The 70,006-nt window shown below is 52.6% G+C and overlaps 1 protein-coding gene and 1 long non-coding RNA gene across 2 annotated transcripts; one reads left to right on the forward strand and one right to left on the reverse strand.

Annotated features, from left to right (window-relative positions):
- Window positions 1–11,084: 11,084 nt before the first annotated feature.
- LOC118005699 lies at window positions 11,085–12,196 on the reverse strand. Its single transcript, XR_004677855.1, has 2 exons — window positions 11,965–12,196; window positions 11,085–11,191 (listed from the first exon to the last, which is right to left on the reverse strand). It is a non-coding gene; the product is annotated as an uncharacterized LOC118005699 (long non-coding RNA).
- A 312-nt stretch (window positions 12,197–12,508) lies between these two features.
- Window positions 12,509–36,124, forward strand: HDAC11 (histone deacetylase 11). The gene is made up of 10 exons (XM_034997146.1): window positions 12,509–12,575; window positions 13,544–13,692; window positions 15,999–16,099; window positions 27,785–27,901; window positions 28,913–28,955; window positions 30,691–30,767; window positions 31,836–31,898; window positions 32,942–33,038; window positions 33,950–34,128; window positions 34,264–36,124. Coding segments are annotated over exons 1-10 (1,044 nt in total). The 5' UTR covers window positions 12,509–12,573; the 3' UTR covers window positions 34,480–36,124.
- Window positions 36,125–70,006: the final 33,882 nt, after the last annotated feature.

A 70,006-nucleotide genomic window follows, 5' to 3' on the forward strand; every position in this document is an offset into this window, starting at 1 on the left:
GCTGGTTGGAAGGATGTAAGAGATACACTTCATGAGTTCATAGCAGACTAACTCAGAAGGTTGAGTCATCCCAGCCAAGGCATCCTAGCTGACCTCAGCCAAGATCAGCAAAGCTCAAACCAAATTAGCAGAACCACCAAAGTGATCCATAGGCTCACAAGAGATAATGAATATTTGTTGTTTTAAGCTTTTAAGTTTTGGGGTGATTGTAATGCCACAATAGCTATTGGATGCATGGCTTTCCCCTACACTTCTATGCCTGCACCCAGGAAATGAGCCCTTTTTCCCCAGACCCACTGGGATTGTTGGCATTTTATGTCATGTATAGGAGCAGTTCTCTTATCAGTTAAGGACCTTATAATCCAAAGCACAGGTGGTCCCATCCTGTAGTGGTAGGCAAGGTCCTCTTGTGAGGTTCTGGGGAGTTTAAATAGGTTCAGTATTTATAGAATGTAATTTTATCAAGTATACCAAGAACCTTTAAATTGTCCACACCTTTGGTTCAATTTAGCTAAAGAAGTAATCTGAAATTTAGGGGGGGGAACCCTATACACAAACATATTTTAATTATAGTGTTATACTAGTAAAAAAAACCCATCTAAATGTCCAACAATATATTACATTCAGGTGATGATATATTATGGATAGCCATTCAAAACCATGTTTACAAGGAATTCATAAACAACATGGAGAAATCGTGTGCTATGTTGTTAGCTAAAAAAGCAGATTATAAAATTATATAGGATACATATTCAATATAGTATCACATATTCAAGAAACATGGGGAATGGTAATAGTGTTAAAATTTAAGGAGTAGGATTATGGATGATTTTTATTTTATTTCTATATGTTTCTGGATTTTCCATATTTTGAACAATGAACACATACCATTTTTTATGATCTGAAAAAAAAAATTATTTTTCTCCATCAGTGTAGGTATCAGCCTAGGTATAGCCAGGAAAACACAAACCACCCAGAGGGAATTGGTTCCTCAGGTGATGGAGGAGTTGGAAGCCAAATAGATGACAGTGAGGTATCCCATCGGTTAGCCCAGAAGGAAGCCAGTATCATTCCTCTGGATAATGAGAGGCATCAGTGTTCTGGGTTACCCAGGAGCTGGGATTGCCTGGCAGGAGCTAGAATCATGGGAGGAGCCTTCCTGATAGGAGCTAGGGCCACAAAAAGTCCAGGGAATGTCGGTGGGGGATGAAAAGGGAGACGCCACAGAGGAGAACCATCTCCCACATTGCCCGAGATGTCCCAGGGCGTGGAGAAAAGGAGAAATACTTTGGCTTCTTTTTCTTCCTACCTTCAGTGTTCTTCCACGGCTGACCATTGGCTACATGGGACCCCAGAGGGCAAGAGAAGGGTAAAAATGGATGTGAGCACACATGGGAAGCTGACCAACACGGTATAAATGGCTTTTATGATGTCAGTGTTTATTTATAAATGGGTTCCACGTAGTTTTGGTTAAGATACACATTTCTATATCTCCCCAGGGGCATCATGGAACGTATTTCCCTTAACTGCAAAGGATCCCACTCATTGGCTTAACTGTTTCCCTATTGTTTGGTATTTGGGCATGTTCCAGTTTTGTGGCTTCTACAGAAAGCAGCACCTTTATATACAATGATTTAAAATTTCATTTATATTCTTTCTTTCAGTTCAGTTCTTCCAGGATGGATCATTGTATGTGTCACATGATCACATCAGCAATTTAAAAAATAATCATAGAGGAAAACTTCAGGGTAGTGGCATGAGTTCTACAATTAGAATCATACTCGTGATGTGAACATACCACTAAGCTTCACTCTTCTCATCTGCAAAAAGAGCATCCCTCCTGTCCTGCCTGCCCAGTAGCCTTTGGGAAGATCGAGGTAACGTGTGCTGCCTGAGCGATGCACACCTGTGTGTGTGAGCTGCTGGTGACATTGTTGATGATGATGAGGATGATGAAGATTTGGCAGTTGTTGGGGCGCCTGGGTGGCTCAGTCGTTAAGCGTCTGCCTTCGGCTCAGGTCATGGTCCCAGGGTCCTGGGATCGAGCCCCGCATCGGGCTCCCTGCTCCACGGGAAGCCTGCTTCTCCCTCTCCCACTCCCCCTGCTTGTGTTCCCTCTCTCGCTCTCTCTCTCTCTGTCAAATAAATAAATAAAATCTTTACCAAAAAAAAAAAAAGATTTGGCAGTTGTTGAATGAATGTTCCTAAGATGAGGACCAATGGGCATCATCACTGGTACTGGGGAAGGGCCATTTCCCACCAAAGATTTCCCAGCCCTGTGACCCAATGTGTGAACCTCAATTTTCCTGAAGCCCACATACTTCATGGCCATGCAGAGCATGTTTTAATGACAAAAACTCAGACACTAAAATGGATGAAAGACCTAGGTGTAAGACCTAAAACCATAAAACTCCTAGAATAAAAGATAGGGGGAATTCTTCATGACACTGGATTTGGCAATGATTTTTTGGATATGACATCAAAAGCACCAGCAGCATAAGCAAAAATAGATAAACGGGACCACAGCAAACTTAAAAACTTCTGCACATCAAAGGACACAATCAACAGAGTAAAAAGGCAGCCTACAGATGGGAAAAAATATTTTCAAATTGTATAGCCGATAAGGGGCTAATATCCAGAATATATAAAGAACTCCTACAACTCAACAACAACCAATTAAAAAAATGGGCAAAGGACATGATTGACATTTCTCCAAAGACATATACAGATGGCCAACAAGCACATGACAAGATGCTTAACATCACTTATCATTAGAGAAATGTAAATCGAAACCACAATGAGATACCACTTTGTGTCCATTAGGATGGCCACTATCAAAAACACACAAACTGGCAAATAACAAGTGTTAGCGAGGATGTAGAGAAATTAGAACAATTGTGCACTCTTTTGGGGAATGTAAAATGCTGCAGCCCTTATGGAACTTCCTCAAAATATTAAGCATAGAATTACCATATGACCCAGCAAATTTCACTTCTGGGTATATATCCAAAAGAACTGAAAGCAGGATGTAAAAGAGGTATTTTCTTTTTTTTTTTTTTAATATTTTATTTATTTATTTGAAAGAGAGAGAATGAGAGAGAGAGAGAGAGAGCACATGAGAGGGGGGAGGGTCAGAGGGAGAAGCAGACTCCCCGCCAAGCAGGGAGCCTGATGCGGGACTCCAGGATCATGACCTGAGCCGAAGGCAGTCGCTTAACCAACTGAGCCACCCAGGCGCCCCAAAAGAGGTATTTTCATAACAGCATTATTTGCAATACCCAAGAGGTGAGCACAACCCAAATGTCCATCAGTGGAAGAATGAATAAAGAAAATAGGGCATATACATAGAATGGAATATTATTGGACTTTTAAAAAGAAGGAAATCCTGGGGTGCCTGGGTGGCTCAGTCGGTTGGGCGGCTGCCTTCGGCTGGGGTCATGATCCCAGAGTCCCAGGATTGAGCCCCCCATCATGCTCCCTGCTCGGTGGGGAGCCGGCTTCTCCCTCTGCTCCTCACCTTCCTCACTCTCTCTCACTCGCTCTCTCGCACTCTCTCAAATAAATAAATAAATCTTTAAAAAAAAAGGAAATCCTATCACATGTTACAACATGGATGAGCCTTGAAGACATTATGCTCAGTGAAGTAAGCCAGTCACTAAAGGACAAATACCATATTATTCCATTTCCGTCAGTGATCAAATTCATACACACAGAAAGTAGAATGGTGGTTTATCAGGGATATGGGGAGAGGGGGGATGGGAAGTTGTTTTTTGATGGGTAGAGAGTTTTGGATTTGTAAGATAAAAAGTTCTGGAGTTCTGTTGTATGACAATGTGAATATATTTAACACCACTGAACTGTAAACTTCAAAATAGTAATGATTAATTTTGTTATTTTTTTAACCACAATTAAAAGAAAAACTGAGCTGCTGGTGGCCAAACCTTGTTAAATTTTAGAATGCTTCCCCTCCCCTCCTCTGTTGCCAAGTCATTCCTACGTTTTTATTGAATTTGCCATGTCAAGGCATGGACACGGATGGGTTATTTCACCAAGTCTTTGGTGTAGGTTATATCAGTTAAGAATGCTTTTCAGGCAGAAATAACAAAAAGTCCACTTCTTGATGGCTTAAAGACAAGGGTTTATTTTCTTCCTGCTACTAGAGATAAGCAGTTGCTGGCAATGAGTCAGCTCTTCTTATCTTTGAATGCCACTTAATCCTCAGTAATCCTGCAGACTTCAGCGTAGGCCTCCTTGGCCAGAACTGTGTGCAGTAGAGCCTGGGGAAAGGAAGGGGTCACCTAGGCAAGGCTCATTGCTGCCCTGAACAAAGCTCCCCGGGGTGTTGTCAGCAAGGGGCAAGAGAAGGGAATGTTGAGTAGACCACTGCGAGGTCTGCCTCATAGGACCAGAGATATCATATAGGCTAGAGATGACATTTGACCCCACTCACATATTTATTGTCAGTCCCTCCCAATAGTGGTTTAGGTCTTGGAAGGCAGATTCTTATCTGTCTTGTCCACTCTTGTGTCCCCCAGTGCCTGGCATGTAGTAGATGCTCAATAAATATTTGTTGGCTGAAAATAAGATCAGTGTGGCCTAAATTTGAATAACAGGCTTTCTCTCTCTCTCTTTTTTTTTTTTGGAAATGACAAAATGATGATAAAGTTCATCTGGAAAAATATGTATGTGAAAAATAGCCAAGATCATTCTGAAAAAGAAGAGTAATGATGGGGTGAGCTATGTTAAACCAGGGTTTGGGAGAAAATAAGAAATAGCTGGAGAAGTCAGTGGAGTGCTGTAGAGTGGTAGTTCCTGGGCCTGGCTCCACATTAGGACCCCCTAAAGTGCTTCTTAAAAAAAGCAGGTGAATAAAACAAAGCAATACTTGGGCCCTACTTCCCTAGAGATTCTGATCCGATGGTTGGGATCTGGATATTGGTGTTTTCTTAAAAGCCTCCCGATGATTCCAGTGTGCAAGGATTGAGAACCACAGTGCTGGAGGGTCCCGAAGCAGGTTCGAAGACATTAGAACATGAAAGTTATGGTAAAGTGGTAAGAGGTGAATTTATGGTAAAGAAATTTCAAATGGGTGGTGTCAAGACAGGTTCTTCAATTAAAGATGTTGAGATGATTACTTGACCATCTAGAAAGAACACCGGATCTTTATTCCTGGCACCAGAATAAGCCCCACAAGGATCCAAGTTTCAAACGTTACAAAACAAGAGGGAGGAAGAGCGAAAACCATGAAGTTATGGATAACTTTATAATTATGGCAGGAAAGCTGGTTATAAGCTTAAAAAGAAAAGGTTAGTAACTTTGAAAACAAAAAAAATTGATGTCTGAATGTCATAAAATACCATAAATGAAGTCAAAAGACAAGTGACAAACTGGAAAAAATGTTTACAACACGCATGCCAGACAATGGACTACATTTTCCTAACAAATCAATAGTATGATTCTGACACCAGTTCTAATTCTGTTCATCAATTACAGCATGTGGGTGTTTTCCCCACACCACTTAGCAATTCTGAGACACCAGCTGCGGGTCCTACAATTCAACTCAATTCTGACACTCTTTACCCAGAGAGAGCCTCAGATCCCACAGATGAAAGGCTCAGTCCCACAAGACTGCCCCCTCTTCAGATGCCAATTCCAAGTCCAGGCTGTCATCTGTCTTCTGATAGACTGGCTAGAAATCAGAGGTTCCCATGACCCCTCCTTGTGTTTGATTGATTTGCTAGAGCAGCTCACAGAACTCAGGAAAAGTTTCCTTACTAGGTTACTTGGTTATTCTAAGAGGACATAACTCAGGAACAACCAGATGGAAGAGATGCACGGGGCAAGGGATGGGGAAGGGGTGAGGAGCTTCCATATCCTCCTCCCCAGGTGCCACTCTCCCCAGATTTCCATGTGTTCACATGCCCAGAAACCCTACAAACCTCATCCTTTTGGGCTTTTATGGAGGCTTCATTACCTAGGCATGACTGATTAAATCTGTCCATCGGTGACTGAACACAATCTCTGGCCCCTTTTTCCTCCTTAGAGGTCAGGGGTGGGCCTAAAAGTTCCAACCGTCTAATCACCTGGATCCCTTGGCAACCAGCTCCCACTCATAGGTGCTTTCCAAAAGTACCCTCATTAACATAACAAAAGACATCTTTTATGGTTCTCATTGCTTAGAAATTCCAAGGGTTTCAGGAGCTTGGTGCCAGGAAAGGGATGAAGACCAAATATATATTTTGTATTATAAATCACAACATCACAAATAGAAAACGTTCAAACAACCTAATAGTAAAATAGGCGATGGATTTGAACAGGCAACTCTTGGAAGATGTGCAACCTCACTTGAAATGAAAAGAAACTCCTGTTAAAACAGCAGAGTCCTAGGTATGTGTCCAAGAGAAGTGAAATCGTACACGCTCACAGAAACGTGTACACTCATGTTCACAGCAGCATTATTCCCAAGAGCTAAAAACTGGAAATGACCCCAGTGTCCATCCTCTGATGACGAATGGATAAACAAAATGGGGTCTATCCCAATGGTAGAATATTCTGCCATAAAAAGGAATGAAGTGCTCACAGAGGCTACAACATGGAAAACCCTTGCATACATTATGCTAAGTGAAGTCAGTCAGACACAGAAGACCATATAGGATATGATTTCATTTTTATGAAATGTATAGGTAAAGCTATTGACACAGAGAGTGGATTGGTGGTTGCTAGGGGCTGGGGGAGGGAGGAAATGGGACAGTGACTATTAATGGGGTTTCTTTCTGGAATGATGAAAATGCTCTCAAATTGATTATGCTGATAGTTGCTTAACCCTAAATACACTAAAAACTATTCAAGTGTACACTTTCAGTGGGTGAATTGTAGAGCATGGGAATATTTCAATAAAGCTGTTGAAAAACACTGAGATAGGACTTTTCACTCCTCCGTTTGACAAAATTAGTAACAGTGTAGGTGGACAGAACTTTCATATATTGTTGATACACGTGTAAATCGATGCCATCCTTTTGAAGAGCATTTTGGCAATTTCTACCAGCATTAAAAATGCATATATCCTTTGACCACATGCTTCCATGTTAACTGGCCCTACGGAGATATTTATAGTGCATCCAGGTACACCAAGGAGCTGCTGGGGCATTGTAGGAACAAAGAAACTAGAAATTGATATACATCAACAGAGAACACACTCAGACAATGCAAAGAAGCATGGCCATTAAAAAGAAGGCAGTAGCTTAGGCCCTGTTGATGCGGAAAGATCTGCAGAGATGTGTTTTAGGTGGGAAACTGGCAAGGCATGAAAACAGTGGGCAGAGTGATTCTCTTTTTATCAGTCAAAGCCAGTCTACCAAAGTATTCAGGAAAGAAATGCAAAGCATGCTCATGTCCAGGGAGAGGGACTGAGATAGAAAAGGAGGTTTTAGTTTTCATTTTGTAATCTTTTGGGACTGTTTGAATTTTCTAAATGTGGGCCTGCATTAACTTTATTTTTGAAACGCCACCGGGCCGGGATTATCTGTGTGGCCGTATTTTGAGTCATTTTCATTTTCTTTATGCTTTACTGTGTTGAAAATCTTTTATAATCTTCGGCATTCCAGAAATGTGTGTGATGGGTGTGTGTGTGTGTGTGTGTGTGTGTGTGTGTGTGTGAGACACACTGCTGGTCCCCCAAGAGGACCCGCACAGAGCTCACGACCTCCCTCTCCAGGCCTCGGGTTCCCATCTTCAGGGAAAGGCAGTAGGACAGGCTGGGGAGGCATGGCGGGGAGGGGGCACTTCACTGAGCATTGGCCAAGCCTCTCTCCAGAGACAGCTCCCACCTCCTCTTCATCCTGCCCCTGTGGCATGAAGCCAGCTCACAGTGGGTGGGGAGGCTCAGGTGAGGAGGCAGGGACAGAGAATAGAGTCCACTCCTCTGAAACAGCAAAGTGCACGCAGGGGAATGGGTCCAACAGGATGCTCAGTTGATGTGGAAGGAGCGGGGCCAGAGCCTAAATTCTAAATGAGGGCAGCAGGGGCCTCTGAAGGCTGGTGTCCAGAAGGCCCAGCCCGAGAGCCACCGAGGCCTAGAGCCGCACTTGCACGTGTAGGCATGTGCCTGCGTGTCTGGGAGGGACGGGTTCTGGGGTCTGTGCTCCTATATGCGTTAGTGGGCTTACCCATCTGCGTTTCATGCATGTGGCAGAAGCAGCCTTACTGAGCAGCTCCAGGGCCCTTGCTTACACAGGCCCCCTCCAAGGCTCTGTCTCTAATTTGTATTTAGAGTTTTGGTCTTCCTTTTTTGAAAACCAGTTCCCCTCCCGCACTGTATAAACATCGGGCCCAACAAAATGTGGATCTGCCCTGGCATATTTATATCGTACTGTCCCATGTTTATCATGACTATGTCTCTGTCTCCCTTCCTTTGTCCCCCCTCCTTCCTGCTTTCCCTCTCTCCTTTCTTCCTTCAATATTTGTGTTCTAGGAACTTGCCCTTTTGGGACAGAGGGACAGCGATGAAGGAGCCCATCCATTCCAGAGAGGTTCAGGGGTCCGTGGGAGCATATTGTGGGCCATCTTCCTTCCTCCTGGGACCATCAGGAAAATGGAGAGTGGAAGAATGGAAGAAATAGCAGGGTGGCCAGACGTGGACGGGGCGTGGTGGAAGGCACTGTGAGTCCATGTCTTTCTGTGATCAACTGTGTCTGGACCTGTGTGTGCATTTGTGTGTGATGCCATGGGTGTGCGCCTATGGCTGTGGGCAGTGTATCCCTCCATGTGTGCAGCTGAGGGAGAACCTGGGTGCCTGCGTGCTGTTTGTTGTTGGCCTCACGTGCCTTCGAGGGACAGAATCCAGGCGGCACTACGGGCTAATGAGTTTTCACGGCTATGGAACTCCCTCAGGGCCAGTCCTCCCTGGCAGAGCAAACCACTCTTAGAAGCCCAGAGATGGGAGTAATGACTTTGTCCTTCCCCGGGGTGTCCAAACATCCCTGCCGGTCTCGAGTGGCCCCGCCAACCTGACCTGGCTGAGCCCGAGGCCAGGGGCTCTAACAGATGCAATGATTTTTCAACCTTTGGGCATCACCTGGTCACCTGGTTGGACCAGCTCCTTGACTTGTGGTTTGAATGGCAGGCACAGGTGGCCAAGCCTGAGTATCAGGTTTCCATGGTGACAGTCCCTATAAAGTGCTCAAGATCAACAAGATGCATGGGGGCAGTACTGGCAAGAAGGGCACTTTTTAAGCCCAGCCCATTTCTGTTTCAGAGTTGGCTCAGAGAGGGCTGGAGAAATCTTTAAGGTCACCTAGAACACCTGTGGTTATTCTCTGTCTAGCCTCCACCTCCCGGATCTGTTAGCTGTGGTTTTCACCTGCTCTCTGTCCCCCCAACAATGCTGATCCCCGTGGATGCCATCACGTGAGCGTCCTTGGTCTTTGGCTCCCAGTTGGGTTCGGCCAATGGGAGGCACTGATGGGCATCAGAGGGTGGGAGGAGAGAAAAGTTGGGGTATTTCCCCAACCTACTCCCAGTTTTGGCAGTGACTGTGTCTCTCTAGCCACAGCTTTTCTCAGGGGACCCCCTCACCCATCACTGAGGCTCTTGCTGCTTCCAGGAAACCACTCCTCTCTAGTCACTTCATGTAGGGGGTAAGCAGCCCAGGTACTGCACCATCCCATTGATTTCCTTACAATACCGCCCCGGCCCCCACCACACACCTGGGGTAAACCACCCCTTTGCTAAACTCTTTTCATTAAACCCTATTGAATGGGTCCTCTCTTTCCTGTTGGGACCCTGACTGGTACACAGTTTCCCATTGTGGTAGGAATAAAACATATACTACCTTCTCCTGCTCCATGTGGCCTCCAGTCTTTGCACTTGCTGTTTCCTCTGCTCATTTAAGAATCACCTCTTCATCAATAAAACAAAAAAATAACAAAACACATTGCATATGTTTAGCACGCTTGGCGCTCTTAACGGTTTAAAAAAACACTAACCAGTATCATTTTTATTGTTGCCAGGTACTGGAATGCAAATAGAGGTGCTGACTTGTTAAAGGGCCTGGTTTTAATACTGTTGTCAATTTAATATGAACTAATATTGAAATACTGGATCTGTGCCATTTATTATTCATCTTTGGTGCATTTCTGCAGTTAATGTAGTCATTGTATGCCTGTATTTTTAAAAAGGAGTGTTAATGTTTTGAGGGTTTCTCATTCATTTGAAGATGAAACATATCCTAAGATTGCACAAAAGGGGGAAATCATAAGTATATAATGTTCAATAAATCAGTGTCTTGTTATATCACAATGACATTTTAAAATAAGATTTACAGGGGGCACCTGGTGGCTCAGTCGTTAAGCGTCTGCCTTCGGCTCAGGTCATGATCCCAGGGTCCTGGGATCGAGCCCCACATCGGGCTCCCTCCTCAGTGGGGGGCCTGCTTCTCCCTCTCCCACTTCCCCTGCTGTGTTCCCTCTCTCGCTGTGTCTCTCTCTGTCAATAAATAAAATCTTTAAAAAAAAGATTTACAGGATTGAAAAGTGGAAAACAACAATCTCTTCCAAGGTGCCTTCATGACCACTGTCTAAATCAGGGGGCACCATCACTTTCACAACACTTATATTTTGCAATTTATGATTGCTTCCTACTTTGAGATTTGTGTCTCTCACTTCACTGTGAGCTTGACCAAGTCTCTCAGATCTTGGCTGCTGGGTTCACTCTTGTGTCCCAGTGCAGTGTCTTGGTGAGTGGACATGCTAGGATGCTTTAACAGAGGCCTCCAAACAGTATGAATAACCTAGTTTATTTCTCCCACAGGTGATGGTGGGGGTCAGCGGCCCAGGCTGGCACAGTGGTTTGAAGGTGTTCCCAAGCCCCTGGGGCTCCTCAGACCACCTCGCTCCTCAGCCACACAGGGGACAACTTAAAAAACCCTCTTACCCAGAGCAATCCTACTGTCTTTGGTTGTGGCTTCCCCAGTCCAGCCTGCCCAAGAACCTTGTTCTCCCAACAACAGGCTTATCTTCGTGGCTTTCCAAACCACAGAGCAAGTTCCCTGAGATGAACTTCTCACAATGAAACAGGGTTACTGCACACACGTTCTTGCCTGTTTTATTAAATATTACTTTTTTCCTTCTGTGGCTTTCCACATCCTTGACCTTTGGGCGAGTTATTTCACCATTCTGTGCCTCAGTTTCTTCATCTGTAAAATGGGGATAACCATTGTTCACCTCCTAGGGTTGTTACAAGGATTAAATGATCATAAAGCTCTTAGAATTGAACCCAACAGACAGGAGGTGCTCTTTAAATAATAATCAGCATTACTAACTCTTTTGAAGATCTTAACCTCCCCATGAAGTAGGTGAGAAGGCATCACCTCATTTTCAGATGCATAAATGACGGACTAAAGAGCTAAAGCAACTTGCCCAAGGCCATGGTGCTGACAGGTTGGCCTAGTCTAGGTTTAATCCAGATCTGCACCTCAGCTCACCTCATGAAAAAACTGGGGTGATGACAGCAACCCCTCCTAGGATTTGGTTGCGAGAATCCAATGCCATCATGCAATCAAGTGACAGGCACTTGGAGGGCACTGTTCAAACGTCTGTGCCCTTCCCCTTCACGGTGGCCCACTCTGTCACGCGCACGGGCGCTCTCACGGAGCCACCAGGGATCCCAGCTACCCTGCTCCTGGCAGCCCTCGGGGTCAGCTGCTTGTTTGGCTGCAGGGGACAGCTGGGCCAACAGAGGGGCCCATTGTCTCTGTATTCTGGGGCTCTATTGTTGGAGCTTAGTCCCAGGGTCCAGCCCCAAGGCACTCCCAGCTGTCGCTAGGGCGTGTCTTGATCGGGGTGGGAGGGACAGGGAGCAAGCACGGATACCCGGCTGTACCCCTAAGATTGGATCTCCAGCGCGGCTCCACTGACGAGGAAACTGAGGCTCAGAGAGCCCAAATGACGTGTGGGGAGTTTGTCTCACCTTGGGGTCGCCAAAGATGGGGCGGGGAGGGCACGCGTGTGGCCTCAAGTCGGAGAGGTCATGGATTTCTTTAGGTCACAGATTGCAGGGCCAGAGCACCCCCATCCCATTTTACTCGTGGAAACGGAGGCCCCAGAGCGGGGACGCTTGCCCAAGGTCACACAGCGCGTCTGCCGCAGAGTCCGCCGGGAACCCAGGCATCCCTAAGTCCCAGCCTTGGGAGAGAGCAGGAGCGCGGGTCGACTGGGGGCGGGGCGATTCCGCACGTTCCAAACCTCTGTGGCGCGCCTTGATAAAAACTCGCGCGGCCCTCCCCTTAGGGGGCGTGGCTTTCCGAGCCAGGGGATTCCACTGGGCATTTGTCTGCGGAAGGCGGGACTTCGTGCTTGATGGCAGTTGGAGGCGTGGCCTCCTAACCGCGGGCGCGCTCACTGCGGGACTTCATCCCTCTGTGACGCAGGCGCGGGCGCGGGCGGGGCGGAGTCGAGACTGCCGGAGCTCCGCCCCCAGCGGAGGAGGCCGAGGCCGGGGGCGTGTCCTGGGCGGGGCCGTGCCCCGCCCCGCCCGGTCGCGGAGCAGTGGCCAGCGCAGGGAGGGCCCGGCCCCGGGATGTGAGTGAGGCAGGGGTGGGGGCGCGGGGTGGGGCGCCAATCCAAGCCCCCGGGGTTCCCAGGGGTCCCCGTGGGCGGGAGCACTAGTGCGCGGGCTACCCGGCGGGCTCGTCAGGTGCGTGCCCAGGTACCGCGGGCAGGGGCCGCTCAGGCCGAGTGAGCCCAGGCCGGCCCCGCGCCACTTCTCTGCGGTCCGAGGTGCGGTCCACGGGGGCTCCGACCTGGGCGAGGGCCGGCGACGTGCGCGGGTCTGACGTCTGTCTTATCCCGGGCTCCACCAGCTGTGCGGAGGCCCCTCACAGTGGCAGCCGCTGAAGCCAGGTTTCTGGTCCCGATGCGGCGGCGGCTGCAGAGGTGTAATGGGGTGGGGAGGGGGCTCAGCTGCGCGGCAAGGCTGAGGTGATCTCCATCCCTGGCTGCAGGTTGGGCCACAGCCTGCGTGAACCCCGACCTGCTGTTTCTGGGAACCGTCACCCCCACCCCCAGCTCTCAGGGATAGGGAGCTTTCTGTGCTCAGCTGTTTGGACGCATTATCTCAAGATAGCCACATATTTTACAGTTAAGGAAACATACAGCTGTTTAGCGTGATTGTTATAATGTGGAAGTGAGATGCTGAGGCCTTGCAGCCAGATGCACCTTGGTGAACATCGGGTGCTGCACAGATCTGCAGTGTGACCTTGGGCAGGCCTGGTTCCCTCTCCAAGCCTCTGTTGGGATGGTGGTGCCTACTTCCAGGGCTCCGGTGAGGTTTGGGTTGGATAGTGCAGGGAAAGGGCCAATGCTCAGTAAGGAGCTGCTTTCACGACTGTTGTTACTGATATTAAGTGGCCCTTTTCCTGCGGCTGAGGGAGCTAGTGGTACTGGGTCGGGATTGTGTGGTCAGTCCAAGCGGGGTGGTAGGGAGGAGGAGGCTGCTTTCCACACTGAGACTGCCCCTCCCTGTGTGTCTGTCCCTGGGCACACGGAAGGCCACACGCAACTCAACTGTACCAGCATGTGCCGGAGACACGCTGGCCCATCGTGTATTCACCACGCTACAACATAACCTTCATGGGCCTGGAGAAACTGCACCCCTTTGACGCGGGAAAATGGGGCAAAGTGATCAGCTTCCTAAAAGGTATGGAAGGCCCTATGAGACCCTACATCTCTTTCTTCCAACCCACCTCCCCGACCCCAGCCCCCGGCCCCTGCCTGTGTCTTCCCTGACACAAGCCACAGTCTCCTACCTCCAGGCTCAGCCCTCAGACTGCCTTCCACCATGCTGGCAAAGGGGCTTTGCAACACAGATTTCTGAGCATGCTATGTCCCTGTCTCAAACCTTCAGTGCTCCCCTTCGCTGTGGGCTTAAGTCCTGGCTCTGTCCATGGAGGCCAGTAGAAGGGGAGCTGATTAAGGATGGACACAGGGAAGCTGAAGTTTAGAGGAATCCAGTATCCGTCCCCCACAAACTCGGAGAGTCCAAGAGGTAGAGAGCCTTTGCTCCAACCCTACTGATTACAGGTGGAGGAAATTGGAGCCCAGAAAGGTTAGGGAATATGCTCAAAGTCACACAGCTACTAAGGGGCAGAGTGGGGTCTGGAACTCAGAGCTCTAGGCTCCCAGCTTTCACAGCTGTTCCGCTGAGAACGGTGGGCTCTGCAGTGTGGTTTCAACTTTGGCTTGTGATCCAGGGGTCTGGTTTAGGTGGGAAATTCAGGCATCACAGTAGGCTAGTGGGAGAATATTCTCCCTTTCCCCTGCATTAGGGGTTCTTTAATTGACAGAAGTAGGGAATATTACCTGGCATAGGATGAGGCATGGTGTATCTTTAAATCACACAATCCTGATGACGCCATGGAGAAAGTTTCACTATGGGGCTAGCCTGTCTTTAATACCGAAGCCCATCTCCTCTTTTAACAAATCTAGAGCAAGCCGCAGGCTCTGCATGTTGCAGAAAATAGAATCAAATTACAGATTAATAACTGTTTGTTTCTATCATATATGTTTTCTATTTTTGGTTAACTTCTATTTGTGGCAACCAATACTGATTTTCCATTTACAATTGTGACCAGAGTGAGTATTGAAAACTATTAAGTAGAAAAGAGTCCAAGCGGGGTGCCAGGACGGTGAGAAACCCAGCAAGGTGGGTGGGGCCAGCCTGCTGGTCACCTTACAGGTCTCTTGCCTTCTTGACTATGGTCCTTCATGCTCTGTTTCCAGCAGACCTGGCCTGAGTCACTCCCCCCCTTGCCCTTTCTTGGGATCCTGTGTTACCCAGCAGCTCAACATAGGGTTCCTTGTCTCCCTCATCTCTGAGCTGACAGTCTTCCTGAGTTCTCTCCTTTCTCCTCTGAGGATGTGGGTGGAAAGGAGGCGGGGACCACTTGGTGAGGGGCCTTGGGTGCTGCCAAGAAAAGAGCTGGCCCTTTGCCCGAAGGCAGTGGGGAGCCATGGAATGTTATTAGGGGGAAAGGGGAGAGTAGAGAGTGCCTTCTGTATGTGGAGCTGTATGTGGGAAATGTATGGGACTTATTGGCTTCTATGGGTTACACATTAACAGTTTTCCTTAGATTCTGACCTTGTCCCTTTGATTTCCCTAGAGCCCAGAGCAGGATGGTCCTATTCTCACTGTGCCCTAGAGCACTTCCTGCTCTTGGCTTCAGTGTCTTTTTTTGCAAAACAGAGCAAATCTTGTCTGGTGGATGTGAGGGCTGATAAAATACTGCAGTGTTTCCCAAACATCAATTATTTGCAAACTGCTCTTGGGACCTTGCCATACCACCTGCTCCGTTATTTACTTCATATATATTTTTTTAACTGACTTAGCCTCTGCTTTAAAAAAAAACTTAAACTTGTTTTAAAAGGAAACATTATATCATCTAAATGGGAAAAGGCAGTTTCACTTGCCACAAATAGAAGGTCATGGTTAAAAAAATAAATGCAGGAAAACTTAATTCACTTCAGGCTGCTTACTGTTGCCTGGAAGTCTGCGAGCCTGCTACTTTTTGGGTTAAAAAAGGGAGATGAGCAAGGGTTTAGGCAGGCCTTAAAGAGAGGCCACACCGTACTGAGCCTCCCATGGTGTCACCAGAAGGTGCAGGGAGAACCCAGAAGAGCTTTTCTCACTTGAGTCAACATTATTGATCTGTGTGCCACCTGCCTCTGAAAGCCATCCCGTCACACCTGAGCTCACCTCTCGGCTGTCAGTGGTTTGGGAAACACAAGGATCACTGCGTGCCCAATGTCTAACGCCCTCGGGCCCTGGGGCCTGGCATTGTCCACCCTGGCCCAGGAGGCGACCTGTTCTCAGAAGCCAGCGGTTGCCCGCCTCCTACTGGGGCAGGGTTAGCAGAGGCTAAGTCTGCAGCCTACTGGAGGAGTGGTCTGGAGCTGGGTCTGCCTTTGGGTCATCAGGGAAGCAGGGTGCCCACTTTGTGGTTTCAGAAGAGAAGCTTCTATCAGATGGCATGCTGGTGGAGGCGCGGGAGGCTTCGGATGAGGACCTGCTGGTGGTGCACACAAGACGCTATCTCAACGAGCTGAAGGTACAGGGCCTGGGGCCTGGGGGGCTGCTGACCAGGAGGGGTGGCCAGAGCAGGGGCAGCTCAGCCTGAGGAAACACAGCCTAAAGGGGCTCCATTCCTGCCCCTCGTGCGGCTGGGGGGGGGGGCATGAGAGTCTGTGGTCCCCAACAGAAAGAGACAGGTGTCATAAAAAGGCAGATACCAGGGATAGGCTAGGCTGCTCCAGGGGCTAGTGAGCTCCCTGTCCCTGGGTGTATGGAAGCAGGGATGTCCATTTGGTGGGGCTTGAACCTTTCTAGGTGTTTTGGGCCTCTACCTTAGTGCCTTTCAATCTATGTTCTTTATTTTTATTTTTTTAAAAAGATTTTATTTATTCATTTGACAGAGAGGAAGAGAGAGAGAGAGGCAGGCAGAGGGAGAGGGAGAAGAAGACTCCCCACTGAGCAGGGAGCCCGATGCAGGACTCGATCCCAGGACCCCGGGATCATGACCCGAGCCAAAGGCAGACACTTAACTGACTAAGCCACCCAGGTGCCCCTCAATATGTGTTCTATGAACAAGCCTCAGAGACCCTTGCTGACATGCTGCGTGAGGGCCCCCCAGCCCCTTGTCCTAGCCAACCAAAGCTATCCCATTTAGGTCTATTTTTATATTTGGCTGAAGTTTAAGATTCTGTATTAAGAACTTCTACTGCTAAAGATGTGTTGAAAACTGTTGGGCCAAAACTAATTTGAAACTCCCCAGGGCCAAGCAAAGAATATAAACAAGTTGTCAGACAGATGTATGGGGGCCAACTGGGGAGCTTCTGCCCCTTCCCAAGTGGGTGGCTTGCTACTCAGCTCCACCATGGGCCCAGTGTGGCTAGGGGCCTGCCTTTCAAAGAGCAGTTTGAAATTCAGATTAGTAAGTGGCAGTCCCTGGTTTCTTAAAGTGGCAACTCATTTCAAGATTTTCAATCCCACCTGCAGACCAAAGCAGGCCTATAGGCCACCTGCTTGTGACTTCTTTCTGGAAGAGCTCACAAACACTCATCTGTGCTTGAGGGTCCGAGACCCCTCTGTGGGGTGCTCCCCTAGAGAGGAAGCTAGGCTGGGGGGGTTGCATCAGAACCTGGTGCTGCCAGCCCACCCTGGTGGGGGCACAGTCATGGATGCCATAGGTTCTCTGCCAACAGTGTGGGAGCCCAGACCGCTGACCCCCAGCTCATCTTAGACTCAGCGCCATGGCAGATGCCAGAGGTCACCAAACCCTCCCCCACCCACTCACCTGTATAGGTGGAAAGCCTAGGCCCAGAAAGAGGCTGCACCTGCTCAAGGTCACCCAGGAAATCCAACAGCCCTCAGGGAGACCCCAGGCTGGACATCCAGTCAGTCTTCCCAGTTCCTGGTCACAGCTACCCGCCCTCCTCCTGACCCTGGCCCGAGCTGTGAGAATTCTAGATGGAGTTGTGGCATTGTCAGCTCATGAAAGATTACCAGGAAGAGGTTGAAACCTGGTTCCTGGGAGAGAGAGGTGTGTGAGGCCTTGGCAGGAAGCCCAGTCCTTGGCTGCCCTGGTTTCCTGGGGCAGACATGCGTGGTCACAGTCCACAGCCCAGGAGCTGGGCCAGGAAGACATGCCTGCCAGAGTCCAGAGGGTGAGGGTGGGGAGCAGGGACAGATGGCAGTGGGGCAGGGCAGGGAGAGACCAGAACAGAGGGAGGCCAGGGTGGATTGCATGTGAATGTGCCAGGATAAGGCTGGGGGTAGGGTGGAATAGGCTCCAGGACCCCACCTATTTGAGGAGCCTTCAGGAGAACCATGCAGGGCTCACTCTGTGCTTGGCCTTGGGCCCTCAAAAGCCTAAAGGCAGCTTACTGTGTTATAAATAATAATAATAAAAAGTGTTAACAGGTAGAGACCCAAGTAGAAAATTGAGGTCAAGGGCAGGAGGAGAATTCAGATATGCCAACTGAGAGGATTAACCAAGATGCTATGATTGAGCTCATGTATTTGGCTTGGAGCTCCCTGGCAGCAAGAGCAAAAGGAGAAACATGATGATTTCCATAGCACCTACTAAGGTGAAGTACTCAGTCATTCAACACATCTATATCAAATACTGACTGTGTACTGGGTACAAAATGAAAAATAAGCAAGTTTCCCTGCTCGCATGGATTTGCATTTTGTTGTGGAAGACTGACAGTAAAGAAGTAACCACACGAGCATTTCACAAAGCACAAAGGGCTGTGAAGGAAAGAAAACAGAGGGTAGCTGAGTGAAGGGTGGAGGGTGGCTGGGTGGTCTGGGAGGGCCTCACAGAGGTGAGGTTTGAGCTGAGACAAAAGAATGAGGAGTAGGTGACACTCTTGTGGAGCTTTGAAGGGAGAATGTTCCAGAACCACATGCCAGGAGGGGGAGGGGACTTTGCCTCCTAAAGGGGAGAAGGGTGCTTGAGGTGGCATGATGTGGTCAGGGAGGCTAGCAGCACCAGCCACACTGGGTCTTGCAAGCTGTGGGAGGAGTTTGGATTTTGTACCAGGTACCATGGGAGAGTGACATGGTGTGAGGTGCCCTTGATGAGCACGTGGGACCCATGCCCATTTCAGGCATTTTGACATTTAGGGGCTGTGGCTCAGGAACATCCCCCTTGCCCGCACTCATCCCCTGCTCTCTCCGCACCCCCCATCTGCAATGTTCCTTTTCTTTTCTCTCTCTGTTGCGGGCACCTGGAACAGTGCCCTGGAGAGTCCCTGCAGGTTTCCTTGGCTGTTGTGTGTGTGCTGTGAGACGTCACCCTCTCCCCTGGCCTGCCTCACTCTGTCCCCCACCCATGTTCCAGGGCTCATGCCTGCCCTGTCCTGGGCGGCCTTTGATGCTTAATCATTCAAGCATTGACCGAGATGCAGTAGCCTGATGTTTGCCAGGTGATGTCTGTTCAGGGAAAGAAATTTTTATTGAGCACCTACTGTGTGCAAGGCCCAGAGTTGGCCCCATTGAGGGTGGTGGTTGGATTGGGCCAGTGCCAGGTTTGTGCCTTCTGCTAATCCCAGTGATAGTTTGCCTGCGGTGTGGGGTAGCGTGATGCCGATCTGATATCTTGACCTTGTGCAGTGCCTGGGATACGTTTATCCAGCAGGTATTTTTTTTTTTAATCCAGTAAGTATTTAATGAACACTGTGCTGTGTTCCAGGGAAGACAGGCTAGAACAAAAGAGATGGAGTCCCTCTCCTTAGGGAGCTGGTATTTCGGTCGGCGGAGTCAGCCAATAGACGTGATAATCCAGTCAATGATAGGCTGTGTTACGAGGCACTCGGTGCGGTGGGCAAAAGTACAGGAGGAAAGGGGGTGGTGGGGACTGCGGTTTGAAATAGGGAGGTTAAGGAGGGGCTTACTGACATGTGATCATGGACTGAGGGTAGTGAGGGAGTTAGCTATGTGGGCATGTGGAGGGAGGGCATTCCAAGTAGAAGGATCAGCAAGTGCAAAGGCTCTGGGGCAGGAGTATCTCCAGTGTATTCTGAAACAGTATTTGCCACTGGATCGGAGGAAATGGGGGTGGGGAGGAGACTGGCAAGAGATGGGGTCAGAAGACGATCAGGGGCCAGACCACACAAGGCCCTTTGTACCGCTGTGGCCTTGCTCTGAGGGAGGTGGGAGCCAAGGAATGTTTTAGGCAGAGGGAGATGATCTGATCCAGGTTTTAGCAGGGTTGCTTGGCAGCTGTAATGAGATGAGGCTGTCAAGACAAAAGCAGGGAGATCAGTGAGGAAGGAGGTTGCTACAGTAATCTGGTGAGAGGCCCTGGGCTCTCAGACTAGGCTAGAAGCAGCAGCTATGGATTTTGGTAGGATTTGCAGTTTGTTATGAAGTTGAAACAATAGAATTTTCTATTGTTCACATTGGGTATGAGGCATGCAAGAGAAAGCAAAGCCAAGGACGCCTGAGCCTCAGAAAGTCTGAGCACCTCTTGGGCCTAGTCACTGACCTCACAGCACTCAGAGTAGCACTGGGGAGGGAGACAGACCTTTGGGCGGGGGGTGAAGTCTCAGAGAGTGTCTGGGGAAATGGCCCCCACACCCACCCCCTCTGCCTCTCATTTTTCTCTCTCTAATCTCTTCTTCCCTGAGGGGACTCTTGTCTCCTTTTTTTCTTATTTATGGTAAAATTCAGATAGCATAACCAGTAACCATTTTAAAGTGTAAAATTCAGTGGCATTTAGTACATTTGCAATGTGGCGCAAACATCACCTCTATTTAGTTCCAAAACATTTTCCTCACTCCAAAAGGAAACCCTGAACCCACGAAGCAGTTGCTCTCCATTCCGCCCTCTCCTCTGCCCCTGGTGACCAACCACCCGCCTGTGTTCTAACTCTATGGACTTGCCTTTTCTGTGTGTCTCCTATGCATGGAAACATACAGTATGTGACCTTTGGCTTGTGGCTTCTTTCACCAAGCCCAAGCGTGGAGTTTTCAAGAATCATCCATCCTGTGGCATGTACCTGCACTTTATTCCTTATTATGGCTGAATAATATTCCAGGGTGTGGATAGACAACATTTTATTTATTCATTCATCAGTTAATGGGCATTTAAGTTGCTTCTGGCTTTTAGCTTTTGTGTGTAGTGTTGCTATGAATGTGCATATATGAATATTTGTCTGAGTACCTGTTTTCAGTTATTTTGCTTATATATCTAGGCCTGGAATGGCTGGTCATAGGGTAATTCCGGTTAACTTTTTGAGGAAACACTAAAATGATTCCCATAGCAACTGCACATTGTATATATCCCTAACCACTGTGCAAAAGTTCCAATTTCTCTACATTCTCACCTACACTTGTTGTTTTCTGGTTTGTTTTTGTTTTTGATCATGGCTAACTTAGTGGTGTGAAATGGTATCTCATTGTGGTTGTAACTTGCATTTTCCCTAATGGTTAATAACACTGAGCATCTTTCCATCTGCTTATTGGCCATCTTTATATCCTCTTTGACAAGGTATCTGCTCAAGTCACTGGCCCTTGTTAAAAATTTGGGTTGTTTATCTTTTTGTTGTGGAGTTTTAAGAGTTCTTCGTAGGTTCTCAATATTATATGGTTTGCAAATAATATCTCTTCCCATTCTGTAGATCGTATTTTCTTTCTCTTGATACTGTCCTTGGATGCACAAAATTTTTAAATTTTGCTAGACTTCAGTTTGTCTATTTCATCTTTTGTTGCTTGTGCTTTTGGTGTCACATGTAAGACTCAATTGCCAAATCCAAGGTCATGAAGATTGACCCATATGTTTTCTTCTAAGAGTTTCAGTCTGTGTTTAGGTCTTCTGTCCATTTTGAGTTAATTCTTGTATATGGTGTGAGGTAAGGGCTCAACTTCGGTCTTTTGCATGTGGCTCTCCAGTTTTCCTAGCACCATTTATTAAAGATACTGTACTTTCCCCACTGACTAGTCTTTGTAACCTTGTAGAAAATCAACTGACCATAGATGGATGGGTTTATTTCTGGACTCTCTATCCTATTCAGTTGATGCATATGTCTGTCCTATGCCATTGCCACATTGTTTTGATGACCGAAGATTTGTAGTAACTATTGAATTGGGAATTGCAAGTCCTCCAACTTTGTTCTTCTTCAAGTTTTTTTTTTTAGGTCCCTTGAGATTCCCTATGAATTATAGGATCTGCAAAAAGGCCATTGGGATTTTTTTTTTTTAAGATTTTATTTATTTATTAGAGAGCGAGCGAGAGAGAAACAGTATGAGAGAGGAGAGGGTCAGAGGGAGAAGCAGGCTCCCCGCTGAGCCAGGAGCCCAATGTGGGACTCGATCCCAGGACCCTGGGATCATGACCTGAGCCGAAGGCAGTCGCTTAACCAACTGAGCCACCCAGGCGCCCAGGCCATTGGGATTTTGATAGGGATTGTGTTGGATCTGTAGATGAGTTTAGAGAGTATTGCCATCTTTATAATATTAGGTCTTGCAACTCATGAACATGGATATTTTTTCATTTCTTTAGATCTTTAAGTTCTTTCAGCAGTGTTTTGTAGTTTTTAGGGTGACTGCACCTCCTTAAATTTAAAATTAAATTTATTCCCAAGTATTTTGTTATTTTTGATGCTATTGTAAATGGAATTACTTTTTAAAAAAATACTTTATTTATTTATTTGAGAGGGAGATTGAGCACGAGCAGGGGGAAGGGCAGAGGGACAAGCAGACTCCCTGCTGAGTGAGGAGCATGAAGTGGGGCTTGATCCCAGGACCACAGATCATGACCTGAGCTGAAGTCAGATCCTTAACCAACTGACCCATCCAGGCACCCCTAAATGGAATTACTTTTTAAATTTCATTTTTGGATTATTTATTGCTAAGGTATTGAAATACAACTGATTTTTGTGTGTTGATCTTGTATCCTGCCACTTGGCTGAATTCACTTCTTCAGTTTAATAGGTGTGTGTGTGTCGTCTTTAGGATCTTCTGTAGCTAACATCATGTCATCTGTGAATAGAGATAGTTTTACTTCTTGCTTTCCAATTTTTCTTTCCTAATTGCTCTGGCTGGAACTTCTAGTGTGAGGTTGAATAGAAGTGGCAAAAACAGGCATCCCTGCCTTGTTCCTGATCGTAGGTGGAAGGTTTTCCATTTTTTAGTACTGTGTATCTTGTTAGCTTTGAGATTGTGTGTGTGTGTGTGTGTGTGCATGTGTGTATGATAAATGCCCTCTACCAGGTTGAGGGAGTTCTTTTCTATTCCTAGTTTGTTGATTGACTTTTCATGAAAGGGTGTTGGATTTTGGCAAAGGCTTCTTCTTCAACAACTGAACTGATCATGTGGATTTTTTCCCTCTTCTCCTTTTGCTCCCACTTTCACTGATGGAAAGTTCTGACCCAAACCAAGCAGTTGGGACTCCAAATGGGGTAGCAACCATCTCTTCCCCTGAGAGCAATTCTTGGTTTGGATTTCTGAGGGTAGAGGGTCCACCTGAGAAAATCAGGCAGCTAGAGAATAGAGTCTTGCAGAGCTGAGAGTATGGGGTGGGAGTGGGTCCCAGAGGTGTCACCAACCTCAGGTATGTCCTGCTATCTGTGGGGTCCCCAAAAGGCTGGCTGGGCATGGAGGCCCTGATACCGGGCCAGGCTCCGAGATGGGGAAGCTTGCAGGCCATGCCTTTTGGTGGGCAATGGGCATTAGGCTGGGACAAACCTCCCTTGTTCTTGTCATTCATTCATTCATTCATTCATTCATTCATTCATTCATTCATCACTTCAGGGGTCAAGTTCTCTAGAGCAGTGGTTCTGAAACTTGCTTAAGCATTGGAATCCACTGGAGGGCTTGTCATAACATGGATCACTGGGCCCACTCCCAGAGTTTCTGATTCAGGTCTGGGGAGGAGCCTGAGAATCTACATTTTTTTTTTAAAGATTTTATTTATTATTTATTTTAGAGAGAGAAAGTGTGCGCAAGCGGGGGGAGTGGCAGAGGGAGAGAGAGAATCTCAAGCAGACTCCCCGCTGAGCATGGAGTCTGACATGGGGCTCGATCTCATGACCCTGAGATCATGACCCGAGCTGAAATCTGGAGTCAAACACTTAACCCACTGAGCCACCCAGGCGCCCTGAGAATCTACATTCCTGACAAGTTCTTAAGTGCTGGTGCTGCTGGTTTAGGAACTACACTGGGAGACACACCCCCTAAAAGCCGAGCCTGCTGGGGATGGGGATGCAAGGGATTCCCGGAGGGCAAGCTTTGTTGTGAAACCTGTAAGAGAGGGTGGGACGAAGAGAGGATGGGGGAGGAAGCTGGGCACTCATGAGGGTTCAGCAGGAGCTTGGCCTCCCCTGACCCCAGGAGGGGCCCTACACTTGTGCTGGCTCAGGAACAGAGGGCTGGGCTGTTCTAGCCCCTTATGGGCCAGTCACTGTTTGGGGCTCTCTTGGGTGGCACAGGTGAGGTGGCCTCCTCCAGGGACTGTGCAGGTAGGGATCTGGGAGAGGATGGACAGCATGTGCTGTGAGCACCTACCATGTGCCAGGTGTCGCTCTCAGCATTGTCTGTATGGCAGGGATGAGCGTGGGCCTACCCTCCTAGCTCTGGCATCCTTCTGGAAGAGACTGATAACAACAGAGACATACTGTAATGTCAGGTAGAGACGGGTGCTGTGCAGAAAGATGAGGCAAGGGTGGGGGGGTCAGAGGGAGGACCCAGGTGGGGGTACTTCAGATGGGAAGGCGAAGACAGGCCTGGTGGATGGGTCTAAGTCCTCATTTCAGGTCTGGTGGGGAAGACCTCCTGTTTCGTGGATGAGGAGACAGGAGGGAAGTAAAGGGCCGTGCCCAAATTCACCCAGCAGTGGCAGAACCCCGAGTTGGACCAGTTTGACTCTGAGGAGGATTGCTGAGCCCTGTCCCCACCCTACTGGCATCTAGCCCATCCCTCAATGCCCTTGCCTGGGACCAGACTCTCTGAGGGCCTGAGCTGCCAGCAGATCTGGGCGCTCTCATCTCAGCCTGCTGGGCCGCATGTCCCAGATAAAGTATCTGCCCTCCCTCTGTTGCCCTTCCCCACCCACCCCATCCTCCAGGGCCCAGCCACCAGCCTGCCCCGCCCCCTCGTTTGTTTTTCACCCTGGTCGCTGGTGGTTTTTCTAGAGCAGCACTGTCTAGTAGAACTTTCTGACATGCCAGAAATGTTCTAGAAGGGCTCTGTCCAGTAGCCACTAGCTACATGTGGCTATTAAGCACTTGAACTCTGGCGAGACTGAGAAACAAAATTCTAATTTTTTATTGAAGTATGGTTGATTTTTTTTAATTGAATTAACAAAATTCTCATTAAACATTTTTAAAATCAATTTAAAGGTATGCCCAAGTTAGCCACATGTGGCTGGTGGCCATTGGACTGAATGGCATGAGCCTAGATCCTCAGGAGGCGGCCCTGCTGCCCCGCACAGAAATCACTGTTGGGCCGGGAGAAGTCTAGTACCATCTCTCTAGGCCGGAAGTGGAGACACATTGGCAGACATTGCACCTTCTCCCAGGGGAACTGATCCCCTTGGCCAAATCCCAGACGTGCTTCTGGTGACTTTATGCCTGGCCTATGTAAAATTCACCCTCTGGCCTACGAGGTTCCCGGTGTGTCCCGGATGACTGCCGCTCTTCAAAGGTCCGTACGGGTTCTGTAAAAAGTCAAGCCAGCCGACGGAGGTTTGTGGCCAGAAAGTTTGGGAAACGGGGTGAAGCAAAGTTAAACAGGATTCTTCACTGCACAATTTAGAGCTTTTAACATGCCAGAGTGTGTTGTGAATTTCCAAGGGGTGGACAATAGAAGCAATGTTTCTTAAACTTACTCGACATGGAACCCTTTCCTGATGGGAGTGCTGAGCTGGACAGGTGCTGTGGAACGTAGTTTAAAAAATGCCCTTCTCATGGTTTAGTGTCTCTAGCGGACCCCTCAGGAGGCCAGGATAAGGTTTCGTTTTCTTTCCATCCTTATTCCCCGCTAGCTTGCTGAGGGAGAGAGAGGGAGGCAGGGACTTAACGTGTCCCCTCAGTGGCTCATTTGTTTTTATAATGTTTATTCATAGGAAACAGTGGCCCCGTGCCTCCCATGCATCAGGCCTGTGCCGGGCAGTGGGATTGGCACACTCAGCAGGCAGAGCCGGCCACCCTCCGCTCTCTGGGTCTGTCCCCCACCACACACACGCACACGCACACACACACGCACATACACACGTACATGGAGGGGTCTTGGAGCTTTCCAACCTTCCTGGTCTCAGCTCTAGCACCCCACCCTCTCCCAGGCCCTGAGGTGCCTCGATGTTGCAGCCAGAGGCTTGGGGCTTCAGGAAGGCTGGCTGGGCAGCTCTCCTTTCAGACCGCAAGTGGTCTGGGTTCCATGGGCCATGCTCACCAGCTCCTTCACTTGAGCGAGGCAGCAGAGCGAGCTTCCCCGGCCTTCAACTGTCCTCAGCCTTGGTGGCCTGGGAGGGGTGCCCACACAGCTGGTCAGTGCAGTTCAAGGCAGCCTGGGTGCCCAGCACACCTGGACTCTGACAAAACGTCTTCCCTGTTGGCCGGGGTGGCTGCAGTGGCCCGTAAGGTGGTTGACATGTGTCCTTTCCTGCCCTGACCTCGATGGCCACCCTCTGGCTAAGGGGCCTGCCAGGACCTTCCCAGGCATGTGCCCTTTCTGTCTCACCCCATCCTTGGCCTCTCCTTTTCCCTCTTTGCTGACTCCTCCCCATCACTGAACATGCTCAGGCATCTCCTGCCCTAAATCTCCTCTCCTGGTGGGAGAACCCAGTGGCCATGCTCCCTGTTCTCAACACCTCTCTTTGCTTATTCTTTCCTGAAACTTCTCTGCCTGGCTTCCTGAGCGCCATACCTCTGCCCACCCCCCAACCTGTCCCGGGACAGCCCTCGATTGACCGAGTGGACTATACTTCTGGGCCTGGCCCTTCAGGGTTGGAGTCTTGGGGTTCCAACCTTGCATCCTTGACCCCTCCGTCTGCCCATCCCCCTTGTGCTATCTGCTAACTGTTCCCCTCTCCCGGACCTCATTGTCTCTCGCTTCCTCCCTGGGGCAGCTGCTGCTTCTATTCAAGTTCCCCTAATTGGTCCTCCTGCTGCAGCCAGAACGGCTTGAGAAAGCATCATCTGATGACTCCCTGCTGCTCTGACGAGGCTGTCTGAGAACATTCTCTGGCAGCCCAGGCCCTACTCGATAGGCACAGCCCTGTCACAGCTGCACCCAACCTCTCAGGAGCCTGGACTCACTTTCCATCTGCCAAGCAGTTGTCTTTTCACCTTTATCCTGACATCTGGGCAACTCCTGTTCATCTTCAGTCTCAGCTTCAAGGTCACTGCTTCCAGAAAGCCTCTCTGTTCCCACCTAGGCACAGATCATGTTCTCCTTTGAAGGCTTTGTCGCATATAAGCGCCTCCCCGCTAGGCTGTGCATCCCGTCAGGAGAACAGGACTAGCCCCCACCTTGGAGCCTGCTGCGCAGCAGGCACTTAGTAAATCTTTACAGAGTGCCCTGGGCCCCTCTGAGGCTCTGCCTGGGGTCAGTGGAGAGCAGGGAGTGTGGATCCAGGTATATTCTCAGCCAGGCAGGAGATGGTTCAGGATCTGGGTGCATGGATGTTTGCCCAGGGGCCAGGGGAGGGTCATAGGGAAGGCTGTGTCCTGATCTTGGTGCAAATGCCTTTTGGGTACCCTTAGACCCTCCTGCCTCAGTAGCTGAGCTGAGGGCCTGATACCCCTTTTGAAGGTAGGTCTGATTCCCAGTGCGGGAAGAGGTCATGCTGGGCCAGGGGAGCAGGAGACCTGGGCTTCCTGTCCTGGCTCTGCCAGTGACTCACTGTGTGACCTTGGAAAGAAAGATCTTCCCAGGTCAGGGCCTCAGTGTCCCCCCTTTAGTGCAGTGGTTGGGCTGGGCCTGTGCGGGGTCTGCAGCTGGTCACTGGTAGTCCTCTGCAGCTCTTGTTCTGGGCACAAGAGGGCAGCCAAGGGCTTTGGAGCACCGAGGAATGTGGGCCAACCGCTTTAAGGAATCTGCTCTTTACTGAGCCCAGCGCTGGGGGGGCGGGGGAGGGGGGCTCTCATTTCTGACCAAAGGAACTGCGCTAGGCTGGAAGCTCACCCAGGGCACCTTGAAACTGGCATGACAAGGAATCTGATTTCCCAACTGCCGCCTCCGAGCTCTGGGCACGGCAGTGGGAGGCCAATGGCCTGCGTCTCTTTCCACAGTGGTCCTTTGCTGTTGCGACCATCACAGAGATCCCCCCTGTCATCTTCCTCCCCAACTTCCTTGTGCAGAGGAAGGTGCTGAAGCCCCTCCGGACCCAGACGGGAGGAACCATCATGGTAGGTGGGGAGGCAGGCGGAAGCAACTGCTGGGCTCCGGACCCCCGCGCCTCTGGGCTTTTGCTCACCCTGGGCTCTCCATCTGGAATACACTCCGCCCACTTTGTAGTTGAACAAAATCCTGAATATTCCTCAAGGCACAGCAACAACGACTCTTTCTCCCGAAGGCTTTCCCACGTGCTCCAGGACATTGAATTCCTTGTTCCTCCCCGCCATTGACCTCCTATTAGAGTTACCGTATTTGCTGGTATATAAGATATATCTCCATTCCCCAGAGAGTATATCCTCAAACTATGGCTTCAGTGTACTCAATTCAAAATGGAAAACCAAACCCCCATGACTTCAGTGATGGGCGATGCTCCCCTCACCCTGCATCATGGGTGGGGCAGTAAAGAACACTTGCAGCAAAATTAGGTTGCGTATCCCATATGTAGTTGTCTTTAAAATTAGCCACAGGCTGCCGAGTTAATTGGAGGTAGAGGCACGTTGCAGTTTTAAATGTAGGATGAGCTAATCCAGAGCTGGATCAAGACCTAATGATCCCGATAGTTTTCTTTTTAGCTCTGCAAATTTGTACCTTGTTTTGTTTGTTTGTTTATTGGAATATGACTGCCCAACCCCAAACAATGATTTCCTACAGGATTTTGGTATTCAGTCTGCCATACTTCCATGGGCAAAAAACTGTCTATTTTCCCTTTGAAAGCCCCATTAAGATCATTGTCAGCTCACCTGTGATCATAACTACTTAACTCTGATTTCTTCCAGTTTCTTGGCAAAATTGCAAAGGGGCTTATGCACCGCACATCTCATATGCCAGCCAATCTGGTACTTGCTTCCAAGACTGAGTCTGAGTTTGCTGGAGGATGGGTGCCTCCTGAACCCTACCTCATAGGTCAGCCCTACCTCAGAGCTGGCTGGACGTGGTGTTTATGGAATGAATGAGTGAAGCTGTGAATGAGTGAGTGAGGGAATCGGTTGCCTGTGCCTCTCACCCTGTGCTTGTCTCCAAAGGCAGGGAAGCTGGCCATGGAGCGAGGCTGGGCCATCAATGTGGGTGAGTGCCCTGGCCAGCCTGGCCTGCTGGGTCCTGGGGGCTGGGAGGGCCAGGAGGAACCTGAGGGCAACCTGAAGAGTTGAGAGGCTCTGGTGCCTTATTAAGTGGGATGGGCGAGGGTATGCAGCCATCTGGTGTCTGGGAGGGACCAACCCGTGCCTCCATCTGGGGTGGGATCCTTATCTAAAGGAGTTCCCCAGTTGGCTCTCCAGCTCTGCCTTTGCATACTTCCAGTGACAAGGAGCTCACTCCCTCTGCAAAAGCCTTCACCATCCCCTGGGCAGCCCTGGGTGGGGCTAAAACCTGCAGCATTTCAGAGTCTTTCCTGAAAAACTCCATCAGCCTCCTGGGGCCCAGGACAGTCTACAGGGCCTTGGTCACGTGATGGATAGACAGGCCCGGGGTCAATACCACGGCCTTCTCAGGGGCCTGAGGGCCAGCACTCTGCAGTCCCCTGGACTCTCCTGCAAGATTGGCTCATGGGAGGGCTGCACACATCTTCCTTGTCTCGTCCTCATCTGTCCCTCTTTGAGGTGCAGCACTTCACAGTTAGCAAAGCTCTTTACGGTCTGGCCTCTCATTTGAGCTGGGCACTGTTGTTGTCAGTCCCATTGTATCGATGAAGAAATAGGTGTGGGGAGAGGCCTGGTGGCTTGCTCAGAGTCCCAGAGCAGAGAACCCCTACCTTTGGCTGTGAGCTCTACAAGGCTAGGGGCTGGGGCTCTTCCATCTTGGTATTGCCAGGTAGCCAGCATTAGGTCTGGCATAACCGTGATGTTATGCTATACTGCTAAGTGGATGATTGAAGGAGACATGCCCTGTGTGTCTACAGCAGGGTCCTCACAAAGACTCAGGGAGGCCCTTCCCACATGGAAGATGTTATGACCTGGTAGAGGTTAAGAGCCCAGGTCCTGATCCAGCCTGGGTTTGAATCCTGGTTCTGCATGGCAGTCAGCTGTGTGATCCCAGGCAAGGTGCTGGTTTTCTGTGTGCCTCAGTTTCTTCATTTGTAAAATGGAGGTGATGGTAACAGTGTCCCCATTTGGGGCTGTAGGGAGGTTTCAGTGAGCTCTGTGCCCAGTTAGGAGTTCATGATTGGCTATTATCTCATTGTTAAGATCCATTGACAGCCTGTTGGCATGAAAAGAGGCCAGTCCTTTGTAGCGGTGGGCCCTGGATTCGACCTGCTGGGTGGGGCCCTGAAACTCAGGTCCTTGTAGGGGTTGCAGGGCAGTGGGCTCTCAGAGTGGGGGAGAGGTGGGAGCCAGACCCTGGTGTCCAGGGCCTCCCATTGCCATGGGTGGCCATGACCAGCAGAAGGTGCCCTTCCTGACCATTCCTTTCTACCACCTGCAGAATGTGGGTGGTCCTAGCATAAACGGGTCCCCCACAGCCTCACCACCCCTTCCTGGCATGGGAAGTCACATGGAGGCAGGCCTGGGCCCTATAGAGGCAAGGAACAACTTTTTGCCTCGGGAAAGATGAGCTCCTGGCCCCTGGGGGTTGTGATGGGCACTGGGGGCTGACTTGTCAGGACAGCGCAAGAGGTTTCTTGCTCCGGACAGGGATGGCGGTGATGGCAGAGCTGTCTCCTGACTTGGGGATGGTGACGTGCTCAGGTGCTCGGTTCACTTTGCCAACCTGGAGTTCCAGGAGCCTGTCCCTGGGAGCTGAGCAGGCACAGGGTGTGGGCCGGAGGGGGGCGGGTGACCACACCACGTCTGCTCTTCCACAGGTGGGGGCTTCCACCACTGCTCCAGTGACCGGGGCGGCGGCTTCTGCGCCTATGCGGACATCACACTGGCCATCAAGGTGCGCCGCGAGCACATGGGTCCTCGCTCCAGGGGCCCTCCCTGGAACACCCCCGCCACCCCCAATTGGGTGTTCTCCTCCACATTACAGAAAAGGGAACTGGATCCCAGGAGGGGAGGAAGCTGGCAGGTCGCACAGCCAGGCTGGGACTCCAACCCAGACCTGACACTTCCTCTTCTGCATTGTCTGTGCTGCGGGGGGGGGGGGGGGGGGGACAGTGTGGCCTCAACAATGGTGGGGACTGGAGAGGGGCAGCCCATTTGTCCACAATATAGGGAGCGCATCGCTCTACCGGAGTGAGGAGGAGATGGGCATAATGATGGGGATGGCTGGTTCCGGCAGGCCCAGCCCTGCGCCAGCCTCCATTTGCCCTCCTCACCTCATTTACTCCTCCCCTGTACAGAGGAGGAGACCCTGGCCCAGAGAGGCGAGGGGCAGGGCGGGCACTGGCCTACACCTCTGCTGGGTTGCAGAGTTCCCTTTAAGCACCCTGTGCCTGGCCTGATTCTGGGCGTCAGGGTTGGGCTGGCACGGTCCCTGTTCTCACAGAGCACACAGACTAAATGGGGGCAGCGGGGCAAGCAGGTCAGCAGACCCTGGCCATTCAGAGAGGGGGACACACGGGAGACCTTCCGAGAGGGTGAGGGAGGGGAAGGAAGGCTTCCCAGAGGAGGAGACATGAGAACTTGGCCTTGTAGGATAAGGCAGAGAATGCAGGATGAAGTTCCAGGCACAGCCTTGAGGGGAGGTTCCCTCTTTCAACCCCTATATATTCCCCTAGGAATCCTGGGCTGTCTCTGAGGGCTAGCCCGACTACCCTGCTCCTGACCTCCAGCCTGCCAGGGTACAGCACATGCTGCCTCCTCCAGGGAGCCTTCCCTGACCGTGCACACATGCTTCTCTCGAGCTGCACGGGCTTCTCCTGGGTGTGGGAATTCTTCTCCCGGTGGCCTGATTGCCCACAAGTGTGTCCAGCCTCCCACCTGACCCCTCCTCAACTAGGAATCCCCCAGGGGCTATGTCTTCTGGCCTGTGTGGGTCCTCACTGCCCCCTCCCTCCCCTGGCAGTTTCTGTTTGAGCGAGTGGAAGGCATCTCCAGAGCCACCATCGTTGATCTCGATGCCCATCAGGTGAGTACCCTGTGGGGGCTGTGGTCTCATGGCCCTGCCTCCCCAGGCCCCCATCAGCTCTGTCACACGGCCCCCCACTGTGGAGCTCCCTTCCCCCTGGGAACATTGCCAAGCGCCAGGCTGGGCCTCTGCCACCCCCACCCTGATCTGCTTCTCTCCTTGCTGCCCATCTTCTGCACCTTGGGCTGGAAGTGGAGGGTCTGTCTTTGTCCCTCTGCCCCGCTCAGCCCATCCTGGGCACTGGGTCTTCCTCATTGCTTCTGTCAAACCCAAGGGTGCTTCCTCCCTTCTGACTGCCCAACACACCAGGCTGAAGACTCTTCCTAAAGCCCAGTCTGGCCACGCCACTCTCATGTTCTAAAGCCTGCTGTGGCTCCCCAGTGCTTCCTAGTCAGGTTGGGGTGCCACCCCCTGCAGATAGCTGAAAACTATTGTGGACCTGCCCCTCAGACAAATGCTCGCACGCATGATTTCAGGGTTGCTGGGGCCCGAGGCCACTACTTAAGAACTCACTGCCTGGGGGTGAAGCAGCAGAATGCAGGGCCTCCTCCTCAGGACTCCAAATATAGGGCTGGCTCCTCTGGTCAGACAGGGCGGGACATGCAGTGGGCTCTCGAGGACCCCTCCCACACCCCTGCTGTTGTGTCTTTGTGCTAGTGGGTGCCTTGCTTGGGGGGGGTTCCTGTGACACTGAACTCCGGTACCAAGTCACACCTGCACAGCCCTTCCCAGTTTACCTTTCCCATTCCTGACCCCCGCTGATCCTGCCACAGACCAGAGAGGGTGGCAGGGCTAGAATTCCTTTTTCAGTTCGTGGAGAAGATACTCAGAGGGTTGGGGCTCACTCAAGGTCACACCAGAAGACCATGGGGCTGGGATTTGAGGTTGAATTCCAGCTCTGCCACTTAACAGCCAAGAAACCCTCTGCCTCCAAGGGCCAACTGAGCTGCCCAGGCACGTGGGCCATTTCCTGGGGTGTGTGCGGGGGTCCTGTCTTTGCTGAGGGTGCCCGTGTGCAAGCAGCTTTCATGTCCTCCCCACAGGGCAATGGGCACGAACGGGACTTCATGGGTGACAAGCGCGTGTACATCATGGACGTCTACAACCGCCACATCTACCCCGGGGACCGCTTTGCCAAGCGTAAGCTGCCCCCTCTTCCTCAGCCTTAAGTGCACTCATACTTGGATGGAGCTCTCTGTCCTGAGTGTTCCCTACATGCTGGGTTCTGCAGAAGTCACTTCAGTTATCCTCAGCATCCCTGGAAGGTGGGGATTGCTCCCATTTTATAGACATGCAAACTGAGAATTAACTCACTTGACCCATCCAAGATCACATAAACTTGTCCAATAAACAACACGTGTGGGTCCTTACATTAGGGAAATCACCAGAAGAAAAAAAATAGAACCCCTCCTGCGTATGCATTTGTCTGGTAGAAAACAGGGAATGACAAAAAAGAAACGAGAGGAAAAATAGGATAAAGAGAAAATTCAAAATAAGATGGCAGAAACCAAGTCAAATATAATGGTTGTTAAAATAAATGCAAGTGGCTTAAACTTACCAATCAAAAGGCAGAGACTCCCAGATGAATTTTGAAAACACAGCACCCTGGCCACTTTGCAAATAGGGGACATTTATGCAGTAAGGGGACATTTATGCCAATGGATCTACTGAGGGTAATTCAGTCCCAGGTGTGGCCCAGGGGCCCGGTTTCTGAATGGAGACTAGAAGGTGCTGGATTTGGGCCTGAGGGCACAGCAGGTGTCCACATTTCCAGGTGGAGGCTCAAGGAGGCAATGAGATCAGATGTCACCCACATGGGTCTCTAAATCCCTAGGGCAGAGTGTTTTAGCTGCAGTCCTTTCTCTCCCTTGGTCCCCCTTGCAGTTCTTGGTGCTCTTTAGCTTCATTTTGGGTGGAATGAGGCAGAGCGGTGCTGGCATCAGACTGTTTCCAGTCCTGCCTGGGGCACTGACAGGGACCCAGGCAACTTTGACCTTCCTGAGCCTATTTCCCTTCTTTGCACGTCGGGACTCTTCCTGTCTCCCCCACAGAGGCCATCAGGCGGAAGGTGGAGCTGGAGTGGGGCACGGAAGACGATGAGTACCTGGATAAAGTGGGGCGGAACCTCCAGAAGGCCCTCCAGGAGCACCCACCCGACGTGGTGGTGTACAACGCAGGGACCGACATCCTGGAAGGGGACCGCCTTGGGGGGCTGTCCATCAGCCCACAGGTGCGTCCGGCCCCTGGGGGGGGGTGGGGTCCACGGGCAAGGCAGGCGGCACAGGTGCTTCTCCTGGTGTGGGGGAGGGGCCGGCCGGGACTTCCGAAGCTGCAAGGACCCCGGCCCTCCCCCATCCCTCTACAGGGCATCGTGAAGCGGGACGAACTGGTGTTTCGGATGGTCCGTGGCCGCCAGGTGCCCATCCTCATGGTGACCTCGGGAGGATACCAGAAGCGCACGGCCCGCATCATTGCTGACTCCATCCTTAATTTGTACAGCCTCGGGCTCATCGGGTCCGAGTGCCCCAGTGTCTCGGCACAGAACTCGGACACACCTCTGCTGCCGCCTGAGGTGTCCTGACCACGCCGCTGCCCTTCTGCTCTTCTGTGCGGCCCCCCGCCTGCCTTGGCCCCGCCCGCCCCTCACTGCTTCTCCTTTTCTAACCACAGGGGCGGCGGGGGGCGCAGCTGCCAGGAGGCGCTGAGGGGCAGGGGCCTGTCCCTGACTGGGCCGGCCTTGGGGGCAGCCCCTCCGCTCTCCCCATTGGGTGTCAGGGGGTCTCCAGGCCCCTCTGTGGGTGGGGGCAGAAGGCAGGGCCTGAGTCCCAGAAGACCTCACATGGGGTCACCGTCTGACCAGGCCCTGCAGAGGCAGGCAGTTTCGCAAGGAGGGAGGACGGCAGGTGAGGCTTTGGGGGCACAAGTCATGGGATTTGTTCCACCCTCTCCTCCTGATGTCAGGGAGGGCCCGAGGGGCCATGGGTGCCCATGTAGGTGGGGCTGAGAGCTGGGTGCTGCAGGTAAGCCTCTGCTGGGGTGGGCTCTGGATTCCCAGCCAGCAGGTAGGAGCCCTGGTCCTGGATGTGAGGGGTGGCAGGGAAGGGGTGCGAGTGGGTTTTCCCATCTGGTATTCCCCTTCAATAAAGCAAGGTCTGGACCTGCTTTCCTGAGGCTCCTCAGTGGCAATAAGGGGAGGGGAAGGCCTGAGGAGCCCCCAGTCCATGCTTCAGCCATGGTCTTGCCTGTTATGGAGAGTAGTAGGTTTTGGGGGAAGAATGCTTGGCTCAGTGATGGGCCTCAGCACTGGAGGCTTGAGGGGGCCGCCAACCCCAGTGGGGAGGGGACAGAGGAAGGTGAGGCCCAGAAGGGGACCTTGGGGATGGGGGCAGGTGGCCAAGCTGGGACCTGAGGCCCCAAGTAAGGACCGAGGTGCTGGTGGCCAGGCTGGAGTTCCTAGAGGGAGGGCAGAGGTAGGTTGTATGGGTAGGATCTAGGGTAGGGCCTTGAGTTAGGGGGACTGTAGCCTCCACTGGCCTCACCCAAAGTGCCCAGGCCCTGATTGTGCTTGGAGTCCAAGGTCCCAAGTGGGCCCTGACCTCTGGTCTTTGAAATGCCCCAGACCCTGACCTTGTCCTCAGCTCTAATCTGAAGGGGACTTCCAGGGTCCCCCAGGAGGCTGGTGGGGGGGAGCATCCACCCCTCATTCCCTGGGTGTGTCTTAGACAGTGATCACAGGTGGGGGGGGGTGGGGAGGGAAAGTGGGCCAGCTGAGGCATCCCCGTCCCCAATCAACCCCACCTGGAGGACTCATGTTCATTACCATATGGGGGTACTCTCACATTCTCCCACATTCTCCCTTGGTGCTCCCTCTGCTGGGGGGCGGGAGGAAGCGTTTCAGAATCATGAACTATCAAAAAGACTGACCTCCTGGACTAGACCTTGAGGCACTAACCACACCCTTGGACTCCCTCACCTGCCCCCCGCCCTTGCCATTGGTTTCTCTGCACCTGACTGAAGGTACCTAACATCCCCTCATTTCCACCTGGGGCCTGTGACCTCTGGGGGCAGGCAGTGGGCTTGCTTCATCACTGTTGAGCTTTTTGTTGAGAACCATAAAGGCTCTTCTTGATTGGACCGGCTGCTGTGTATTCTTGAGATGAAGCATCCTTACCTCCTAAGGATTAAAGGAAGTAAAGATTTAAAATTCACATAGCACGAGGCCTGACCTCAAGAGCTGCCCAATAAATGCTAGTATTTCATTTTGTTCTCAGAGTCCAATGAAGTAGGTCATTGTTCCCATTTTACAGATGAGACGACTGAGACTCAACAAGGCATTTGCCCCAGGCCACGCATGTGGTAGAGCCAGGTTTGAACCTAGCTCTGCCAGATACCTAAGTATATGTTCGCAGATGCCTCAGATTTGGCAAGAGTGAAGGAATGAGGTGGGGGTTGTTGCTCTCCAGACATAGGGGGGTCCAGGGTCTGGGAATGTGTGGGGAGGGGATGCAGGCGAGGCCGGGCTGTGCTGGCGGCTCTGCCCAGGGTGGGAGGCAGCTGGTGGGCCCCGGCAGGGCAGCAGGTGGGGTGGGGGTGGGGGTGGGGTCTTCCAGCCCTGGGCTGTGGTTGGAGCATGTGGATGGAGCACGGGGATGGGCTGGGCTGGGGCAGGGGGGTCCAGGCAGGTGGAGAGTAGAGCCTGTCCTCAGCCTGGTAGAGTGACCAGGGCATCCCCAGTGTTAGTGGCACAGCCTGGGTGGGAAGCAGGGTGGCCCCCAAGTGTTCATGCCAGGGACAAGGACGGCAGGTGAAGATATTGGGCAGGGGTGGGCAGGGGTCCAGTTCAGCCTTGTGCTGGGCGTAAGGAGGGGGATGAAGGCCGACAAGGGCCAGGCCCTGTTCCAGGCTCTCGGCAGGCAGGGATGAACGTCACAGCAGTCTGAGGTAAGAACTATTTTCATCTCCGTCCTATAGATGTAGACACAAGGCATACAGAGGGTTGGTTAGTTGCTTGAGGCCCACAGCTGGTGAGCAGAGGAACAGGATTTGAACCAAGGCTCCAGAATTATAAGCTCTTTCCTCATCTGTAGGATGGGGCCTTTGAGGGTCCTCACCTAAAGGCGGTTCCAGGAATAAATGCCGTAATACATGGAATGCATTTAGGGTGCCATGTGGCATCTTCTTAGCCCCCAGTAAATGTCAGTCATGATGATGACCATTCTCCTATAGGTCAGCTTAAGAATCAAGGACAGTTGAGGTGAAGCGTTCAGGATCTGTTCTTAAGATCTGTGTGGTTTGCTGTTTGCACCTAAGTTATAAAAACCCAAGGAACATGCCGGGCTCTGTGAGGTGCTGAGGGTCTGGCACAGCAGCCCAGGGTGAGAGTGGGGACAGGCTGGGGACAGACACATGCTACGGGGAGAACTTGGGGAGCAGGCAAGCTTGGGAACACACTGCCCAGTGGGAGCCCACCGTGAGCAGCCCTGATGCCTGGCAGGTGTGAGATTTCTGCAGAAGACTCCATGCAGAGCCTCCTGGAGATCTGGAGCACGAACATCTGACGGGGGGCAGAGCAGCCCTTCCCACCCCGGTGCACAGGGGCGTGGGCAGACCTTGGAGCCTGAGCCCGCTGCATGGGAGCCCTGCTCTACCTGGGCCTCAGTGTGGGGCCTTGGGCCAGTGACTTAGCCTCTCTGAGCCTCCTTCCTCAGCTGTCCTGGTGAGTCACAGTCCTGAGCCCACAGGGATGGAGTACATGTGTGTGGGGGTGACACTGGCGGCGCCTCAGAGCCTCAGAGCCACCCTCCCCGCTCCTCCCTGGAGACCCTGGTGCCATGCCTGGCTGGTGGGCCAGCTGAGGCCTGGGGAGAAGAGGTTTCATCTGCCCGAGCTACAGCTCTGTTCTCCACCGGGGCTAGCTGGGGGGAGCTCAGACAGGCATCGGAAACAGCAGTGCCCAGCTGCAGCTAACCACCCATGGGGATGCCTGAAGCTAGGCTAACAGAGCCGGTGGGGGAGTGGGGTGGGCAGAGGCAGAAATGAACGTACCAGCCTGCCGTCTTGGGTGTAAACAGAGGTGGGTGCTGGCACAGGGCCCTTCCACCCTAGCGGGACTCCCCAGCAGATTGGAAGGAGACTTAGGACCCTCCCTGGCTCCTCAGCCAAATGCTTGAGGTTTAAGGCCAGGACCTCCTCCAGGGAGACCCACTCTTGAGTTGGTTTTATTTTGCTCAGCCAACACTGGCAGGCGACACCCTGATCTGGGCTCAGGGCCAACATGGGGAGGCTCAGTGCCCTACCCTGGGAGTGATACTGTCCCGGGATTTTTTCTGAGGCTGCAGGGTACAGCGATTAATGCTTGGGCTCCCATCCCTCACCAGCCTGGCTGAGTCTCACCTCCTCCCTTGCTAGCCCGGTGACTTGTCCTTTCTATGCCTCAGCTCATGTATCTGCAAGGTGGGGGCCATAGTACCTACCTCTCGGTTGTCACGAGGATTGAACAAGTTTGTAAGTTGCTTAAAGCAGGGTCCAGCATGGAGTTGTTGATCTTAAAAAGAAATCCGTTATTTTACCAGCCCCAAAAAATGGGTTTATTTGGGAATGGCAGACAATTGCAATGTGGGACAAACAAGCTATGGCAAAACCCATAAGCTGGTCCTTAATAAAGGAGAGGAACATTATTTTATGGAGAAGGGGAGGAAATTGAGAGGGGTTGTTCTGAAGGAAAGCCCAGCTGGAGAAAAGCAAGAGTTGAGGGCGCCGACGGTTTCCCACAGGCTGAGTTGCTGGGGTAGTCAGTCTCTTGTAGGAGATGCAGTGTGCATCTTTTCCTATTGGGAGCTATAAATGACGATTCTTTCCTGTGGAGGGTTCTTCTGTTGGGGTCTGAATGACCGCTTCCTGTAATTGACGTCCAGTGGTGTGATGTGAGGGTTCCCCCTGCTGGCCTCCCGGTGCCATGCTAGTGAAGTTTTCCTTTATTAATTTTCAGAGTAAGCACTCAGTACACATTACCCATCATCATGATCACTTTTAAAAATGAGGAGACAGAGACTCAGAGAAGTGAAGATCACACAGTCAGGCAACGGAAAAGCCAGGGAATGGACCCAAGTCCATCTAACTGCAAAACCGGTGCCCTTTCCCCATAACTTTTGGGCAAAGGGTTGGAATGAGACGATCTTGGGGAGCATTGTGTCCTGCAGGCCACCCAGACCTCTCAGCCCCTCCCTGGCGCACACCCTGGCCAGCAATCCTGGGAGAGGCAGATGTCAGCACCCCAGTGTCCAGATGAGACCGGGAACCTGGAGGGGAAAAAGCAGCCTCCTTGGTCCGTGGAGAGTGGTGGCAGGGCCAGGGAGCGGGCAGAGTGGCAGTAAGTGGGTAAGCAGCCATCTGCTCGAGCTGGGGCCTGGAAAGATGAACAGCGTCCGTGTCCTGCCCTTGAGATGCTCTTCAGCTGTAGGACGCACATTGGGCTTTCTGCAGCTTGAATTGTGCAAGCACAAAGTGAATTTTTAAAAATAAAACCAAGCAGGCAGCTGAGAAGTGCTTTATGAATTGGCATGTGTGTAGTCAGAGCTGAGGGTCCCTGGGACGAGCTGTCCCACCTGCTCATTGCGCAGATAGCACACGGAGGCCCAGCCTCGCGCCACTGCAGCTGGATGGGGCGCGCTGGGGTGGAGGAAAGGGAAGGCTGTCCTTCGCAGAGGGCCTGCTCAGATCCTGGCTCAGTGCGGGCAGTCACCACCATTGCTTTGTCTGTAGGAAGCATGAGGCCCACGGAGGGCTGTAAAGGAGCCTAACATCCCCGGTGAGCAAATGAACCAGAACCCAGCCTCCTGGATTCCTCCTGTCAGTCTTCTTATAAGGGGTGGCAGGAGGGAGGGACAGAGGGGCCATGTTGAGCACCGATAGAAAGTGCTTTCAGGAAGAGGACGTGGGGACGCCCTCCCACGACAAGCCACACAGCCTCCGTGCCCCTCTCTTTCCTCTCCCTGTTCATCCTCACAGTGGCCTCCCTGGGCGGGGACCTTGAACCTCATTTAAGGTCTAGGACACCAAAGCTCAGAGAGGCACAGAGCACTTGTCCAAGGCCACACCTGGCCAAGTGGCAGAGGATGGGCTCTGCCACCTCCCGGGTGTTTTTCTCTGCATTCCCTTGTCACTGTTAGGATTAAGACACTGTTGACGGGACAAGTAGGAACCATGAGCTCTGCCGAGGGGGTCTCTAGAGAAAGGACGCAGGCTGTGGAATTGGTAGCCTTGGGTTCGAACCTGCCTCTGCTACTGGCCTGCAGAGTGACCCGGGGCCAGTGGCATCCCTTCTCTGAGGCTCACTTCTCCCTCTCCAAGGACTGTGTGACATTATGGAAGTGGGGCTGGCACAGAGTCTCTGGGGCATTCGAGGACGGAATTAGGATCCAGAGAGTGAGTGTGGGAGGGACCCTCCTGAGTCACCGTCCAACCCCTTGTTGCACGGACAGGAAACTGGAGACCTGGGGACGCGGGGGCCTTGCTCCATGCCGGAGCTGGGCCCCTGGGAGGCAGTGTAACACGGTGGCTAGAGCTGGGATTAGCTTCCCAGCCGGGCCACTCCCTGGCCTGGCTGTGCGGGCTTTCCTTAGACAAATCACTGCCCCGAGCCTGAGTCTTTTCCCTCATAAGCTGTGTTGGCATAGGCAAGTGCTCAATTAATGTTAGCTAATAATACTATTCCGGTGGGAATGAGGCAGGATGGTCTCACAGCCAGACCTTTCCAAAGGCCACGATAATGGCGGCCAACACAGCGCAGTGCTTCCGGTTCACGGCTTAGCCCCAGCACCCGGCCGGCACATCCTCGCACAGCTGTGTTCGCAGATGAGGAAAGGGGCGCAGGGAGGGTCTGTCTCCCAGCTGGGGTGTGCTCCCCGGCTCACCCCAGAGCCTGGCGCTGAGCCACTTCATGTGCTCCACCTTTGGGTGCCCCGTGGGGCGTGACCTCCCCCTTCTGGAAGGTGGGGGAGTGGAGGGTTTGCACAGCAGGGGCCTTCTGGCTAGGCTCTTCCTGGGACTTCACGCCCCTTTTCCGACTCTGCGTGTGCCGTGGCCTTGGAGCTCTGGCCAAGGTGTCACACGCAAGGAGGGAGGGGTTCCTGCTGGGCCAGAGGCCCACTGCCTTCTGGGACCCGGGAGCCAGTGCGCGCAGCCTGCTGGTCGTCTCGGTAACCGATACCCAGGCGGCTAGACAAAGTTATGGTGTGTGGCTGGGAGGCTATTTTGTCTAATATGCAAAAAGGCCTTTGGAAATTCCTGGAGCCCATCTGGTCCTAGTTACGCCACAATATTGCTGTCTCTTCAACTCACAGACAAGGGAACACTTTTATTTCTCCTTTCGGAGCTCAGGAATGTGCCTTAAATGCAGCCTGCAGCTGCCCGTTTGGTTCCCAGAGTTCCTTGATGGTGTGTCAGACCCATCATCCCTTTAAATGCCCACCGCTCCTTCCCCTCGGCTCCCCCCACCCCAGACAACCCCTCCGAATCCTGAGGGTACCATGGGGAGGGCTGAGGCCTCAGAGGTGGGCCTGCCTGGCTTTGCGATGTGCCCCTGACGTCTGCGCCTTCTTGTCCGTGGAACCAGAGACAGGAACTCCGGAGACGTGAACAAGGGCCTGGCTTGTGCAAGGCACTTGGTAAGTGCAGGTTTTCCAATCAGCTCCATGAATTGGAGACAGTTCCTTGACCGAATACAGGTGCTGCTAGCCTCTGTAAAATGGGGTCTGTAACTCTAAGGGATGGCGATAAGCTTTCCTTTTCTGCCTGGCACCTCTCCACCCACTGAGGCTGCCCCAAGAACCAGAAGGCAAAACGAAGAGAGACTCTGCATCTACAGCAGCTTCGAGGAGTCCAGGCAGGGCTGCCCAGGCGCGTCTCCCTGAGCGGGACTGTGTGTGTGTTTCTTCCCCGGACTTCTGGTCCCCGTGGGTCCCCTGGGGCTCCTGCAGGCTGCAGCGTCCAGAGGCTGGGTGCGGCTGCTCTGTGCACTCTTGCTGACACATGGCCCTCCCACCCTGGGCTGGCTGACCACCGGCTGCTACTCTGGTTTGGGGCAGCCGGCATCCTCCTCCCTTGCTTGGGGAGCTCCCACTCCTCCATCCCAGGCTGTAACAGTCACAGTGCCCTGCCCCAAAGGTGGAATGTGATGAAAATTCAGATCCTCCTCATCCAGCCCCCTCCTTCCAGGCCAGGGCAGGGCTGTATTTCCCCGCCCTCTGAGGTTGGATGTAGCCCTGAACTTGCTTTATGAACTGCGAGCTCAGGGGCTCGTGTATCTCCTGGGTGGAAGCTTTCTGAGCCAGCAGGTGAGTTTCATGACCCTTTGTCATGGCGATGGTGGGAGCATGTTTTGAGCCATAGCATCTCTTAGTCTGGGTCCCTGAAAGCCCAAGGTAAGTAGAGCCTCCATTCAAACAGGGGGTGGACGTTCGGTGTGAGTGAGAAATAAACCTTTGTTCTTTAAGGTTTTGGGTGGCTTGTTAGGAGCATTAACCTTGCCCACTCTGACTGACACATATTCCCTTTCCATGGTCACAGAGGTGGTTTAGTGATGCAATGTTACTCAAACTGGACCAGAATCCTTACCTAGACTTTTTTATTTTTGGGGATGAGTGGGGGAGGGATCTTGTTTCTTGAGTTATAGAGCAGTCATATTTTGACCACAAAGATAGAGCCCATCTAAGGTATGAAAGTGCAAAACGGAGGCAGAAAAAGGTAAAATGCGGTGGAGAAAGAGAATTCTGCCACGAAGAGCTGTACGAGTTGTGCACTACACAATTCTACAGAGTGCTATTTACACAGTTGTCGCGATATATTTGTTTATTCACCAGGACAATTTCCCAGCAGATGGCAGTCAAGTGTCTCGAGGAAATGGAACTTTTCTCTACTTGGCACAAATGTACTATGCAGGCTAAAAGCCACGCTGTGTCGAGACCCCAGTCTCAGTCCTTGAGTCCCCAGAGCTTCCTGAACTTGAGTACTTGGTAGAGTTGATTCTCTTGATAAATTCCCTTTGCTGCTAAACTGTGCTCACAACAGAATCATTGACACTCTAGGCACCAACAAGAGGCATCAAGCTCATTTTCCACTTTTCAGAGCAGACCTTAAGTGCTCTTAGCAATAAGAGTCCAACAACGAGAGGACACAGAGCCACCCTTAAAAGCAGGCTCACCGGCACCAACGACGCAGCAGGTGGAGGCCGTTCGTGTAGGTGCAGGTAACCCTTCCCCTCTCAATAAGCACCCGGATTCTTACTCTACCATGCTGCGGCCTGAAAATGGTTTGTAGTGGTAAATTTTTTTTCAGAGACACAGAGAAGACATTGTGTAGACTTCATCTCCTCTTAAATGGTTAAATTATAACTGTGTTGTTGCTTAAAAGGACAGACCAAAATTATCCAGAGAGTTCACAAATGTGTGGCTAAAGCTAGATAAATAATGCATCATTGTAAAAGAAAGGATGGTGTCCAGTGAGGTCCAGGCCCCCTGCTATTCCCAGCGCAGGGGGAGGCTGCCCCTCCAGCCGGGGCCCTGATCCCATGCTGCCCTGCGCACGATAGCTCACTCCCACGACCCTAATGCCAGGAGTTTCCAGGACAGGTTTAGGGGAGGTGGTGGGCTCTGGCGTCAGATGATCTGGGGTGGGGTCCTGGCGCTCGCTGCCTTTTCTAGCTGGATGACGCTAGATAAGTGCTCTTCCCTGTGGAGCCTCAGTTGCCACTTCTCGAAAATGGGAATGCTGACACCCACCCGAGGGGCTGCTGGGAGGGTCAGGTGGCATGGGAACCACCAGCGTGTAGTGGGTGCTCAGTGCACAGCGACGCGCCGGGTGGCTTTCTTGTCACGGCTCACCCCGTTGTCTGCGGCCCCTGCCAGACGGTGCAGGGGGCAGGGATCAGGTCTGCTCTCCCAGGGCCTGTGGGCACCCAGTAGGTGCTCCATAAACACTCTGTCATTGTTGCAGTTGTGAGGGAAATTGGCCGGTGCCTTTTGGGGCTGTGGCGGAAACAGGCCAGGAACTGTGTTCGACAGGCCAGGCTAGAGACCCGCTTCCTCATCCCACTTCTGGGAGCGGTGGGGCTCCAGTGTCCCCTCTGACTCCGTGGGGGCCCCATCCCACTCCTGCGTGAGTGCCCCCCTTCCCGACTCCTCTCCAGGCCCGTCTCAGGTCTCCCAGTGAGCCCTCGGCAGGACCTAGAGAAGGGAGCCCCCAGGCCTCGCCAGCAGCCCTGGGCCAACACAATCGTTTTTCCGTCCGGAGCTCCAGGGAGCTGCTGACAGCCAGGCTGGGGGGCTCGGGGTGAGGTGCCAGTGAGTGTAGGAGGAGCCAAATTCACTCTCTCCACCCACGGAGTAGCACTGGGGTAAACTGGACGGCACTTCCCTTTGACCTTGGGTGAATGACTTAGCCCTGGTCTCAGTTTCTTCATCTGTAAAATGGAGATCGTATCAGCACCTCTTTTTCAGCCGAGCAGTGAGGAATGAATAAGTGGGCTCATGCAAAGCACTCAGAACAAAGCCTGGCATGTAGCGAACGCTGCAGAAATGAGTTGCCATGATTATTATGATTGTAAGTCATTCCTGCCAGACTTCTAGTCTGAACTCTGGCCCTCAGCTGCAATGACAAGGGTCTGTCTGTCATTTCCCATCTCTGAGCCTCAGTGCCCGTGTGTGCTGGAGGCTATGAGCCTGTGTGAGGTCCCCTGTCCGGGAACTGCACCAACCCCCTCCTCCCCCCGCCCTGCAGGGCATGGGTCACCTGATCTCTGGGAGGACCTGCCAACCCCATCAGCCCCAGAAACAGTAGACCTTGGGCCCCGGGCTATTGCCATGTCCGTCCCCCTTTGCATAGGAATGAATATGGAGGCCTGAGAGGGACAGGGCTAGCTGCTGAGCAGATGTCAGGTCCAGCGTAGCTGAGGTGTGGTCAGGCAGGTTCCCTTGGGCCCAGCTACGGGAACAAACCGTCCTAACTCGTCTGGCTGTCGTCCCTTGCAGACAGCAGTCATCAGCCCCAGCCTCACCCGCCCCTTGGCTCCCCTGGCTCCTTGGCCTGCGCAGTCCCTGCTGATGGAGGTCGTGCTAGGTGAGCAGGGGTAGGCCCTGCTGCTCCAAGGCCCTCCATCCCTCACCTCCACCTGAAGACCAGGGGCCGGAGCTCTTGTTCTCTGAGTGCCCTTCCTACCCAAGACCTTGGAGACAGAGGACAGGAGGCGTGGCATCACAAGGGGCCAACACTGGGCACCAGGAGTCACTCAGGACTTCACACCCCTGATGGCATGTGGGAAGCAGAGACGGAATGTACATATCCAGCAGTGGGGGCGTCTCCCCTACCACAGCCCCAGCCTTCCCACCTCCTCCACCGCCCCCCTGCCCTGACTCAGAGTGGGTCTGGGCTGAGGAGAGCCGTTCCTGAGCTGTGTCGATGGACCACATTCCCCAGAACGGGGCAGGGTTGCAGAGCAAGCCACAGGGGCCCCTGGGAAAGGGAGGGAGATTTATAACATTGGCTCGGGATGCCGGTCCTGGCCAGGCAGATCCTGGGGAGGCAGACCCTAGTCCATGTGGGGCCCCATCACGGTCTGCTGGAACCAGGAGGAGCAACAGGGCCCAGCCTTCTAGGCAGCAAGGGAAATTGAGACAGCAGCCCAGTTATAGGGCCTGATGAACATGATCCACCCAGGAGGTGGCTACTGTGTGGACACTCAGGCCCCACGGTCCTTGTGAATGCAGGGCTCAAGGCCATTGACTTCTAACCCTACCTGCTGATGGAAAGGAGACTTCTGCCCTCTCCATCCCTGGTCAGGTCAGGCCCAGACCCCAAACAGGGAAAGGCTGCCTTGAGGGGCATTTGAGATTGGGTCCCGGATTCGAATCCTACCTACCCCACTTCTTGGCTTTGTGACCTTGGGCAAGGCCCTTTTCCTCTCTGAGTTCCCATTTCCTCTTCTGCAGATAAGACAGTAATGCCCCCAAGATATGAAAATTGGCCACCGTGTATACCAGAGATCCAGTATGCAGTTGGGGCTCCATGCCTCTGTCCTCCTCCACCTTCCCTTCTCAATCTAGGGGGTCTGAGGAAGCAGGCGTGGGTGATGTTTGCTCTGGCATGGGTTCCCAAGTCCCTGGCAACCTCTAGGCCAGGCCTCAGCTGCCTTTCCCAGACGATGCCAGCCCAGGGACAGATTCTCTGCCCATGGGAACTTGGGTCCATCCCAGGAGCATGGGCCAGATGGTGGGAAGGAGAGAGGGCAGGGTGGAGGCTTGGCCAGGGCTCTGCCAAGGTCTCCTGGTCACAGGTTGGAGAACAGACCCTGCCTGCAGAGTCCAGCGCCAGGGGCTGGCAGCCAGGGTCCAGCGCAAACAGTGGTGCTCCCCACCGAGAGCTGGAAATGGGAGCCTGGGGAAGCCTGCAGGCGGTGAACAAATATTTTCCCAAAGGATGCTTGGAACAAAGCTCATTCGGGGAGCTCCCTATGGTGGCTGGACCTGTGGAATGCTGGGTGGGAGGAGGGAGGCAGCATCTGCTGACAGTGAAGAGAGGGTGTCCAGCAGGGGTTGGCAGTCAGACCGCAGAGCCAGGGGGCTGGGACGGGGCATCCGGGCCTAGGGCCAAGGCTCCAGCGGCCCGAGCTCCCTCTCTGGGAGGGCTGGAAAAACTCAGCAGGCCCCAGTGCTACATCTCAGCATGCCTCTGCGCACGCTAGAAGAAAGTGTTCCCTCAGCAGACGCTGCCGGCAGGCTCCGGCTTGGGGATCCCGGTATCACTAGACACAGCAGCCCTGGGCCGTCCTCAGGGCTGGTGCGACCCTTCCTGAGGCTGGCCCTGGAGTGGCAGCCTCCTCGGTGGGGGGTGGGGGAGGCTGGATCACAGTGCCCCTGAGGATTTGTGCCCCAAGTCCCTTCCTCCCTCACCAGTAACTTTAGGCCTGGCGGTGGGGGTCAGGTGAACTTTCTCTCTGAAACACCCTGGCCCCAGCCTGCTGGAGGTCCTGCCCTGGGGTCCCATAGCAGCAGGGTTAGACTGTTTACAGAAGCTTGTGGTGACTTAGGACAAGAGGGAAGCGTGCGTGGAGCGTCACCAGAGGGAGACCATGGAGCTCGCTGTGCAATGACCTGTAGCGCCCCCGCTGTCCCAGATATCTGCGGGTTCAGGCTGAGGCTGCACCCCTCTTGCAAGCATCTTCACCCCATGCTCCCCAGCCTCCCTCCCTCCTTGTAGATTTCCCTGAGCACTGCAGAGACACCCCCTCCCCTCTTTTCTTCCCCCCCACCTCAGGCTGGGGAGGTCTCTGAGGGGCACCCCCTATCTTTGTAGCTTGAGCTTTGCAGAGATGTGGAGAGTCCCCTGCTCTTCTGGGCCTCTGTTTTCTCAACTCTGGCTCTTTCCAGGCTGTTCCTGGGACTTCTTATTAGATTGTGAGGCGGGCTGCAGGAACAGCTGAGTGGCCCACTGGCCAGGTGGGGACAGAGCTGTGTCCCTCCTCTGGGAGGCCCCTGCCTTCCAAGCATTCCTTCCCACCCATTAAAGAGCTTTGCAAAAATGCAAAATAGTGCTTCTATTCTCATTTGCTTTTTCATTTCAAAAAAGTAGCCGTTTTTCACGAAAATGTGTTGTTTCTTATTTTAAAGAATAAATATCTTAACAATTTTTCCATTTTAGTTTCTAATACAGTAAAGATTGATATTTATAACTCACATAAACTAAAATTCTTTGAATTTCTCAATGATATTTAAGAGTGTAAAGGATAGGGTTGCCAGATAAGTACGTCCTTCATGTATGTGAAGTACGTCCTATCTGATATTTGGGACATACTTATACAAAAGATTATTTGTTATTTATCTGAAATCCAAACTGAACTGGGCATTCTGTATTTTTATCTCTGTACCAAACCTGGTGACTCTATTAAAAGATCCTGAGAATGAAATATTTGAGGACCCCTGGTATAATATACCACTAAGTGTTATACCGGGTCATAATTCCGAGATTGAGGGAGAGCACTAGTTCGGTGTGCCTGGGGACACAGTGACATTGGGTGAGCCGTGGAGGGGAGAGAGCTCAGACAGAAAGGCTCTGTGAGTACCAGAGCCTGGGGCCTGGACCAGGGTTGGGGTGCTGGAGTCACAGCAAAGGAGGGAGGGGGACATGGTCTCCTGTCACCTTCAGATCTGTCCTGGAAGGTAGAACGTTTCTAGATCCAAGAAGTGGGGCTCAGGGCAGCTCAGGAACTAGCCCAGATTGGTGCAGTTCGTATGTGGCCATCAGGAGCAAACCCCCTCGGGCGTGACACCAAAGCCCACGCTTGGCCTTTCTAGCATCTTCCCCAGCTGCAGGACAAGGGCAGGCCAGCACAGGGCCTGCTTGGTGGTAGAGGCAGGGCAGGAAACCTCCCTCCTCCCGGGCTTTGGGGAGGCTGTGATTGGGGCCAGGGTTGCGGGGCCTTGGAACAAAGGCCGTTTGTGAGCGGGGGTGGGGGGTGGTGGTGCAGATCTCAGGCTGGCCCTGTCTGCAAGTGGGAAGAGGGTCATCAGTCTGGCAGCGCAGGCAGGGGTTAATCCAGGCTGCATGCCGAGCGTGGAATTCCTGCTGGAGTGGGGGCTTGGCTCTGGATAACATCTCCGCATCTCCGTGGTGGTGTGTTCATGGCCAGCAGGCCCTGGGGGAGTGAGAGAGGGGCTCTGAGGAGTATCTTTCTGGGACCACGGGGGGCAGAGCTGGAAACGTTCTCATCCTCAGACACTTACTTCCCCCTGGGACCAACCCTGCCACTCAGATCAGGGGGCCGGTGGTTGCCCGGGACAGAGTCAGGGGAGGATCCAGTTGATACGATGCCTACCAGGTGGGCTGAGAGAAAGGACCAAGGCTCCAGCCACAGACCTGCCTCGGTGGTCAGAGCGCTAGGTGGGGCTGCAGGGGAAACCCTCCCTCGCAGCTGATGACATGCCAGGGCCATGATGGACCAAGGGCAGGAGATGGGACCAGTTTCTCCTGGGGACAGCCCACAGGGGGTGTATCGGCTGTGCATGATTTAAATCCGTCGTAAACCCCACCAAAAGGCAGTCTGCTTTTTATTAGCACCAGGCTCTGGAAATTCTAAAAAAGGATCAATGATAAAAATACTCCTCCCTGTTGTGAACAATTGCCGTAGATACTGTTAAGTTTTAATAATACAGATGCATGCTTCAAATTAGCATGTTTTGCTGATGTACAAACGCCCACTACGTGGTCACCCAGACACGGGGGGCTCAACGATAAGCATGTTCGGAGGGTGAGTTTGTGATGGTTTGCAAGCCTTCGGGCAATTTAAAATGCAGTTAGCATCTCTGACCGCCTGTAGAACCACCTACTCTCGTGTTGGGAAGTGGATTTGAAATAATCAATAATTGTATAGTGATTATAAAGATGGAAGGAGTAGAACGTGACCTACTTCGGTTCTTTCTGCGGGACCACATGGAGTTTTCATGTAGGCTTAAAATTTAATCCAGTGAAAAATATGCAAACTCTGAGTGAAATGCTTTTTGCTTGGAAAGTGCACATTTTTGTTCATTCATAAAATATTACATTTTGTGATTACTACTGGAAATAAGTTTGTCATGGAGAGACAGGGCTCTTGAACACCGATCCTGTCTGAGTGTCCGACACGCTAGGTCAGCCACTGGGTCAAAGCAACCACAGTAAGAGCTGAATTGGGTCTGAGAAATGAAATCCTGCAGAAGGTGACTTTAAACCCCAGGTCAGAGGAGGAGGTGAGGCTGGGCTGGGGAGGGCTGTCCTGAAGGCACAGCTGAAGTAGGAGTAGGTAAGAGGTCCCAAGCTGAGGCTGTGGATGGCCAGGTTCCAGATGGTGCCCAGATAGAGCTGGGGCAGGTGTGACTGGGACGAGTTTAGCAGAAACTACTATACTCCCACTTTCTACACATCATATCTCCATTAATATGACCCTTGGGTGCTTCTGCTTGGTGGACAGCCCTACCACTCTGGGGCTAGCAAATGATGACTGTTCTGCCAAGCCCTAACTCCTTCATTCTTTCTCTGCACTAAATTCTGCTAAGGGCAGAACAGGATGGAAGAGGGGGCCTAAGGGCAGTGAGCAAGCCCCGACTGAATGCCACCCTCCCCTCTGCTATCCTCTGCGGACGGGACTCCTCTGGGGCTTCCTACCCTGCTCTTCTTCAACCCTTTCCCTCTAGTTTCTTCTTGGATGGCTTCACCGTCCTGTCCCCAAGGCTCTGTCTCCATCCTCTCCATTTTCCCACCAAGATCTGGAAATTTCTCTCAATCCTACATGTTCCTTTACCCTCTCTCTCTTAGAAACCCCAAACCTGATTCTGGTCCAGAGCACTCCCCGGAGCTCCAACCCTGCTCCTGGACAGAGCCCTGATGGACAGTTATACTCAGCACGTCCATCCTAGGCTCACTGTTGCTCCCCTCTCTTCTCCTCCTGGATGTCCCCAGTCACCATGCTCAGCCAGTTCTGCCTCTGTCATGGCTGTCCAGTGTCTCACCTCTCCAGCCTCCAGCCCCCGCCCCTGCCCTGGGCCTGGCCACTATTATCATTCCTGCCTGCTCCATGCACTCTACCCACTGGCCCCCATTCCTCACCCTAAGCACCACTTCCAACACAATCCTATTGGCCTCACTGGCGATTTACTGAGTTCTTGCTGCATACTCATCTCTGGGCTGGACTCCATGAAGAATCCACAGGGCAAATAAAAACCCCATCCCCTCCCTGAGGGTCTCACCAACAGTCGAGTAAGGAGAGCCAGCCCAGCCCACCCTCTCTCCACCCATCCCTCCTCATTCCTTCCCTCCTTCTGTCCCTCCAGCCACCTCTCCCTTGCTCCATCCCCCTTCCCATGCCTTTACCTCCCTCCATCCACCTCCCTCCATCTTTCTACCTATTCTGCTCTCCATCCTCCCTTCCATCCTTCCATCTCTCCTTCCATCTACCCCTCTAGTCACTTTTTTATTCATTTTGCCCCATTTTGTGCCAGGCCCAAAGCTGGTCATGGGGGCTCACACATGACTCAGGTGTGGTCTCAGGGAGAAGGGACAGTAAGAAAACATGGTGGTCAGAGCTTTGAGAAAGGACACACGGGGCCAGGGGACCGATGTCTGAGCTGGGTTCTGGAGGCTGAGTAGGAGTTTACCAGGGAAAAAGGTGAGGGAACGGCATCAAAGCAGAGGAAACAGTATTTGCAAAGGCAAAAGGTATGAATGGTGTGGTGTGCCCCATCTGCACAGTCTAGCCAAAGGGACAGATGTGTAGGGGATGAGGCAGAGGGGTAAGGGGGTTGCTGAGCCAGCTCATGGGGGCCTTGAAGGCCAACCTGATGCAGTCAGACTCCATCCTCAAGGCTGCGGCTGAGGCCAATTTCTAGGCAGGGAAATTCTGCAGGCAGGTGCATGTTTCCAGAAGAGCCTTCTTATGGTCAGTGTCTGGGCAGATCAGAGGGGTGCCAGGCAGGGGCAAGACAAAGTGAGGGTGGGCACAGGTTCCAGGTAACCTGGGGAGAGACGGTAGAGCAGGAGAATGGGGACACAAGCAATGTGTCTGCGAAGGACTAGTTGTAGGGCTGGGCAGATAGATGGTAGTGGGGACCCAGGAGCGAAGGGGGATGAGGGTGGGGTGCACAGGTTAGTCACCGTGTCTCTCTCCAAGCATCCAGTCACCACGTACACAGTTAAGTTTTCATTCAGTGTCTGTGATGCAGCCCGGGTTCAAGTCCTGGCTCAGTCACTTAACCTCTGCCTTACTTTCCTCAGCTGTAAAGTGGGAAGACAGCTCCCCAGCCAAGGGCTCACCAGCTCACCAGGTGTTTAGGGGCCCCAGGGAGGGAGGGAGGGGCTTTGGAGAACCATGCAGACCCTGAGGGCACAGGCCCTGGCTAAGGGGGCAGCTGCTCGGCTCCAGCTATGGGAGCCCAGACCAGACCAGACCCTCTGACTCTCCAAGAGAAGCCAGAAATACAGATCTTGCAATGTCCTGCTTTTCAAAATATCCTCTCAGACAGCAAAAAATGTATCTGTGGCCCAAATCTGGGTTGTTGTGAAGATTAGCTGGGTCATGCCTATGAGTGCCTCTTCTCTCCCTCTTCTGCCCTCCCTCCGTCCTTCCTCTTCTCGAACACAAGCCTCAGCTCTTCTGTGCTACGTCTCCTCCCCCCGTCCCAGCGTCTGAGCTGGGTGCTGGCGGGCCCAGAATACTAGGGGTGGAGGCAGTGTGTCTTTGTGCAGAAAGGAGCAAAAATGTATAGACCCCAAACAATCGAAAGCAGGGTCTCAAATGGATCTTCATACACTCATTTTCACGGCGCCATTATTCACAACAGCTAAACGGTGGAAGCGACTCGAGTGTCCATCAACAGATGAGCGAATCAACAAAGCAGACATACAATAGAATGTTCTTCTGCCTTTAAAAAGAAGGAAATTGTGAACCATGCTACAACATGGATGGACCTTGGGGACATCATGCTCAGTACAAGTAATCAATCGCAAAAGGACAAATCCTGAGTGATTCCATTTATATGAGGTTCCCTAGAGTTGTCAAATTTGTAGAGACAGAAAGCAAGCCGGTAGCTGCCAGGGGCTGGGGGGAGGAGGGAACGGGGTGTTAGTGTTTCATGGGGACAGAGTTTCAGTTTAGGAAGATGAAAAAGTCTGGAGACAGATGGTGGGGACGGTCGTACAACAGTGTGAATGTACTTGGCACTCAACTGCATGCTCAAACATGGGTAATATGGTCAATTCTGTGTTATGGGTATTTTACTGCAATTATTTTAAAGAAGTGGCAGTGATATTCATGTGGGGGAGGGCAAGGCAGCCCAGGTAGGCTGGCGTGGTGTCGCTGGGGCCCTTCCTGCCTGTTCCCAAACCTCTGGGGCATCTCTCTCTGCAGCAAGATGAGGGCTCTGCACAGCCAACGAGCACATTTGGTCCCACTGGGACAGGGACCCGGTGCCATCCTGCGACCGCCGCACATGGTCCTGGGCCTGGCATGGGAGGTGCTGAGGGATGCTTGTTGCCTGGAGGCGTGAATTGGTATCAAAATGAGGCAGACACGTTCAGCTCAGGCTCATCTGTTTCCACCTTCAATTTTCTGCAGAAATTGAACTTCTGTATCATATATCGAAATTGATGTGTATATGTATGCTCTATCAGATTAAGGAAGCTCCTTTCCACTCCTAGTTTTTGAGATGTCGATTTTATGAAATACTTTTTTTTTCCTGTACCTATTGAGACGATCATATATGATTTTTCTCCTTTCACTTACTTACGTGATGAACGAAATGACTTGCTCTTTCAGAGTTAAGCCAAACTCGTGGTGCGGGATAAATCATACTTGCATGCAATGCGTTATCTTTCTAGAGATGGCTAGATTTGGTTTATTTAGGTTTGTTCAGGATTTTTGCCTCTGTGTCTCTGGATGAGACTGGCCTGTGCTTTACCTTTCTCATCCTTGGGGGAAATCTATTTCGCAGTACACCCCTGCCCCGGGGCCATGCTCACCAGCTCAGGCCTTGAAGTTGGACAGGACCCCGAGACTGAGTGCCCTGGGTGGGGCCCAGGGAGGGCATGAGCCCATCTGTGCAGCCTCGAGGGCTCTGGAGGTGGGACTTTTGTGATGTGTGAGGTTGGTGGCCACCGGCAAAGTCACTGAGGGGGTAGAGAGACACACACCCACCCCTCCTAGTCTGCCCAGTGGGCCGGGGTCTGGGGTGGTGGATGGGGACAGGGTTTGGGGGAAGAGCCTAGAGAGCTCAGACAGGAAAAGTCAAGTTCAGGCCACTGTGGACTTAAAATCTCCTCCCCTCCCCATCTCTTCCCTCCAGATCTGGATGAGGCCTGTGGCCCTGGACAGGGTGGGGAGGGTGTGGTCTGTCTTCCCTGCTCTCCCTGCCCTCTTTTGCAATCCAGCCCAGGGAGGCGGGAGGTTGAAGGGAGGACAGCCAGCCTCTCTGAGTCCATCCCTGTTGCCTCTCGGGCTGCATTTGCGGACCCTCAATGCCAGCAGCATCCTTCGTGTGGCTTCCTTCCCCACTAGCACGTTCCTGGGCATATGTGATCCTTCCTGAAGCACAAGGGGAGCCTTCTCAGGGGGAGCCCCATCCGCAAAGAGCCCCTGGCCCCAGTTGGATTCCTTCCCACCTGCTCATTTCCTGCCCCCAGCAGGGTGCCCTGCTGCTGTGCTACCCCCATAGCCAGGCATCCCCTTAGGGCAAGGAACTGGCAAGGCCGTCCACACCTGGCCCCCTATCGTGGTGACCATCAGTGGGCCCTGGCACGCAGTCCCCATGGCTGCCCCCTGCCCTGCCCCATCTCACTCATTCTCTTCTCCCCTGCACACACAGCCCAGGCCTCAGGGCTCCTGGTCCACTGTAAGACATGACATCCAAACTGAGCGTGAGGTGCCCATCTCCCCTCCTTGCAGATCCATTCAATCCCTTAGCGATTTGGCTTTTGAAGGGGCTTTACTTTGTTTTTTGGGGAGAAGTGAAGCTTGGCTCTTGCCCCATGAGCAACAGTCCACCCCCCTCCTCCTGGTGGTCCATATATGCAGACTGATGGGGTGGGGCACAAGGGTTGCTGGGGTGATGGCTGGAGCTGCAGGCTGAATCTGTCCCCCACTGGCTTCTGGCTTTCTTTGAAAGGTGGGCTTTGGGGTCTTCTTTGTTTTCAGCTCTGGGTCCTGGTCACTAGTTCCTGCTAAAGCAAAAGTCTCAGCACCCAGGGCTACTGACGGGCTCAGATAAGCGGGTGACTTGCCCACGGTCACATGGGGTGTTCTCATCAGATCTGGGACTGACTTCCCTCCTCTGGGTTCCCAGACAGGGACAATGCCTCCATCATTCCCTCTTGTCCTGACATTTAGGGATACAAAAGATGACCCGGGGCAAGGATTTGAGTACAAGTGGTTTATTTGCGAGATGCTTCCAGGAAACAGAGTGACCATGTGAGGCAGGGGAAGGAAAAGGAAGAAAGCCCACAAAGGGTATGTTCATGAAAGAGTCACCATTGGTGGCAATTGGGGCTCAAGCCAACAGGGGACTCTGTCGGGACTGTGCCGGGCACACCTCAGAATTGCCCGGCACAGGCCGAGGAAGCTGGGCTGTCCTGCCCCTTATTGGTTGAGGCTGCTGCTGGAGGCATTCACAGCATGGTGACTCGGGGCTGTCCCGAAGGCCAGGTGCCCTCCTGCCAACAGAAGCCACCCGCGTGTGCAGCGTGACCGCGGAGGCTTCAGTGACCTCCTGCAGGGGCTGACAGGTGACGGGCAGGGCACGGCTATGCCTGCCACGGGACCGCTCTCTAGTCATCCTTTTAGAGTCTTAATAAAAACAGAACCAGACCGGGGGTGGGGACATCATAGCTTTTACCACAGAGCTCTGTCTTTTATTAACTCCTTATGCCTCGATCCTAAGTGTGTGCACGTTGGATTTTCACAAATCAAACATAGTCATGAAGCTGGCGCTCAGATCAAGAAGCAGAACCCAGCCGGCCGCCTGAAAATCGCCTCGGTGCCCCGCTTCTGGTCACTACCACCCTGAGGGGACCTGCTCCTAACTTCTAACAGCAAGAGATTAGTTTTGCCTGTTTAATTTTTTTTGTTTTTTAAAAAGATTTTATTTATTTATTCATGAGAGACAGAGAGAGAGAGAGGCAGAGGGAGAAGCAGGCTCCCCACTGAGCAGGGAGCCCGATGCAGGGCTCAATCCCAGGACCCCGGGATCATGACCTGAGCCGAAGGCAGACGCTTAACCGACTGAGCCACCCAGGCGCCCTAGTTTTGCCTGTTTTAGAACTTCCTAAAAAAGGGACTCCTACGTGTGTAATCTTTTGTGCCCGACTTGCGTTCAGAGCTGTGTTGATGAGCTCCATCCACGTTGTTGTGTGTGGCCAGAGATGGTTTGTTTGCACTGCTGTGCGGGACTCAGCTGTGTGAACGCACCTTGGCGAGTGTACCCATCCCAGTGCTGCCGGACACCCCAGTGGTTTCCAGTGGGAATTACGAACAGTGCTGCTAGGAACTGTCCTGTCTGGATGTCTGGAGGACACATGCTCTCCTCCTCTTGAGGCAAAACTCAAGAGTGGAATTTCTGGGTCATGGTACATGCATGTGCTCTGCTTTCGTCAATCCCACCAAATAGTTTCCTAAAATGATGGGACCATGTGAAACTCCCACCAGCAGCGGACAAGAATTCCAGTTGCTTCACTTCCTTGCCCACACTTGATCTTTCTATTGTTTTCCTTCTAGACTCCAGTGGGCGAGTGGCCACGGCTTTTTCACACTCTCTGTGGGGGGCCATCCCCCCTCCAGCCCTCACCCACATTTCAAAGATGAGAAAACTAGAGGCTCAGAGAGGGGCGTCCCTCGCCCCACATCACACAGCTTGCGGGTGGCAGGCTGGGAACTTGAGTCAGAGTTCTCTGCAGGAGGCCTTCTGCTGGCTGGCACGCAGGCTGGGTGGAGGGAGCCGGGGGTGGAGACTCAGCAGATTTCCAGATGTGAAGTGTGAGCGGGTTGGGGCCTCCTCCTCCCCTGAAGCTGTCCCACAGGCCGGGGATGACATCCTGTCCCTGTCCGTTCTCTGACTTGTTGAGGGGAAGCCGCACTGCGCTGTGTGTTCTTGCAGGAAGACGCCCCGCCGGCCCACCTTGACTGCCCACCAGGAGAGGCAGAGGGCTGACAAGCGTGTGGAGAGTGCGCTGTGGTGTCCCTCAGGGCAGTGAGCGGTGCAGTCAGGCTGCCCACGTGTGCTCCAGTCTCTGCCTGTCCTGGCGCAGCCCAGGGCTCGTGACCGTGACCTCCAAGCCTCCCGAGTTCCTCATGTGTTCAAAGGGCCTGGTGGCGATGCCTGCCTGGAGGGTTGCCGTGAGCCTTGCATGAGATGAGAAAGGGGCACGCTTCCATGGCTCCCTCGGCCCCCAGGGGAGACTCCGACGAGTGCAGCGAGCAGGGAGGGGGGTGGTGGGAGGGGAGCTCTCCTCAGAGCCTGTGGCATCCGGCACTCTGGGCAGGGCCTGAAGTTGAGAGGGGCGCTGGGATGCTGCCGGCACGCCCACCCCCTCCTCCCACGTGTTGGCATGTGGTTTTGTTCAGCTGGAGCCAAGCTGTTGGGGGGGAGTTTCCGTGAAAGAGCCTGGAAACAAGGCCCCTTTGTCTGGCCTGGGGTCTGCCAGCTCCCTGGGCCTGAAATTGTAGGTCAGGCCTCAGGCTGGCCATCCAGGGGCACTATCTGTGATGGGAAGAAGGCCGGGGCTCCCCTCTTTTAGATGGGAAAACTGAGACAGAGAAGATAAGAGACTTGTCTAGGAAGCTCAGTCTGTCAACTAGAAGCCAGGTCCCCTCCTCCACCCTAACCTTGGATCCTGGTGGTCCCTGGGTCCCCTCCAGGGTCTGTGTTGGTGCAGCCACTTCTCTTCAAGTCCCATGCTGCCCCTGACATCCCTCCCTCCTTCTCCCTCTTCTAGAGTTTTAGAGAGCTGGCTGACGGCTGCCACATTCCCAGTTACCAGGAATGTGAGCCTGCAAAAGTCGCTATCTTGGCCCTCAGGGAGTTTGTTGTCCAGTTTACAGCACAGGAGTGCTGACCCTGAGACAGAGTGAGCAGGCACTGTGGCCCTACAGTCTGGGTGGGGGTGGGGAGAAACCAGGAGGGCTCCCAGGAGGAGGTGATGTTTTAGCTGAGACTTGAAGGCTGAGAAAGAAGCAGCCGGGCAAGGAAAGGGGGGTCAGTGGGGAGAGGCAGGGGCTTTCTGGCAGGGCCCCAGCAGGAGCAGGAGCAGAAGCTGCAAGGTTGCAGAGGCAGAGTTCAGGCAAGCAAGTGGAAGAGGGGAGGGGAGAATGTGAGAAGACAGTGTAAGGAAACACCTCCTATCAAGAATGGAGACGCAGATGGGAGCCAAACCACTGTAGGGCCTCGCTGGCCAGGCTGCTGGGCGTGAGCTTTACTCCGAGGCCCGCTGGGAGTCACAGAAGGGCTTAAAGGCGGGGAGTCACATGGCCAGACTGTGCTTTAGAAATCAGTGATTTCCAAGAAGAAAGCAATGTTTTCAGGGGCAAAAGCCGTAAGCAGAACTTTCATAAAAGAGGAGAGGCAGACGGCCGAAAAGCGTAGGTCAAGATGCCCATCCCGGTTAGTGACAAGGGGCACGGAAATTCAAACCGCCCGGAGATACCATTTCACACCTACTGTGGGGCAAACATCAACAAACGTTTTCGGGGAGGTGCAGAGTCAGCTGCAGCCGGTAGGACGGCTACAAACACCGAAACAAGGGTTTGGCACGAGCCGGGGGACTTGAACATGTGCACACCCTATGACTCAGCACTCCCTCTCCTGGCCGCTGGGCCTGGAGGACTAAAACAGATGCCACGGGAAGACGGGTGCAAGGAGAGTTAGAGCAGTACTCTTTGCCATAGGAAAGAAAACCCAGAAAAACAACCTGAATGACCGTAGACAAGACGGTCCCCGGTGTGAGGCAGCCTGTGGGGTACTATACGGCGCTCCAGAGAAATGAAGGCCAGCTGCAGCACCGTCGGGGCGCTCTCATCCGCCCGGCTAGGAACATTGACAGTTGGTCCGCTGACATCCAGTTCAAAAACAGCCCAAACTCAGTAACGATTTGGGGATGCATAAACTGGGGAGACCTTGCAGCCGGGGAGGGGCGCAGGAGAGGATTTCTAGGTCTGGTGGTCCCTGTCTTTCAGAGTCCCCAGTTTCTGGTATTTTCACATAACCCGAATCAGACTCTGGGCTCTTATCGCATTCTCTCCTGCTGGCTTTGCATTTTTGCAATGGGTGTACCCTGCTTGTTTTATTATTAGTCACCAGCCGCAGGCGACGACTTTCCTATCAGACCCACATTGCTTCCACGGTGGCGCTGCGCCTGGCCTCTGGTACCCAGCCTAGTGTGAGTCGATGATGTGTGAGATCCAGGCCTCTCTGGGCTCTCATTGGTTGAACTGCCCGGGGGCTCCCTTGGCCGAGAGCCAACCACTGACAAGCTTGATGAAGTCCCCTTGTGACTGTTGGGGCTTTCACAGAGAACATGTTTTAAAAATATGTGCTATTATCTGACAGCGTCTGAATCGAATGTAGACAAATCAACGTTAAGTCCAAGGCTGCAAATTCACCCACCCTGTCGGGGCCATTCATGGATTCCTCTCCAGCATCTGGTAACAGCCCTCCGTTTCCATTTAGAAGTTCATCCTACCCCCTCAGGCTTTTAGGGGAGAGCACAGGACCTGGGCTGAGCCAATCAGCATAGCCCATTCCTCTGGCTGCAGTGATTGGTACAGGCCTGGGCACCTGACTTAAGCCCCTCCAATCTGAGAGAACTTTAAGATGAAAGGACTTTAAGGGTTGTAGGCTGGAGCTCCTGGGATGTTTGGTCACCAGAAGAGTGCTTTTGGTGGAAAATGGAGGAGAGGGGAGGAGAGGTGAGGGACAAGGCGAGAGAAACTTGTTCCTGGAGACATTTGAACACCTGGATCCAGCTATGCTTGAAGTCCATACCTCTACTCTTTTACGGAATTTGCTATCTCTCTTTTCTGGTGTAAGCCTGTTTGAGTCAATGTATTGTGATTTGCAGCAGAAAGTCCAGACCAGCACCCCTCTCCAGCTAATCTGTGGCACCTCCTGAGCCAGAAGCTGGGGAGTCATCCCTGCCCCTTCCTTTCCTGGCTCCCAACATCACATACTCTCCCAGGCCCCTCCCCAGTTGCAAGGCCTCACCAAGTTCATATATCCTCAAACTGTTATTGAGTCCAGGCTGTTTTTGAACCTGATGTAAACAGACATACTGTGAAAGTTCCTATTTGCGTTGGTGAGATACCCACATGAGCGCATAGTCTCTCCTCTCGGTATCTCCCCCATCCTACCACTTCCCCGTGCCTCCACGCCCATCTGAACCCCATCATCTCCCACCTGGACTCTACCACCTGCCTCCTCGGGGGCTCCCTTTAAAATCCTCCAGTGGCTCCACTTGCTCTCAGAATACACACCAAACTCTTCTAGCAGCCCACAACCTGCCGCATCCTCCCCCACAGCCCTTCCTTCAAAGGGCCCCTCAGCTTCCACATCCCCCCCCCCCCCCCAGGAGCACATTCCTTGAGCACTTACTATGTGCCTGGCCCTGCCAAAGTCCTGCCAGCCTATGAACTCATGTAACCCTCATGAAAATTGATGGCACCATTGTCCCCATTTATGGAGAAAGAAAGGAGGCCCAGAGAGGTTCGAGCCTCCCCCAGTCATCATGCAGCTAGGACCCCCTAGGACCCCCAGCCTCTGTGGGCTAACCACCACCCCAACACCGCCTCCCCAGCACTGCCTCCTCAGGGTGCTTCTTGCTGTGTGTTGGTGAGGCTGCTGAATTTATATCTGTCTCCTACAAGACTGTGGGCTCCCTGAGGGCAAGGGGAGTCTGCCTTCCTGCTGGACCCCGGTGCCTGGCACAGAGTGCGTGCTCAGGGAAGATCTGTTGAGTGAGTAATATTAGCCAATGCTCCCTGAGCACTTGCCATGTGTAAGCCACTTCCTAGGCACTTGCCATGCATTAGCTTATTTAGTCTTCACGATAGCATGGGGCGGTTGGAGGTTATTTTATAGCTAGGAACACCTAGACATAGAGAGGGAACATCCCCAGGTCACACAGCTAGTAAGTGACAGAGTTGGGATTCGAACCCAGGCAGCGTGGCTCCAGAATCTGTGTTTGTATCCCTGACCGGGGGGATAGATGGATGGACAGACACTGAGAACAGATTCTGATGGGTGGGGGAGCTGGATGAACAGAGATCAGGGGTGTGGAGCCAAGCCTGGGCCCTTATCCCGAGCATGTCAGGAGGCCAGGGCTGGATAGATGGAGATGCAGGATTAAGACACACCTCACTGGGGACCTTCTCTGCTTCCTAGGGTCAGAGCCAGCTGGCTGGTGTGGTGCAGAGAGTGTGGGCCCTCCGCCCGCTGCCTTATCTGGGCCTCAGTGAGGCGGATGGAGGGAAGAAGAGGCCTGGCAGGTTCCAGGGAGAGCTGCATGGGCTGGAAAGAGACCAGAGGGCAGCTCAGTGTAGATGCCCAGGACAGATGGGCTGGCCTGCTCACAGTTTCCCGAGCCCTTTCGGGTTAGCACAAAGTCAAGGAGTGGGAAGTGGAGAGACTTGGGGGTCTGTATGTGTTGGCACTTGAATAAGTCACTCCAAGTAAATAGCTCTACTTCGGGTCACATTACCTGAAGTCTAAAGGTTGGAATGTGGAAGATGAACCGTCTCTCTGGGCTGTGCAGAACGCCCCCGAGTCCGGTGCTCAGCCCCGGGCCCAGCCCTGGGAGAGGGACATGCTGCGTTGGCCACAGCGTAGCAGAGGAGCTGGGGTGGCTCTGTGTGGAGAACAGCAGCTTCAGGGGGAGGGGGTGGGGAAGCCCTGAATGAGGAGGATCAGGCAAGTCTGGAGCGCCAGGGAGCACGAGTGGAACGGAAGAACGGAGTCACCTCTCAGTGTGCGGAAAACTTTGCTGTCAACACCTAAATTTGCCTGAGGATAGATGCACTGCCCTGCCACCCCATAGCTGAGTTCCTGGCTCTTTTGTCTGGGTTCAGCTGGGGCGGGGGAGCCTGGGCTCCTTCCACCCAGGGAAGGGGGTTCTGGGCCCTGTCCCTCTAACATTCCTATTGCGTAGAGGGGCCCACGGGTTTCAGAGTTGGAGGAGGAAACACAGAGCCTGTGGGGCTGGGGCTCCAGGGGAAAAGCTATGGACTGGGATGCCCAGACTGAAGAGCTTGGTACTCCTGGGGGCCATGGGGCTCTCCCCAGCTTCCTGGTGGGAAGGAGAGAGCCTGGATTTGGGTCGAAGCTCAGCTGTCTCTGAGCCTCAGTCTTCTCATCTGTAAAGTGGGCACAGAGTTTAACCTCCAGCATGATGGAGAGGGATGCAAGAGAGATGGATGTAGCTGGGCTTCGTAAACATGTAACACAGTGGCGACTTCAGTTACTATGAGTTTAGGCCTGTCAAGGGGTCCAAACTAATTTTGCCAAGACAGGATAGATGTGCAAGGACATTTCTGGGGGAGGGAGCAGGAGAAGGCAGGAGAAACTCAGGCCAGCGCAGCTCAAGCACTTGCTACCAGAGATGGGGAAGTCAGGAGGGTGGGGACGAAGAACCTCAGAATGGGAACAACTCCTGAGAGCATCAGGCAGGACGAGGGGGAGCCCTCAGCCAGCCTCCTGCTGGCGGAAGCCTGGGCAGGTCTTGCTGGAATGATCCTGCTTTAGTAGCCGCTGTGGGGAGCAGAAATGCAATGGTAGATCTAGAGGGACGGGCAGCCACTTGTGCTGCCTGAGGCAGGAGATCTGAGTGGTGCATCTTCATGGCAGCCATAATCATCGTTATTCTAAACCTTTTGATACCCGAGGACTGGTTGGGCAAGCCCTGTCAGCCCTGGTTGGAGCCGTAGAGGCCAAGATTTGTTATTGAAGCAGAGGTGTTTTCCCTCCACACATTCCTAGAAGGAGAGGCTTCTAGGAATTACTGGAGATTTCTGCCCCACGGTAAGGCCGTGTGCTGGAGGAGCCAGCCCCCAGCTGTGTGGTGGGATGGGGTGGCCAGGGGCCTTGGGGTTAGACGCGAGGGCGATGATGAACAAAGATGGATGGATGAGTGAATGAAAAAGGAGCTGTAAGGGTCCACCTTAGAATGGGGGAAAGCCTTTCTAAGCACAAAGAAATGCTGGTAGGTTTTTCTACATCACATCTCGCAAGTTCCATATGTAAGAAAGTACATCACTAAAGTTAAAACATAAGTGTCTGCTGCACGTACTTGGAAGACAAAGAGCCAACACTCCTACTGTATGAAGAATTGTTAAAAATTGTTGAGCTAAAGGGGCGCCTGGGTGGCTCAGTCCGTTGAGCGTCTGACTCTTGGTTTCAGTTCAGGTCATGGTCTCCAGGTCGTGAGATCGAGCCCCGTGTTGGCTGGCGCTCAGTGCGAGTCTGCTTGAGACTCTTTCCCCTCCTCCCTCTCCCCCGATTCCCAAATAAATAAATAAATAAAATCTTTAAAAAAATTGTTGAGCTTAAGACGAACACTTCACGAGTGAAAATGAATGAAGAGTATGTACAGGAGTTCTCAGAAGAAACCCAAGCAGCTAGTAGCCATTTAAAAGGACGGTCAACTTCAAATAACAGAATACCATCTTCACCTAACACACTAGCTAAACATCCCTGAGACTGAGGCCACCTGGGGGTGGTGAGCATGTGAAGAACAAACCCTCTGACACATGACTGGTGTGAGGAAACTTGAACACGTCTCTGGGTATCCTTGGGCAGTTATATATCAAAAGCACTTAAAAACGTACATGCCCTTTGCCCTTGCAACTTCTTGGAGGTGGACGAGCATCTGAATATATAGATTCAGGCATGTCCTTCAAATCAGTTTTTATAATAAAGGAAACTAGGAATGATCAGTGGGGGATCGGGTAAATCATAGTGATGGTAGACAGTGGAATACTCTGTTGACAGTGATTGTGTGGGTCCGTTATTGATGTAGAAAAATGGCTACAATATATCACATTAAAATGGAGCAGAAAAAGTGTTCATTAGAATTTGTCTGTGTGCATTTGCACAGACATACATTCATGCATACATCCATTCACACACATATACATACGTATGTCTAGAATGAAAGTGGTTGGAAGAGGTTCTCTTGTGAAGGTAGATTTGCTAGTGTTCAATGTTCTATGTCTATTTTCCCCAACTTATGTATTAAGATCAGAGTCAGCCTCTCCCATTTCACAAATGGGAAAACTGAGGGTCAGAGTGGGCGGGAGCCGTGCTGGGACCAGGCCTCTTGTCCCTGGGCTGCTTTTGCTGTCCTAGGGGCCCCTTTCAACCCCTTAGGGCTTCATTGTGTGGCCTCAGGCAAATCCCTTCCCTCTCTAGGCTGCTCCAGTAGGGAAGGGGCTCTGAGACCTCTCAGCCTAGCTTTCTAGCCCGCTGGGGAGATCCCAGCCTCTGAGCTCAGCGCCCCTGGCCCCCTCGCCCTTGCCCCTTGCCAGGAGAGCTGGCTTGAACGCCAAGGCTGAGCCAAGTCTTGTTTAGGGTGACCAGAACTTTTCAGAATTGCCAGAAATTTCATCACACCAGGCAGAGAAATGGGCGGGGGTGAGTCACAAATGAGCAGAGTGAGCCGGGCCTCAGGAGGTAGGGGCTGACCATTCCCAGATGGGAAGCGTCAGGCTGGGCAGCTTTCCTGCAATCAGCAGACAGCTTGGGAAAGTGTGGAGAAGCCCCAGAGTGGAAGAAAGCTTGTAATGGTTTTCCCACCTCTTCTCTCCACACACCCCGTTCCATGTGCTTCATTCAGCCCCTCCAAACGCTCTGCCAAGGGGTCACCTAGTGCCGGCTCACATACCCGAGGAAGGGGAACAGTGGCCTCACTGCAACGTGCCCCACTCCTTCCTCTGCAAGGGGCAGGGAGAAGCAGGCAGCCTCTGGAGCCAGACTGCTCTGGGCAGGAGCCCTGGCTATGCCGCTGAGCCCGTTTCTTTGTAAAATGGGGGTAATAATATCCAGCATCTCTAGGATTGTTTCAAGTATTAAATGAATGAATGAATCGATATAAGGTGCCTATTCAAACGCTTGGCGCAAGGTGGATGGTTAACAGATATGACTTTATTTTTCATTCCAATCATTGTCCCCTTTACTTAAGACAAAGCGCCTTTGGAGAGAGTCTGGACATCATAAAATCTGATCCCCAACGGCTAACTGACTTCCAGTATCTGAAGCAAGCCTCGGAAGTGCAGGCGCCAGACTACGTAGGTAACATGGCCTTGATGAGACAAATTCCACTGGCCAAGAGTCTTGGGTGCAAGTAATAGAACCCCAACTTAAATTGGCTGAAGCCCCAAAGGGAATGTATTGGCCTTTGTAACTGACAACTCCAGAGGTGGGTTGCCAGGCCAAGCTATAATCAGGTGCTTAAATGTTGTCATCAGAAGGCTGTGTGTCTCTCTCTCCTCTCTGCCCGCTTTCCTCTGAGCTGGTTTCCTTCTCAGCGGGTTTTTCCTAAGAGGGGCTTCCATGCCACAGGCTCATACCCATAGCTGAGGCACGCAGCAGAAGAGGGCCTCTGCCCCAGACTCCGATACAGACAGCCTGCCTTAAAGAAAGATGTTCCTCCCTTCCGTTCCTTCCCTGGATGGATCACTTTAGTGGGGCACACCTGGGCCAGGTGACCGCCCCTGGCCCCCCCCACCCCCAGGAAGGGAGGATCAGCTCCATCAGAACAAAACACATGGACTCAGAATGGAGAGAAGAGGCTTGTGCTCAGGAGGCTCAGGAGGCTGGTACCTGGTAGCTGGTACAAATGGCAGATATGGATGCAGACGGCACAGGAGTTCACGGAGGGCTCCGGACCATGAGCTCCCGTGGAAGACTGGTGCACACAACGTGTCTACGACTTGCTTACAGAGCATTCGAACCAGCTATTGAAGTGGGATGCTAGTTATTAGTTAGGTGTAGGTTAGGCTGCTGTAAACGAGAGATCCTAAAAGACTATGGCTTAGGCATTTGAGAGTGTATTTCTCTTTCATGGGATGATCCAGGCCAGGTATGGTGCCGCCTCCGTGCTGCTCAGGGGCTCCTTCCTGGAGGGCAAGGGGGCTGCTCGAGCTCGGTGTCCACCACCCGGTCCTCATTCAGCCAGCAGGAAGGGGAAAGGGAAGGGGGAAGGCCACGCCACTTCTGCTCCCATTCAATGGGCTCACACTTCCTACCCAGCTGCCAGCGAGGCTGGGTCTGTGTAAAACGTCCATGGTTGGGGCGCCTGGGTGGCTCAGTCATTAAGCGTCTGCCTTCGGCTCAGGTCATGATCTCAGGGTCCTGGGATCGAGCCCCACATCGGGCTTTCTGCTCGGCAGGAAGCCTGCTTCTCCCTCTCCCACTCCCCCCTGCTTGTGTTCCCTCTCTCTCTGTTAAATAAATAAAAATAAAAAATCTTAAAAAAAAAACACAAAACGTCTATAGTTATGTTTCTTACATGAAGATTGGGGCATGACTAGTAGTTTGGCTCCACATGGAGCAGTTTTCATGGTGGATGGAAAGGCAAAGAGGTGGGGAAATTCATGGTGTATAATCAGCTTTTTGCTGGTTGAAGAATAAAGACAGGGATGGAGAACCAGGTGGGGTGCAGACCAGACAGGGCCTGACCTGGGTTCCAAGGACTGATCGCGTGCCCACTGACTGCACACTCCATTCACATCATCTGCTACAGCTTTAGGCCACCCCTTGGGCCTGGAGTGTGTCTGCTGGTGATGTGGCCCACTCCTGGGGGAAGGGATGAGTGGAAGGAGCCAGCACAAACACTGGGGCTCCGGGCCACTCGAGTGGGGAATTCCAAGGACTGGCGTGAAGCATGATGGGCTCCAGGTGGGTACATCTCCTTGGTCTCTTCTTGGTCTTCTTCAGAAGGGCACAGCTGGAAGGCGAAAGACAGAGGGAAGTCCTTGGCAGTACCTTCCAGTCGACTGGGGATGAAAAATATACTGATGTCCCCCCTGCATCCTCTGGAGACTCAGATTTAATCATTCCAGAGTAGAATGTAGACATCACTATTTCAAAAAAAGTCCCTAGGTGATTCTAAAGGACTACCTTGTTTTTTTTATTTTTGTGTGTTTAACTTAAGTAATCTCCACACCCAACGTGGGGCTTGAACTAATGACCCCACGATCAAGAGTCGCCCGTTCCTCCGACTGAGCCAGCCAGGCGCCCCGAGGACTGCCATGTTCTAAAGGTCGAGTCTGGGCCCTGCTGCCCTGGATCTTCATTGGACAGCAGGATGGCAGCTGGGGCCTCCCCCGGGTGAGGAGAGCCTCTGTCTGAAAAGCACTACCCATCATCTTCGAATCTCTTTTCTGCATTTGTGGAATTCTCCCTTTCGGCAGTCTGGCGGGGCCCAGACGCCCACTTTCCTAGCTGTCTTTGTGGCCAGTCACAGTGGCTGCAGAGGATGCCGAAGGGGAGGCAGGTGCAATGAGTAAGTGGGCCCCGTGCAGAGGAAGGCATGTCACCTCAGCAGCAGGAGAAGTCCTGGTGGGGAGTCCCGGGCCCATCAGTCACGGAGAGGGCAGCCCCATGCTGTTTGCACCCGGGAGGGCGGGCAGATTTGGGGCACTGCTGCGGGCTCACCTTAGTTTAGACTGTGTGCAATCAACAACAACAAACATTTAATCGAGGGCTCATCTCATGCCGAACTCTGCTCGAAGCATCTTAACTTCAAAACAATCCTGTGAGGCAGGAATTGTTTTATAGATGAGGCCACTGAGGCCAGGGGGTTAAGCCCCTTGCTGAATGTCACCCAGGAGAATGTGGCTTTAAATCAAGTCCATTTGGGGGCATCTGGGCGGCTCAGTTGGTTAAGTGTCTGCCTTTGGCTCAGGTCATGATCTCGGCGTCCTGGGATGGAGCCCCGTGTCGGGCTCTCTGCTCAACAGGGAGTCTGTTTCTCCCTCCCACTGCTCTTGCTCTCTCTCTCTCAAATAAATAAAGAAAATCTTTAAAAAAATAAATAAATCAAGGCCATTTGGCTCCAGAGCTACTGCTCCTAGACCCTACGCTATTGTTATATGGGAGTGTTATTATTATTGTCATTCCCACTTCTCAGGTGCCGGGAGAGGTGCGGTGACCTTCCGGAGGCCCCCGAGGGAGGACGCAGACTCGGGAAACGCAGCGAGCCTCCTCTTCCCCAGCCCGGCTGGCCAGGCGGTTCAGGTGTGTTCCGTGCCCGCCAGCCCTGGCGCCTTGGTGCTCGGGGGATGGTGAGATTGTCACTGATGGGAATAACTCCGCTGCCCACTCTGAGCACTGTCTGTGCCTTATCGGCCTAGAACTTCCTCCAACTGTGTCTCGGCCAGGCCCCGGGCCCCAAATTCCTGGTGGGTGATGTGCGCTCTTTCTGTGATAACAGCCCTGGCAGGACTCCGAGGAGTCAGCCGCCTTGGCCACATCTGCAGCTCAGATAACAGGGACGGGCGAAGTGTCTCCACTTAATTTTGTGAAAGCTGGCCAGACCTTGGGGTCCCCCCAGGCTTCAAGGTGAGGACGAATCTCACTATCTCTCCTCCTGGCTTGGGGCCTGTGGGGGGTGGGGGGGCAAGAGCCTCATTGGGGGGCAGTGGGTTACCTAGGCACAAGGGAGGCAAGGCCCAGGGCCTACGACACCCCAGGGCTTCTCCATTGCTAACAGAAGGAAGGATTCAACCTGTCACTCACTCGTCAGACATTTACCGAGTACTCCCCTCCCACTAAGCCCTGTTCAAAGTACTTTTATATTTTGAGTCACTTAATCTTCCCAACAACCCCATGAGATAGGCCCTGATGTCATTATGCTCATTTTACAGTTGAGGAATTCAAAGCCCAGAGAGGTGAAGTAACTTGCCCAAAGTCACACAGCTGGTGAGTGGTGGGAGTTCTTAACCACAGGCTCTACTACCTACAGTCATTTATAAATGAAGAAAAAAGGTCAGCTGGTGACAAGGACTCCGGAGAATAGAGAGGGTAGACAGTAAGAGAGGGAAAGTTGCTACCTGCGCTGGGGTCTTAGGGAGGGCTTCTCTGGGGGGGTCACATTTCAGCTATATCTCAATGCAAGGATGAGCCAGTCATGAAGATTGGGGGGTGTGCAAGAAGAAAAACAAGCTCCAGTGGGGAATAGGGCCCAGGGAGCCCAGGGTTAGACAGAAAGCTGGGGTAGCCTGGACCTAGGTTCTCAGTCTAGGCTTTGGCCCTCCATCCCCTCCTGGCTCTTCTGTGGGCAGTCCTATCTTAGCTCCTGGGCACTTCTGGCTTTACCTCCTCCCAGCTGTGTGACCTTGAGCAAGTGGCTCCCCTTCTCTCTGCCTTTGCTCTTGGCTGCCTTATCCTTGTCCTAGGCTATGGCGAGGCCTCTGGGTGGGGGTGGGGGATGGCCTGGGCCCATGGCTCCTGCCCAGATGTGAGGTGGCAAGTGTTAAGCTCCATGTCTCTGGGCAGGGGTGGAAGATGGTCCTGGAGGTCCTGGTCTAGGCTTCGGGTCCTAGAGATGCGGCCCCGGTACTGAGAAACACACAGAACCCAAGGGATAGAGTCACAGGGAGATGCAGAGACCGAGGAAGACAGAATAAGACAGAGAGACAGATGGGCCACAAAACAGAGATAGAGATACAGAGAGAGACACAGAAAGGGAGAGACAAAGTGGGGGAAGAGTGAGAGATACCCTGAGAAAGAGAGACCAGACCATCTGAATGAGACACCAAGAGATACAGATAGAGGTGGATTCCAACTAAGAGAGACTGAGAGAGAGACAGAGAGAGAGAGAGAGAGAGAGACAGACAGACAAAGATGGCATGGCCAAGAGAGGACAAGAGAGAAAGTTGTGAATGGTCTAAATGCCACCGAAGTGGACACTTTAAAATGGTTAAAATGGTGAACTTTATGCTATTGTGACTTTTACCACAATAAAAAGAGAAACAGAGAGACAGAAGATGGCAAAGAGAGAGACAGACAGAGGGAAGGACAGAATTCCCGGACTGTGACTTTCTCAGGGGCTGACTGGCTGGCTTTGGGATGCTAAGATAGTGGTGGGGAGGTGACTGGGGGCTTGGGGTCCCTGTGCTAGGGTCCAGGCCTGCAGGGCCCCTGGATTGAGCGCCAGTCCCCCTTTCCCTGGGCTGCTCTGGGGCTAAAGGTTTGCCCTGGGCTGGCAGTGCCGGAGAGTGCTTGTGTGTTTCAGGGATGGGCTTTTGAGCCCTCGGCCAGGACCTGGGAGGTAGCCCCCTGCCAACTGCCTGCTCTGAGAAGGGCCTCTTACTAGTCCTAGGCTCCTAGTCAGACCATGGGATGCCCCATTCTGCCTCAACTGTGGCGATGACAGTCGCAGTAATTAATGGTTCAGTTTACATTTGGCAGAGTGTTCACCACCTGTTGGCGTCTGTGCTGTGGGTATGACACCGGGTTCTCCTTGGCTCCCCATCACCGGTTGGGGTTAACCCATTAAAAAATGAGGAAGCTGGACTCACAGAGTTCAAGGGTTTTGGCTGAGGTCATATAGGG

Source organism: Mirounga leonina, unplaced genomic scaffold (genome assembly GCF_011800145.1).
Source record: "Mirounga leonina isolate KUSES-001 unplaced genomic scaffold, KU_Mleo_1.0 Mir_94, whole genome shotgun sequence".
NCBI lineage: Eukaryota > Metazoa > Chordata > Mammalia > Carnivora > Phocidae > Mirounga > Mirounga leonina.

Coding starts and splice junctions, on each gene's coding strand:
- HDAC11 (XM_034997146.1), top strand. Junction 28,956..30,690: donor AGGCTGGGCCATCAATGTGG/GTGAGTGCCCTG, acceptor GCTCTTCCACAG/GTGGGGGCTTCCACCACTGC. Junction 34,129..34,263: donor GGCTGTCCATCAGCCCACAG/GTGCGTCCGGCC, acceptor ATCCCTCTACAG/GGCATCGTGAAGCGGGACGA.